The sequence below is a fragment of the Sycon ciliatum genome, chromosome 4 (assembly GCF_964019385.1).
Source record: "Sycon ciliatum chromosome 4, ocSycCili1.1, whole genome shotgun sequence".
Classification (NCBI taxonomy): Eukaryota; Metazoa; Porifera; class Calcarea; order Leucosolenida; family Sycettidae; genus Sycon; species Sycon ciliatum.
Genome location: NC_088646.1, coordinates 19832949 through 19900914, shown reverse-complemented (window position 1 = coordinate 19900914; position 67966 = coordinate 19832949). Strand labels below are relative to the sequence as shown.

Here is a 67966-nt window from a genome sequence, read left to right as displayed (position 1 = left end):
CAAATCTTGAAACTGGTGAAGGAATCCCACAGTGAACTGCTATTGCTCCAGTATTGCTTGGGACAGAATCATGTCTCTTTGCGGACCGTGAAATATGATTTGCATGGCACCTGTTGCGTCAGGTGATAACATACTGCGGTCTAGGGGTCTAGAGCTTTGTACCCGTGTTGTGCCATGGCAGCCAGGGTGCTGGCTATCTTGCAGGACAGTTTGGACAGGTGTCAGACTGCCGAGTAATATGGCGCTGGACTGGGGGCTGGAATAGTGCACGGGGTTGGACACGCATCTGGTGCCTATCAGCTACCAGCCCGTCAAGTCTGTTTACATCGAGATGCCGCTTTGAAGTTTGCTGCTCTGGGGGCTCAGTTGAGTTCTGATGCCTCAGTCTGTGGTGGTTGTCAACTAGCTGCAGTAGATTGCGAGTGCTTGCGATGACGCTTCAAGCGTCAATGCCTCATTTGACATGCGCACCAGCATCAGCATCAGGATTCTTGATAGAATTATAATAATATTAGACCGCCATGTGTTCTTACAATCGGACATCTGTGTTTGTATGGCTTTGGTTTTCCAAGTCAATTGTGTCTTTGCATTTTCTCATAGTTCGATGAAAATATTCGTACACCTCGCAATTTCAGTCTCACATGTTCCGGTAGACGGCCCGGGCCGTGAGCAATTCCAGTGTGTTCCTTTAATACAATGACTGTTCTCATTGTCCTGCTGCTCCTGTATATTGTTACCTGGGATGTTGTTATGCGACACATGGGCAGCAACGATTTTTTAACTGTGTGTGCACTGTATTCCGCATACCCTGAGTGCTGATTGAGAGATTAGTTCACCGGGGAAACGGCTGATTTGTAACTAAACTTGTGCTCGAATGTGAGCCTGTGTCGTACCGTATTTTCCGGAGTATAAGCCGCACTTTGAACACTCAACATTCAACATTCAACAATAAAGAGGGTGCAGCTGATACTCCGATGATCAAATTAACGGTGATAAATAGGGTGGGTAGATGTCTGTATTTCGTGGCAGAAAATGGGGGGGGGGGGTGCGGCTTATACTCCAGTGCTGCTTATGCTCTGGAAAATACGGTGATTGCTGCAATGCATGCGCTGCTTAATCTGTTCGAACTTGTGTGTGCTTTTCGCTCTCAGGATCTAGGTGTGCGGACGACGACAGACAACCGAGAAGTCGTACGGAATAGTAACACGGTGTTCGTATCCGTGAAGCCCCACGTGGTAACGTCTGTGCTGGACGAGGTGGCGGAAGACGTGAACAAAGACAAGCTAGTCGTCAGTATAGCGGCCGGTATCTCTCTCAAGGTGCTACAATCGGTGAGTTCTTGCCTAGCTGTTGCCAGTATTCCCATGAACAGGCGCTCATTGCCGTGTTTCCCGCAAGATGACAGGCCACGCTTTAAACACCAGTGATGCAGTGAAATTCATCCAAAAATTTAAAAATGTCTGCGGCTTACACAGTACCATGGTCAAACTAAACCGGTGATACACACTGTAACACACTGTAACACACTGTAACACACTGTAACACAGGGTAGATGTCTGTATTTCGTGATTAAAAAAATCCAGGTACTCCAGTGCAGCAAAATACGATGCTTTACACATGTAACGTGCATGTCTCTCGGGGAGGGGGGGGGGGGAGTATCAATCATGCATGGGGTTTGTCCATGTGCCCCAGCAACAACCTACATACTAGTGCAGCGGCACAGATTACTACTGGCCACTGTCATGACTGACCGGAATGCATGGAGATGGTGTAGACCAGGCAGGGTGATGAGGGTATTCTATCTGGCTACTGGCCGTGCATTCCGTCCGAGATATGAGCTTAACAGTTCTCTATCATGCAGTTGACTTGTGTGATGATGAGGAACTGTGTTGGTGTGGCAATGCCCATGCGAACATCTACTTCAGTGTCATGTACTGCACAGGCAGAAAATTTCGTCGGTCAAGAATTTCGTCCAACTCCAAAGAAAGGGAGTTCGTCTTGTTGAAAATTTCGTCCATGGATCATAGGAGTGTATTGAAAAGCTGGACAAATGGACATTAGTCCGGCAGTTAATTTAGACCGAAAGCTCCTCGGACGAAAAAGACGAAATTAAATTACCCAGACGAATATTTCTGCTTATACAGTAGCATTGTAGGTGACATGTTTTCAGCATGACAGTGCATATACCAAACAGCACATACAGCACATGTAGTAGGGGTACATGATCCGCACACTAAGGCTGGTACAGGGCGTTACTATTGTTAGTGCTGTTGGTTAGGGCACTGTGACAATGTCAAGTCGTGTTTAGTTAGTCGAGGACAATTTGCGTGATGTGTGGTGCACTGCAGCCATGTCATCATTGCATGCTACTCCTACTCAGCTCAGTGTTGTGTACCAGACTGTACTGGCCTGCTGGGGGGAAGGGATAAGTGCTATATGAAGTGGTTAGGAAGTGTGCCATGCCATGACAAGGCAGTTAATTTCCCCATGCTTCCGCGGCGTGGGTATGCAATCAGCTGATTTTTTTAATTTGCCCCAGTGCAGTATGCATACTCGGTCACATGACTGTGTCACGGTGTGCACGAACATCATGGGCGTGAAGAATCCCCGTACCAATATGTATATAGAATGGCAATGAATGAAACAAATTATGCAGTCATAACAATGTAGAAGATAAAATATGCTAGTTTCCAAAACGTTTTCTTGTTACACTCATCAGTGGAAAGTTGTCACTAAATTAGGATTAGCATTCCGCACACACAGACGGCATGCAGACAGGCATACACCACACGAATAAGGTTAGGTTGTGTTGGGCAAGTACTGGTGACGAGGAACTGGTTGGTCTTTGCCGCAAGGTAGGCACGAGCCCGTGAGGCTGCGGGTGCCGCAGAAAGGCAGAAGCCCGGAGGCTGTGATTGCCGCAATGGAAAGGCAGGACCATAAGGCCATAATGCCGCAATGGAAAGGCAGACCAGTTTTGAGTGACTCGCCACCAGGTTTATTGTACTTGAAGTAGGAATGATGCAATGTGGTATTAATGGTTAGTGGTGGGATGGTGGGTCAGCAAAAGACAAAGGCAGCAGGATGCAAGTCGGGCATGAGCCAAAGCAGAGAAGACTCAAAACTGAGAATGGCAAGGAGATGTGCCACGTTGCTGACTCGAACCCGATCAAAACTGAATTAATTATTGTGATGGCGTATGCATAAATGTGATGTAGAGCAGGCAGTCTTGCCGGTCGCGGCAAAGCGCGCTAAACAAGTGACGCAGCCAGAACAGTAGAGGGCGCTGTTGCGCAGCAGATACGTAGTTGCAAGATGTGCGCCTACGCTAAACTGAACTCATTACATGAATACATCAATAACCAAAACAATCAATATTAGTGGTGAAACGAATATTCGAATATTCGAACATTCGTTCGGTTTGTCACATTCGAGTATTCGTTACGTCACTTCGAACGCAGCGCATGTATATACAAGCACGCCGAACACATATACAGTGCAGTGCGTACAGCCCGCCTGTGACTTTGTACTCCATGTTTTCTCATGCATGTGCATACTGGACTGCCAATGTTGTACATAACATGTATGAACTTCGAAGTAGCCTTAGGGGTCATCCATAAATATCGAAGTTTTTTCACAAAACGAAATAATTTCGTTATGGTGTGGGAGGGGGTTGACCAATTTCGTTTCAGAAAACATTGATACATGTGCACGGCCATAGGAGCAGTGACACACTTGCGACTTTTGCATGTATTATGTCAACATTTTTTTTACGTTCTGAGGGGGAGGGAGGGAGGGGTTGGGTCCAAACTAAAATAATTCGTTTGGTGAAAACGTTCGATATTCACGGACGGCCCCTTATGTGGCAGTGCATTTTATGTGGCACTACCGTTTGTCATACCTAATAATAATGACAATATCCATCAAATGACTGAGAGGAGGGCATGTGATGGCATCTCTGTTACCAAAAGAAATTAACGAACATATGTACGTTCGTTCGATAAGCCAAAGAATATTCCGTTACTAGGTTTTGACATTCGTTTCACCACTAATCAATATTCTATCCAACAAAAAATTTAGTGACGACTTTCCACTGATGAGTGTCGCGTGAAAACGTTTTGAAAACTAGCATATTATTTATCTTTTACATTGTTATGACTGCACGATTTGTTTTATTCATTGCCATTTTGCGCTTAGGGGCCATCCGTAAATACCGATATTTATTTAGAAACGAAAACTAGTCATTTCTCTTCAACCCACCTCACAAACGAAGTAATACAAACGGTACATAGTATCGATCTTTTTTTCTTTTTTTCTGGACATGCCCACACATACACACTGTGCATCGATATTTTTCGAGAAACGAACAGGTGCTCAACCCCCCCCCCCCCCCCCTAAACGACTAGTTTTCGTTTCTAGGAAGCTCAGGGCCCTACGCTATGATTTTTGTCTGGCTCATCATGCATGTTATTTGAACTGGTGGTATTGTTTTTCCATTGATTGGCTATAGTGTTTTATGTCGACCATGACGGCTACAATGCCCAACCACACCACAACGAACTGATCGGCTACATCATTGTATTGCAAAACATTTCCATCTGTTCGAATAACATGCATGATGAGCTAGGCAAAAAAGCGTAGCGTAGGGCCCTGAGCAAAAGAAATAAACTTTCTCTTTGCATTCGAGCGTAATACGACACCGTCTACCAATTTGATGACCTAGGCAAAAAAAAGCATAGGGATGTTATAAATTTTTCATTTCTCCTATTTTTTCAAGACATAACCTAGGATTCTAACCCGCACTATCGCCCTGCATGCATTCCCCATACACTTCGCATACATACTCATTCTTCCAAGTTGCTTCACGTTATAATCTTGCATTTGAAAGCCCTATTTGAATATTGTGGCCAGCTGTCCTTGATGGTACGGCACGGGACAGGTACGGGATAGCGCCAGGCATGCCGACAGCACAAACAAACACGGAATTAAAGCTGTGTGGACCCTGGCTAGCGCCAGACGTTACTGAAGTAACGTCTTTTGCATAGCTACGGGAATAAATATCAATAGTTACGGATGGCCCTTTACTGTCTCCTCAACGATTGTTTATTTATTTAGAAACGAAAACTATGCAGTCATTTTTCGTTTTTCCCTGAGAAACGAACACATACAAACCGTACATCAACATCGGTATTTTCTCTTATTTTCTGGACATGCCCACACATACTAATAGTGCATCGATATTTTTTCGAGAAACAAACAGGCGCTCAACCCCTCCCCCCTAAATGACTAGTTTTCGTTTCTAAATAAATATCTATAATTATGGATGGCCCCTAAAGACACATATATACGTCATCAAGACTGCATAAACAAGAGTATGCTGCCGGTGAGTTGTGTATTTTGTAAAAAATAAAAAATGCAGCTGTGGTTATGGGCCCGTTCACGGCGCGCTGCCTTCAAATACGCTTTTTTCCGTGTGCGGAAGTGCTTATTTTTCCCTGCCAATTTATGTAATCCACACATTTTTATCACTGGGTTCCTTTCGTATCCTGAACATGGGCAATACATTCCGAATAAACTTCTTCAAAAAATGATATGATACACGGTAGCTGAGTTATCCTGAGATACGCGCAGTGCCCGGTCCCAAGGTGCCCGGATAAGCGACGTCCGAGTGTACTATACTTTGGCTGGTACCTGGCAAGATCTAACCAGGGAAGTCCCCTTTTTTCTTTTTTCTTTTTTTGTTCGTGACACAAGCCTCTTTTACGGGCAAACAGAATACGGTGGCATGGTGAATGATTAGAACACAACAGAATACGGTGGCATGGTGAATGATTAGAACACAACAGAATACGGTGGCATGGTGAATGATTAGAGCACACCACCAAAAATGAAAACAATTGTATGTGTAAACAGTTTATTTTATAACAGTGTACCCAAGCCTTTTGTACGGGCAACAATACACACAAGCGCAACCTCAACATGCAGGAAATGAGCTAAAAATGGAGTGAAGTGAACACAAGCGCAACCTCAACAGCTAAACGCATGGTGCATGGCTAGCTAGCGTTCAAGTGCAGCCTCCACGGCAACCAGTGACGCCGGTGAGGAAACATCGCGAGACACTCTGAGGGAACGCGAACCGCGAAGACATATTACGCTTGATCTAAGCAGAGCGAAGCTAAGGCGGTAGCGAACCCAGGCCATTACAACGCTGTACGACTCCTGGGTCTTATCTGACGACAGGGAAGCTATCCTTTTGTATAGAGGTGTGCAGTGACGACCCATTCCACCAGTGGTTGTGAAAACAGCCGGGACGAACGACGCCTGCTCAATATTAAGGATTATCTGCTCATACTGGCAGCGCCTTTCCTTCTGCTCCGCCTAGTAAAGCGGTACGATTTGAAGACGCGAAGGGGTTAAAAACACGTACATCAATGAAGGTGCGTTCGAATCGACCACCCCAAATGCCACTCACAGCTACATCCAGGCGGGCTTGGTCAGCCGTGATAGCGAATCTATGGCGGAACTGTTCACCAGTAACCGGCTGCAGATGGGGCTCAACAGAGACGTTGTGCGCCGCACGCCGCAAGAGGGAGGCAGTGACGTCCCGCACCTCATTATGCCGAATGGATGGCATGGCATACGGAGAAGGAGGAGCCACAGGTGCAGATAGATGGCAAGCGCGGAATCAGCCAGTTGTAGCGTAGGTGGATGTCATCACGAAACTCACCCTTCAACAAGACTAGGCCGTGACGTCGGATGTGCCTGCAGGTTAGCCAGCTTAAGGCTCCTTTCTCACCAGCGAGAGCTAGAACCCGTTGGAAGTCAGTGTCCAGCGAGGCCGAGAGAGTGGCGAAAGCTGCATGAGTCGAATTGGCAAAGTTTCCTTTTGAAGACGTCATTGAATTGGCCTGACCATGTGGACTACACGTGCCAAGATTGGAGGAAATCCACGGAGGCGTTCGCGCAAAAAATAATTGAAAGATGACTTGGGCCGCCATGTACCATGCTTGGCGCTTTAGACTGAGTATTTTATTCATAATATTATTCATGGTGGTAAACACGCACCTGGCAATATGGCGGTAAATACACGCCGGGTAGTAATTAGACAACAGGAAGAAAGGAGATAAATGGCTGTGAATACAGTCTAATGTCGAGCCAGACGCGCCTCAGCCTGGACGAGGTCGACAGGCGCGAGGTCAAAGTGACGACGGCGAACAGAGCATGATCCGCGGACGCAACGGATGGCAGACCTGGCTAGAGAGAATGCCAAGCAGCACCGCAGCCGAGCTACAACCCGGCTATACGCAGCGTTGCGCTTGGTGGCCAAGCCGTGCGCCAGCCTCTTGATTACCACTGCTGCTTCTGAGCCCATGTCACCACAGGAAGAGAACACTAACGGTGTGAAGGAGCCATGCTCGACTTCATTGACACATTTTCCATAAGCACGCTTCTTCTCACCTTCAAACCTTTGGTAGAGGGAGGGGAGGGACTTGGCACGATAGCTTGACACGTGGGGATAAAACACCCTTGTATCAAAGAATGCGTTGCGGCTATCGGTCCAGAATCCCTTCACCCGCAGGTCGGTACGGGCATCAGGATCAGTGTTGGCTGACTGATGGTGAAAGGTTCGCCAGTTAGGGTCTGCAATGATGGCTCCACCTCCACATCATGATGGAGCTCCTTCATGCACAACGTGTTGTGAACCCTCTGGTTCTTTAAAGTGTCAGGGACGAACGACCACACGGCACGAGAACAACTATTTATTCTCAACAGTATATTGACTTCGATCGACTAATTAACAATGAATGAACAAACACTAAAACCACCAGGTAGTTATAGCGTGAGAATGACAGCGTATATGAGAAAAGCATACACATACAACATACGACTACAGCGCACACAGCAAACCGCACATAGCGCCTGTAGCATATACCACGTCGTAAACATCAGCGGTACGGCGGAGTCGGGATACAACTGCATTGGAACGAACACAATGTCACAAGCGAGAAGGCCTTTCACTCTCGAGAACTTGTGGTTTCGCAACATTCTCCCCACCAAAGAGCTTCTCACGGCCGTACAACAACTCACAAGTCAAAAACGACCGGGGCTCTGACTACACGCCCAGAACGAGTCATCCGCTGCTGTGGCAGTGGCCAAGGTGGAATATCCCTACTGCTCACCACTTCGGCCAACTCGATTTCGCGAAGCTTGCCGCTGTTAGCTGTCACACACGACACAGTCACCGGTACACTGCTTCGACCCGGGGCGGGCGCGGAACCCGAGAACACACGTCCGATCTCTGTGTTCCACACAGTCTCGCCGTTGACCTCTTCCGTGTTAACCAGTATCGCCCTTCTCATTTCCTTAGCTTCTACGCCTTGCGCCTCTACGTCTTGCTCCTCTACGTCCTTCGTCCGAGACTCCAGCTGCTTCTGAGCGTCTCCGACCAATGTCGCCATGCACTGCACCGACGCAGTGGGCCTTGGATCTGATCCTCCCACTGGCTTCAAATACTCCTCTGACCGCTGCTTGTCTGCAAGCAAAGTCTTCCACGCCTTGTCCGGCGTCCTTCTGAGCGAGGCAAGCAAATCTCGCTTTGCTTCCTCATATGTACTGCTGGCGATGCGCTCGTTCATCTTCTTGAGCTTCTCTGTGCGGAGCGCACCCTCTTGCCGTCTAGCACTGCGCTCTTCAAACTCCAAGGACTGTCGGAGCCTCTTCTTCACATGTTCCCTCAACTCATCGCCTTCCAATCCTAACAGAATTCCATTGGCGATAAAGCGGGCTTCAATGATCCATAGTTCCTGTGCCATGCTCGCTTCGTATCTTGGCGTGGTCGCCAAATGTTGTGAACCCTCTGGTTCTCTAAAGTGTCAGGAACGAACGACCACACGGCACGAGGACAACTATTTATTCTCAACAGTATATTGATTTCGATCGACTAATTAACAATGAATAACTAACACTTAAACCACCAGGTAGTTATAGCGTGAAAATGACAGCGTATATGAGAAAAGCATACACATACAACTACAACGCGCACAGCAAACCGCACATAGCGCCTGTAGCGTATACCACGTCGTAAACATCAGCGGTACGGCGGAGTCGGGATACAACTGCATTGGAACGAACACAATGTCACACGCGAGAAGGCCTTTCACTCTCGAGAACTTGTGGTTTCGCAACACGGCGCGAGGAAGTAGGTGGGATCATTGTGCCGCATGTGGATGAACCCCGGCAGCTTGCAAATTTGGGCATGGTCGGCTGAAAACCTTGAGCCACAGGGACAGGATGCTGGCAGGTTGTCCTGGGGCCAACAGCACCGGAGCCGGATACGGTCGTGAAAGTCAGCTTTCACATCAAAGCTGAAACCGTGCTCAGCCATAGGGACGGTGGTGAGGTTACTGGACCCGCCCTTCTCGCGTGCCAAGGACATTGCTCACTGTTGTGGCTGTGGCAAGCAGTCTTGGATGGCGGTAGCTGTTGCGTCCAGTACTGCGCGGTGGCGAATCCGCACTGCCGACTTGGTTGCCTGGTCCAGCCGAATGCTCTCCAGCAACTCCGATGGCGCGTTTGAAGTTTTGAATGACAGTGACAATACAGTGACAATACAGTGACAATTCTACTTGTTCGGTGACGGCCATCTTAGATGCATACCTCCGATTGCCACATTCAACCATCAGGTGATGAGGGTCTATCGAGGACCGTTCGAGGGCAAGTTGGAACGTGCATCTGCGAGACAAAATGACCAATGCCAACTTGTAGATTTTAATTTTTACTCCTGGCCGGCCTGCGCTGAGCCTGACCCGCGACCTGATTTCTGCGATCGCCATTTTTTCTTGTCGGCCGTGCGCCTCATAGATTTTTTGTATGCTGTAAGACATGCGCGAACACGCTGCGCAGTGCGTTCGCTGATATCCCTACTCTTGGGAGCTTACATACTCTTCCCTACTCTTGGGAGCTTACGTACTCTTGACGTCATTGAAAATGACGCCCAGGCGCTGAGGACGTATAATATTATATGTGTCTTTTCGATACCAAATAAAGAGTGCAGAGCCTGGGTGCCATGACCTGTAGCCCATTGGCGGATGGAATTCGGAAACCACTGTCTGCACTAGACAGTGAGTGAGTGAGTGCACATGTACGGGTGCCGTCTATGCATAGTGCATCCTGATCAATAATTGACATTCAGTAACATCAGGCGCCGAAGAACAAGCCAGACTACCGACGAACATCCTGGCTTGAAAGACACCAAATTTAAGAGCATGCCCGGCGTGCCAGGCCGGAAGCAAATATCTAGGAACACCGGGTTTTTGGCATTTGTACGGTGTCAGTGTACAAGGCACAGAATGAGAACGAAGATGCTGGAATCTTGAAAATGCCAGAGGCCCAGAGCCCATCATTGGACTGAAGCGGAGACCCCACATACTAGTATCTCAGTGCCCAATGTTGCCGCAAGATCTTTTCCGTCCGTATTTCCCGGTTTACAGTATACTCGCAGGATGTGGTCTGCCCCCCCCCCCCCCCCCCTTTACTTGCTCCATTCGAGTTGTGAAACCTGTCAGGAATCCCACTATCTCAGTAGTGGCCGTGAAGCTGCGCTGAAAATAGCTAGCAGCTACATGTTTCAAATTTTAAATATTAATAATAATGTACTTTTCTCGGCTTCAGCATGCATTTTTGCATCGCCCTGGAGTGTACATGCACTCCAGAAAACTAACTTCATTCCTTGCCACTTGTTTGTTTCTCCTTCTATGCGCGTACCCTGTGCAGAGGTTGCCAGCATCCGCTCGAGTAGTCCGCGTTATGCCTAACACCCCGTCATTAATACGAGAAGGCTGTTCGGTGTACAGCGTGGGTGAGCATGTAGTGGAGGGCGACGGTGAGGCGGTCGACAAGCTCATGAGCAGCGTCGGTTCCTGTGCCAAGGTCACTGAGGCACTAGTGGAGCCCTTCCTGGGTATCAGCAGTAGTGGAGTTGCCTTCGTAAGTTCTCATTTTCCGTCTGTGTGCTTGCGTGTGTGTGTGTGCACGCGCGCACGCCGGTGTGTGTCTGTGTGTGTTTTTGTGTATCTGTGTGTGCCGGTGTGTCTGTGTTTGTGTGTGTGTGCGTGTGTGTGTGTGTGCGTGCCGGTGTGTTTGTGTGTGTCAGTGTGTGTGTGTGTATGTGTGTGCGTGTGTATGCGTATGTGTGTGCGTGTGTGCCGGTGTCTGGCATAAGTGTGCCCACCAACCTCTTGCTCCATATCTACTTGGAATTCTTCGAATCCATGTTGGCCCAAAGCAAGATTTAGTTTCTGGAAGTAACGAGGCCGTTGTGCTGTACAGTCAGACCTCGCTTAACCGCACACATCTGTTTTCCACAAAAATATCCGGATAGGCGAGGGAACCGGATAACTGAACACACATACTGTACATGCATGTGGCATGTCAAAAGCAGTGACATCATACATACATGTAGACAGGTCCTATGCAGTACAACCAGCGTGCCCAGTATGTAAAGCAAGCGAGAAAAATGAAAAGTGCATGCAACTGAGTGCTGTCCGCACACACCCAGCAGGTCAAGGACCTCATTTGCTTGTACAACTCCTTGATACTAGCTTCTGCAAGCTCTAGCCAGCCACATGCAACCGGATACGACGAAGCATTTTGTACACATTTTAACCAGTTTGTACACAAAATCATGCACCGGTATGCGGATCGCGAGGTCCGGTTATGTTGTATGCATAACATATGCTGCACATCGGTAACCAGCGATTTTCTTCCGGATGGCGAGGGATCCGGATAAACGAGGTCTGACTGTACTGTGTTTACACTTTGATGCCTACTTTCAGCTGTTCCTGGCCATGGAAGCAATGGCAGACGGTGGAGTCAAGATGGGTATACCTCGAGCAATGGCCTACGAATTTGCAGCGCAGACCATGATTGTAAGGCATATGTTTTCTGTTGTAACATGAGCACGGGTGTCTGCACACGTGTGTGTCTGTGCATGTGTGTGTGTGTGTGTGTGTGTGTGTGTGTATGTGTGTGTGTGTGTGTATGTGTGTGTGTATGTGTGTGTGTGTGTGTGTGTGTGTGTGTGTGTGTGTGTGTGTGTGTGTGCGCAATGCTGCACAAGCATACGTTCAGGTGACTAGGTTCCAGTTTTGTTGGCAGTGTCCACTAACACCACCAGTTACTAAACAATCACCTCATGCGATAACATTGCACGACACTGACCGACAGTCCTGACGTTCTACAACTAACTGGCTATCAGCTCTAGCACATCTTGGATGCGCACTCCAACAGCCTTCCAACTTGGACGGTTCTAAGTTATAATATTATGGTAACATAGGAGGGGAAACCACGGCGATATGTGGAATGTTGCTTTGCATCCTTGAATCATGGTTTGACCGTATTGTCCAATGGTCTTGCCAGTATCGTCATCAACATACATGTACATCAGCAATGTCCTTCACAGCTGAGACGTTCAGCTCCTGCTTGTCTTGGTTGCGCTCACCTTCCCCCTCCTATGCTATCATATAACTTAGAACCTTCCAATAATATTCTGAAATTCGAAATGCAGAACCTCTTTCTCTCCCTCTCTCTCTCTCCCTCTCTTTCTCTCTCTGTCTCTCTCTTTTTTTTTCTTTTTTCTCTTTCTCTCTCTCTCTCTCTCTCTTTTTCTTTTTTTCTCTCTCTCTCTCTCTCTCTCTCTCTTTCTCTCTATCTCTCTCTCTTTTTCTCTCTCTCTCTCTCTCTCTCTCTCTTTCTCTCTATCTTTCTCTCTCTCTCTCTCTCTCTCTCTCTCTCTCTCTCTCTCTCTCTCTCTCTCTCTCTCTCTCTCTCTCTTACGCTTACTCTGCAGGGAGCTGCCAGAATGGTGAAGGACCTGGAGCAGCATCCAGCTCAGGTAAGCTTGACCCACCCGACGTTCTTCTAAGTAGCTCAGGCAATGCATGGCGTGGGCTGCTATGTGTGACCCTAGTCCACAGCATGGACAGCTCTACGTGCACAGTCTAGGCTAGGCTAGGCTAAGCTAGAGCATAGAGCAGAACTGTGCATGAGAACTGTTACTAGTACTACGGGGCCATCCGTAACTCTCGCCATTCATCACGTCCGTGTGCACGACTTCGACTTTGTGCGACCCCATCCTGCCACCTGCACCGACACATAGTGACATCAGTTTGATGCCCTTGTGTGATAAATGACGGCTTTGCTCTGTGAGCGTACAAATTCCCCCCCCCCCCCCCCACCGTACGTTTTGCATGGTCATGATACATGGCGACAATTGCCTAGAAAAGCAATGGAGATCATCAGGAGGCAACAACACCGTTAGGGATACTTGCTACCTGTGTCAGTTCTCTGTTCAGCTTGCTACCTGTGTCAGTTCTCTGTTCAGCTTGCTACCTGTGTCAGTTCTCTGTTCAGCTTGCTACCTGTGTCAGTTCTCTGTTCAGCTTGCTACCTGTGTCAGTTCTCTGTTCAGCTTGCTACCTGTGTCAGTTCTCTGTTCAGCTTGCTACCTGTGTCAGTTCTCTGTTCAGCTTGCTACCTGTGTCAGTTCTCTGTTCAGCTTGCTACCTGTGTCAGTTCTCTGTTCAGCTTGCTACCTGTGTCAGTTCTCTGTTCAGCTTGCTACCTGTGTCAGTTCTCTGTTCAGCTTGCTACCTGTGTCAGTTCTCTGTTCAGCTTGCTACCTGTGTCAGTTCTCTGTTCAGCTTGCTACCTGTGTCAGTTCTCTGTTCAGCTTGCACACCTATGCCGCCATGATACTGTGTATATACTAGCTACTGAATGACTGGAGTAAATGTGTTATGGGACAGCGCAAGCATTCCGGACTCACAGGTCCGGCGATGAGTCCTGCGTGAGAATCGTCACTGCATGGCCGGCGAATGCACTAGTCACCAGTTCTGCCGCCGTGCCACCACCGAACCGCCTGCCATCGCATGCGCATGCTGCTCTGTTACATATGTGCCGTAGCTCAGCATTCGGGTGCAGTTTCTGTTAGTGTTGAAACGAGCGTATCTATAACAAACGAGCGATCAGTTCCACTAACGAGCAAGCTATCGAGCGAGCTAATGAGTTTCATTGATGTGGCAAATATGATTATTTTTTTGAATATTTTTTTCTGAGTTCGATTTTTTTCAGCTGGTTCAAATTACATGAATTATCACCGCCGGCATTTGGGGTTGCTGCTGCTTCACTTCGGACTGCTGTTTGGTGTCGAGATGTCTTTTCAGCGCCATCGTCGATTAGCCTTTGTAAGAATAGACCGGTTTGCAAAGATTGCAAGTAGCCCTGGTCTTCGCTGCATCGCGGGAGAAAACTTCCAAACGACTGAGCGTAACTTTCACTCGAATGGAGAGGTGACCGAAGCATATCCTGCGACAGGTCAGCAGATGCGGAACAAGACATCAGTAGAGTCCACCAAAGCTGCAACGACAACTGAAACAACTCAAGTGTCGTGCAGGCATACAGTCACCTGTAACTGCGAGTGATTTTCACTTTGCGCGGGACTGGACTCTCGATCGACCAGGGAGTCGTAAAATATTTTACGACTCCCCGGTCGACATGTACTGCCATGTGTACGGAGTACGGTGTACGGTGTTCGTTAGTGCAAACGAGCTGGCCGCACAAACGAGCCGAGTTTCTGGCGAGCGAGCTAATGAGTATCCGGTGAGATCGTTTCAACACTAGTTTCTGTACTATGTGAGTGGCCTGCGGTGTATTTGTGTACATTGCTCATTTACTGTGTTCTGTTCTGCTCTGTTCTATATGTGGTGCCCTTTTCACCTCACCCAGTGCAAGGATGATGTATGCTCCCCAGGCGGTTGCACTATGGCCGGGGTACATGTGCTGGAAAAGGCCGGTTTCCGCGGATCCCTCATGGATGCTGTCGAGGCAGCGACAAAACGAGCGCAGGAGCTCGGAAAGGATCAGTAATATATTATCACAGCAGAATGCTTTTATTAAGATTTCAGAGGTGCTGGTATTTCTCTAACCTATTCCCGGATTCTCCCACTGTACAAAGTTTCCCCGGTATTTATCCTCCGACAACCTACACTCATCGCCCCGTTATCTTGAGAGCTTTGAGTGCTTATGCATATTCTGTTTCAAACCATTATACTAGTAGTAGTACATAGCCTAGGAAATAGTTGTTTTGTTGTTTGAAATCATCATTGTAGCTTATGCCCCCTCTGTGATGTTGATTATGTGAGTGCTAGAACCACATGTTCAGCCTTGCACAGCCCGGGCAGGTCAAACGCCGCGCACTCACGCTCGCCCCTCTAGTATAGTGGTGATCACGCTGTGCCGTGGATACGGTGCACATAGCCGCCTGCAAATACGCAATCACACACGCACATGTCGCATGATGTGCACTCACACACATACACACACACACACACACACACACACACACACACACACACACACACACACACACACACGCACACACACACTGATAGAACTGCAGTTGATTTATTCCTCTTGATCTTTTATTATTGTTAAAGGCACTTGTTGGCGACCCTACCAACAGCACTAGCTATTACATATGCATACTAATAATTATGTCATAATGACACTGTACTGAAGTACTTTTGCCAAACGGTCTTCTGAGTTTCTTACGCGGGCTCACCGTAAGCGTAACTCGGGTGCAGCTGTTCCACAAGCGGGTTTCCCACCAGTAAGTTACTATTAGGGCATTTTCTTATTCTTGGAGTGGCCCGCGGTGAGAGCGAGGGTGTTCACACTTTTAAAAAATTCACACCCTTGCTCTCACCGCGAGCCACTCCGCCAATGCTGCTTATAAACCTCTCTCTGATCATCGTATATGACCTACATTTGTCTGTAGTCGTTGTGGCAGAGTTTCGGGTTGTGCTTGTACGTTTGGCTGATCGTATGAACTACACATGAATGTTGCATAAATAGGAACCCAGTCAGATTAGATTGCTGGAAAATAAGAAGATTGGAAACAACGTTCTTGGGCGCACAACTCTACGGTACCATTGGGGTCCATAACTTGCTTGCACACACCTAGTACCTGTGCGTGTCGTAACGTCATAATTGATACTCAGACTGTCAGAGAGACAGACTCTGACAGACAGACAGACAGACAGGCAGACCGACAGACAGAGACTTCCACTTCCACATGCCATGAGCGACATAGCCGGAACAAGCTACATTTTTCATTGCTATCGGGTTCGGTCTCAGAGTCATTTCCTCTGTGCTGCGCTGATGAGTCCACAAAGGACGCGTGAAACAGTTCTGTCCGCAGATTGAGGATGTTAGCCATGTATATGTAGCAACTAACTAAATAAAAATGCTACTTGCGCAGGGAATCAAGTACTACTTCACTACTAGTACTAGTGCACCATTCAACAGCTTGCAAGGCTGATGACCCCCTGGCCTCAATCAGCTGAGACAGAAAGGAGAGAAGAGAGCTAGCTGGTGGGAGATAGTGGCGACGCTGGCAGGTTTGATACGGTAAAAGTGCGTGTTGAGGAGGTCGAGGAGGACACTAGCAGTAAGGATGATGGTGGTTACGAGATGGACAGGTGCCTCGGGCGGTAGGAGAAGCCGTTTGAATGCCGCATTACCACACCTCCGCTCGTCGATATCACCAATCAGATCACGGGGCTTCTACAATCGACTTGGAGGGTTCATGGATATCAGTGATACTGGTAATTCCAAACAGGGAAGAACAGCCTGTAACGGTAAGCGCCATCGAGCTGAACACAAGCTGCATTTGAACTCTAACGCATAAATTATGCCTGCCCCACTGTTTTCCTCATTTTCAATCTGAATATCTCCTTGGCCCACAAACTGAGTTCCGGGTAGCCACTGGAGAAGCGGTCATGTCTTAGTAGCTTATGCAGTAATGGGGATGTTGCAGCAGCTTCAGCAGCAGATTGACTATGTCACAGTGCGTGTATGTGCATACCTTCCTGGAGGCCAGTGGAGGGTTGACTATGTACAGGGCCATTCTCCCTTTAGTAGTACTGTAGTAGTAGTAGTAGAAGTATTCATGATTTTATTATTTTGTTAGGCCACACGTTTTTATTTCTATGTTTCTCGTCACCTGAAAATCTAAAAACGTATGCGAGAGGTGGAAAAAAATAAAAAATGACCCAAAAATAAAAAAAAGTTTATTAGACCTTTGTTCACACTAAAATCCACCAATACACCGTACACCATCATGCAAAATAGCATCCATAGTTAGCAACTAGTAGTAGTATGTGGTAGGAGCTTCTGTCACAATCTGTGCATGTGCAGCTAGATTGCGCACAATTACAAACATGCCGTCCTTGCATCATGTGTTGCGCAGGCCAGGCCACGTTATGTACATGTGCATGAGTGTGCTAGTCCCCACATGCACAGTCAGTGCAGCACAGTTTTTTTCTTCTTTTTTTCTTCCAGACTCCTGAATCGTATGCGCGCGGGTGACGAGAAACATAGAAATAAAAACGTGTGGCCTTAGGGAAATCCCTACAGACGTTGCCCTTTGTGTCTGAACTATGAGCATTGTGGGCTGGCTACTAGTATTCAGTGTAGGCTTTGCCGAAGCACTATTATTAGCCAGCATTCAATATGAGGTAGTGTTTGGAGCCGCATTATGGTTAGCATTATACAGACATTTTTGGAGCCACCCCCTAGGCCCTGGACCCTGCCGGTGCAAATGCCGGTAGAGGGTATTTTCAAACTTTACGTCAAGTTGCTGGCAGCGAACATTGAGCCATCCGAACAGCCTAGTCCATCATCGGACCATTGCTTTGTCTTGTAACTTGACGAGGGCCCTGCATGTGGGACAGCTGAAGCCCAGCCTGGTGAAGGTTTGTCTTGTTGTAGTAACCAATGTCGTTCTAACGAGGGACAAGGGTAGACGTGTACAATGATTGTAAGTAAATAACTTACTCAATCTGCGGACAGATCTACCACCACATGTGCAGCACACATGCAGATATCTGTAATACTGTACAAGCAGAAATATTCGTCTGGAATTTAATTTCGTCTTTTTCGTCCAAGGAGCTTTTGGACTAAATTAAATGCTGGACGAATGTCACAACCTCGTCACGGTTGTTTTCGACTCTTGATTCCTCCTTGTCTTTTACTTCTTCTTTTTTTCACTGTTTTGGATATTTGCCGTGGTTGGCTATCACCCTTCATTTCACATTCATTTGTCATTGGCAGTCGTTTGACGAGCCAGGAAATGTTGAATAAATGCAAATACAAATGTCGATTTGTCCAGCTTTTCAATACACTCCTACGATCCATGGACGAAATTTAAAACCGGACTAACTCCCTTTATTTGGAGTTGGACGAAATTATCATCTGACGAATTTTCTGCCTGTACACTGTGACGTACATTGAAGTCATTTCAGGGCTACATTATTTATTATTATCAAATTTTTGATAGGGCAATCCCCACAGGCCTCTAAGGCCTTCTTACAGGGTACCCTAGAAATGAAAGTACTGAATTACGGAATAGGTGCAGTGAAGAGCATAAGCGGACTGCAGCGGGGAGTGCATTCCAACGGTCGGAACCGATGAAAGAAACTGAAAAGAGACCGAAACGAGTTTTAGCTTTTGGTAGAGTGACGGACGAAGATACCTGAGAGCGACATGTGGCATACGTGCATACAAATATACATGTACATGTACATGTAGCCTCCCTAGTGTACATGTACCAGACCATTTATAAAAATACAAAAGAATTTGAAAGGCGCTTGGACTGAGTTTCACTTGCTTTAAATATCAGTACACTATAGTACACTATAGTTACTGCATGCACAGTACTGTGCGTGTAATAACTACCGGTATTTTTTTGCTTTGCCCGTACAAGAATCTGATTTATGAGAGTAAAAAAGATGTACATGTACATGTACATGATTCAGGTCTTTCTTCTGTTTGTGTTTAGCGCCGCAAGTTGACATTTGGATCAGGGAGTAGTACAATACAGTGCCACTCCCAGATTTGGATGAGGTCAGGCATGGTTAGGGGTGTGCGGATAATGCTCGAAAAGGTTGCAGATTCTGCTTGAAAAGCCTGCAGTGAAATTGGCAGAACCATACAAACCTCATGGCGGGCAACTCCTCGAATTCTGCTCCATTTCTTTATCCACATACCAAACACGCATGAAACTTACCAGAAAAAGTACCGACTTCTGCCGGCATTATCCGCATATGCCTAGGCATGGTACTTGTACATGTAAATGAACGGGTACGGGTACGGGTAGATCTAAACCGGGTCGACGGTCCGGGTCGTGTCGCGCCGGTACACTGCTTTGCATTATTATTATTAAACTTTTGAACGCTAAGAAACTGGGAAATCCCCATATATCGCATCCATCTCGCAGCTCACGCAACTAGCAGCTAACTGCCGCAACTGGGCCATCGCCATGCGACGAGCGATTTGGCGTACGATCTTGAGTCCTTGACCTTTTTTGCAGCAAAGTCGTACGAAGGTTCAAGAGTTGTCTGTAAATGTGCACAAGTAGTTGTAACATGGTGACGTACCCACCTGCAGAACTACTTCGCGCCAAACCAGCAAGGCGTGGTCGCATCGCTGAATTCTGTGAATGTTCGCATCACACGCCGCTGTCGCAGATTGCGTCGCATCTCCCATCACTTTTTTCTTCCGTAACGTTTCGTGTTCTTACCATTATTATTTTGCCATGGCGACCCAGGCGTTAGTCCACGTACGTACTGCAAAGAGATAAAACTTTTGTGGCGCGCAAATTTTGCGTTTTCAAGAATTCGGCTGGTTCACGATGAGAAACTTCGCGATTTCATCTACCGGGTGCAGTACTTAGTTGGATCTTGTACTGTCTAGTAGTAGTAGTAGTAGTAGTAGTAGTAGTAGTAGTAGTAGTAGTAGTAGTAGTAGTAGTAGTAGTAGTAGTAGTAGTAGTAGTAGTAGTAGTAGTAGTAGTAGTAGTAGTAGTAGTAGTAGTAGTAGTAGTAGTAGTAGTAGTAGTAGTAGTAGTAGTAGTAGTAGTAGTAGTAGTAGTAGTAGTAGTAGTAGTAGTAGTAGTAGTAGTAGTAGTAGTAGTAGTAGTAGTAGTAGTAGTAGTAGTAGTAGTAGTAGTAGTAGTAGTAGTAGTAGTAGTAGTAGTAGTAGTAGTAGTAGTAGTAGTAGTAGTAGTAGTAGTAGTAGTAGTAGTAGTAGTAGTAGTAGTAGTAGTAGTAGTAGTAGTAGTAGTAGTAGTAGTAGTAGTAGTAGTAGTAGTAGTAGTAGTAGTAGTAGTAGTAGTAGTAGTAGTAGTAGTAGTAGTAGTAGTAGTAGTAGTAGTAGTAGTAGTAGTAGTAGTAGTAGTAGTAGTAGTAGTAGTAGTAGTAGTAGTAGTAGTAGTAGTAGTAGTAGTAGTAGTAGTAGTAGTAGTAGTAGTAGTAGTAGTAGTAGTAGTAGTAGTAGTAGTAGTAGTAGTAGTAGTAGTAGTAGTAGTAGTAGTAGTAGTAGTAGTAGTAGTAGTAGTAGTAGTAGTAGTAGTAGTAGTAGTAGTAGTAGTAGTAGTAGTAGTAGTAGTAGTAGTAGTAGTAGTAGTAGTAGTAGTAGTAGTAGTAGTAGTAGTAGTAGTAGTAGTAGTAGTAGTAGTAGTAGTAGTAGTAGTAGTAGTAGTAGTAGTAGTAGTAGTAGTAGTAGTAGTAGTAGTAGTAGTAGTAGTAGTAGTAGTAGTAGTAGTAGTAGTAGTAGTAGTAGTAGTAGTAGTAGTAGTAGTAGTAGTAGTAGTAGTAGTAGTAGTAGTAGTAGTAGTAGTAGTAGTAGTAGTAGTAGTAGTAGTAGTAGTAGTAGTAGTAGTAGTAGTAGTAGTAGTAGTAGTAGTAGTAGTAGTAGTAGTAGTAGTAGTAGTAGTAGTAGTAGTAGTAGTAGTAGTAGTAGTAGTAGTAGTACGTCCGCCGCGTCACACAGTCAACAATGAAACCGCTGATGAGTCTCTCACCTCATCATGGCTTCCGCACCGGCCACCGTCAGCTTCAATGGAAATTCCGTCACGCGATGCTAGCGTTAGCGAGGCTGTGATGGAGACTCGCCAGCGTTTAAGAGAAGGCAAGAAGAAGAGAGACGCTAGGGACATAGAGATCCTGGCCACAGTACATGATCACCTGACGCCAGACCAGCGATTCTTGGTGGAGATAGCTGGTGAGAAGGGCGTGTCCTCCTGGCTGACTGTTGAACCAAGGTCCGCCCATGGCACAACACTTAACAAATCAGATTTTCGAGATGCTGTGGCGCTTCGGTACGGTCTACCGCTTGATGGTCTTCCAACGAACTGTGTATGCGGAGCTAACTTGTCGACTGACCATGCCATGGTGTGCCCTTGTGGTGGCTATCCCACCGCAAGGCATAATGAGATACGTGATCTCATCGCTGAGCTACTCAGAAGTGTAAGTCCCGATGTGGCAATCGAGCCCAACCTTCTCCCATTTGGTGGTGAGACATTGGCATGGTCAACATCTAACCGATCCCAGGAAGCGCGGCTTGACGTCAGGGCTCGTTGCTTTTGGACGCGGCAGCAGGAGGCCTTCTTCGATATCCGGGTAACGCATCCCAGGGCCACCTTGCTGTCTCGTGAAAAAGCCATGAGCCAATTGGAGCGCAATGAGCGGGAAAAAAAGCGGCATTACGCAGAGCGAGTGAATCAGATCGATCGGGGCACATTCACCCCTCTGGTATTTGCGACCAACGGCATGATAGGGAAGGAGTGTTCCGTGTTTTTGAAGGCATTGGTTGGCCGTATTCTAGAGAAAAATGCTGATTTGGTGTATTCTGTTGTTGTCAATCATTTGCGATGCCGTTTGTCATTCTGCCTACTTCGCTGGTGTATCACCTGTTTACGTGGCTCTAGGTCCTCCTATCGCTCTAAGCGCTCGGCGAGCTTTGTGAATGACTGCCGTGTGCTCTCTAGGGCATAGTTTTTCGTTGTCATCATCTCGTATAATGTCAAAATGTGATCTAAAGTTTGTTTTCCGGTGTCCTGAAGTTTTTTCTTTTGTATGAATCTCGGTTTCATTTCTGGCGGTGTTCAAGCAGTTCTGGTTTGGATGTCTTTCTTTCCTTTTCCTTCCCCTTTTTCATGTATAAACATTGCTGTTGCCATTAATATTTGTTATCTTTCTATTTTGTTACAATTTTGCTGTTCGCCTTTTGAATTCATTGCCCTCCTTGCATTCACATCTTCATTGCTTTGTGCTTTCAATAAAAACACATTTCAGTAGTAGTAGTAGTAGTAGTAGTAGTAGTAGTAGTAGTAGTAGTAGTAGTAGTAGTAGTAGTAGTAGTAGTAGCTTGCTGTCGCGTCAGGAAGTCATCAGCCAGCTCCGAACGCATGAACGGATGAAGAAGCGCCAGTACGGAGAGCGGGTGACAGCAGTTGACAGAGGTACGTTTACACCGCTAGTTTTTTCTACCTCGGGCATGATTGGCAGAGAATGTTCAATGGCACTGAAGACACTGGCATGCCTGATTGCTGAGAAGAACGTCGACCTACACGTATCGGTTATCATGGGTCAGCTCCGTTGTAAGCTGTCAGTCTGCCTTATGCGATGGGCAGTCACCTGTTTGCGTGGTTCAAGATCGTCATACCGCCGCAACAGGATGAATTTCACGACGATGTGCAGGTTGCGGGCAGCCTGAGCGTGATAGTACCTGACAGACATTTGCCCAACATTGCCCCATGATAATGAATTCTTGAGTTTTTGGACATTGTATTGCATTGCTGCTCCATCTACATGGCTGTATTTGTGTTTCACATCTCCATTTCAAGTTTCCTAATAAAGATTGTGTCAAGTAGTAGTAGTAGTAGTAGTAGTAGTAGTAGTAGTAGTAGTAGTAGTAGTAGTAGTAGTAGTAGTAGTAGAATTTATTATTTTGATAGGGAAGGCCCTACAGACGTTGCCGTCTTGTTACAGGGAACCCTAAGTGCTCTTTAGGCCACCCTTTGTTAATTCATTGTTTAACGTCCTTTTTTTCGCGAAAAGGTACGCGGGAGGGCGGAAAAAAAACAAAAGCCCATTCCAAAAACTGGAAACCCCAATCAAACATTTTGACCAGTAAAGCATGTGATATATACAATATTTCTGGGTCTAACGGCACTTGCAGGCATAGAACAACACTCTTTGATGGTACATTGGAGCACATGCCTGATGAATCCAACAAAACAGGTACATAGCATGGAGTTAGCATGTCATGAATTCATTACATCTGGATTTTTACTAGGGCACACACCGTACGATATTTAAAAGCCAACAAAAAAAGAAAAAGAACACAAGACAAAGGCATGCCCGGGAGGCAAGATTATAAGTTTAATTAAGGTCATGATCGGCACACTGTGAAACTACACAATCATGTATTTACAACTTCGCATATTATTGGTACTACTACTTTCTTGTTTTTTTTTCCGGTCGGAGGCAAAAAGGTACGCGGGCGCGGACGTTAAACAACGAAAAAAGAAAGGGTGGCCTTACAGAGCGGAACAAAAACGGAACTGTAATCAATGTACGGAGCAGTTTGGGGCGATTTATATTCGCGAATGTGTGGTGGTCGCGAAAAGAGCGAAATTTAATCTCTTGCGAAAGTTTCTCACTTTACACAGGCAGGCTGCAGGGTCACTACATGCTAGCTACATGTACATGTACATGTAGCGGGCGTTTAGGCTGTCATCACACCATGGTACAAAGCGCTGCGTCTACGTCCACGTTATAACGCGTTAGGAGTTTTTGGTCGGTTGTCATGATGATCCGTATACGGGGTGAAAACGGGAGCAGAGGAAACGGGAGACGTAGACGTGGTATGGAGAGGGGGGGTATACGACTTTTTGTATGAACGTGCGTATCTCCCCCAGCCTTTTTCCGAGGGACCCTGTACTTCGATGTACGTGGGTTCAAATTTCTCCAAAAACGTGACTGCGTGTACGCGTCAAGAACTGCAGTCCATCCTCAAGCGTTCCATCGAGACTTACACTGATTTTTGCGATCTTTTTCTTGAGAACGATTCTCACCCTGAAATGACTTTCGGCGACTGACGTGAAAGAACACTCATGACACCCACCTCGTCGAATGGAGCATGCATTGTTTGTGGTGTATGGGTGCAGGAAGGTGGTATGTTCGCGAGGTGCATATCGAAAATGATCCGAAAGACTTTGTGATGGTGCCATTCGGCGGAGAACATTTGAATTTTTCGTACGATTCAGAGCAGTCGGCGAAAACGAGCCAGTAACCTGAAAGGAGGGCGTGAACAGGTGTAATTTTCGACAATGTGGGTGCCCTCGACCCTGCTCTCGGACATTCGAGTAATGGTTATGGCAAAATCGATGGTGCTCCAGGTTTTTCAGACGCATTTCTTGACAATACTCAATTCCGTAGATAAACCTGTGCACAGAAAGCACACAAGAGTTCAAACTAACTCCACTGTATTCAGTTCACGTGTTTTCCACAGATCCAAAACCCTCCTGGGACCAGGAAAGTGGACAATACGCTGGAGTATAGACGTGCACACTGCGAACACGCCCACGCGCCACTCTTGCACACCCGTGTCGGACATCACATACTGGCCATGTCACGGTGCCGCAGACGTAATGGGCGTGCCCCACACGCTTGCGTTACACACGTTTAGATCCTACATGCACACGTGGAGCACAAACATGTCAAACATGCGTGCCGCGGATGCACACACATTGTTCGTACATGCCGGATACACTTCGCATACATCACATGTGTGTGCGCACGTGCCACACCGTCGGAGGAATACAAACGAGCACGGATACGCACACATGAGAGTACCTCACCAACAAAGCCTAGCCAGGTTCGCACTCGGTTTCCCTATCAACAATAATTTCTGGCTAGAACAGTGCAGTAGCAATAGCCGAAACAGATAGAATGCAACACGGGTGGCCGAGCAAGTGACATACAGCATAAACAAGACAAACGTACTTTGTACATTCACACACAGTCAACTTCTCTAATAACCACTGCGTATATAACGACAATTCGCAAATACGACAGAATTTCCATGCCCAGAGCAAAGTGACACACAGCATAAACAAGACAAACGTACGTTGTACATTCACACACTTTTAAAAGTTTGTATACATGTATGTGATTGTATTGATATACTTTGGTTTTCTTTCCTCAAACTCAGAGTCAAAGGAGAAGTGACGCGTGCATCATAGACCGTTGAAGTTCGTGTGAATGCATCAGACGCACACATGTACAGGACACTTTGCATTTTTCAAACTGAAACCGTATACATAAGCATGCGTGCATGCGTGTGTGTGTGTGTGTGTTTGTTTGTGTGCGGGGGGGGGGGGGGTACGTGTACGTGTGAAGAGCAAAAACCAGTACTGATAAATTGATAATGCAGGCCAAGCAGAGAGGAACGCAAAGCAGACAATCACCTTTACATTGTAATCTCTTACAAATAACACATACATATACATGTAGCTTCATAAGCAGAAAACGAGATATTGTGAGCGCGACAGACTCACACACACACACACACACACACGCGCGCGCACACACGAGCGCACACACAACCCCCCCCCCCCCCACAGACTTGGGTCCGGCGGATTCTGCCGGCAGAAAATTGGCAGAATTCGGTACTTTTTCTGGTAAGTTTCATGCATGTTTGGTATGTGGATAAAGAAATGGAGCAGAATTCGAGGAATTGCCCGCCATAAGGTTTGTATGGTTCTGCCAATTTCACTGCTTTTCGAGCAGAATCTGCCACCTTTTCGAGCAGAATCCACCGGTTCCTACCACGGACACACACCACGAGACCATAAATCTGAAACGGCATGCATTTTGACACACACACGCACACATGCACACACACACACACACACACACACACAGTCACACACACAACACACACACACACACACACACCACGAGACCATACATCTGAAACGGCATGCGTTTCGACAGGCTTTAGAAGGCCACGAGTTAGGTGATCCACATCAAGGCAATACACACCACCAGCCCAGCTACATGTACCGATATCTCATACTAGACAGCAACTGAACGCGGCACACATACTACACACAAGAGCGCGTACAGCGGCAACTTTCTCCTTATGCTTACGGTTGTCGAATACAGCATTGACGACACACAGAGGAACACAAACTAGGGTCTACAATGTACATGTATACACAGCTATGCGTTTGCGTGTTTTCATGCTCCCTTCAAAGGTTTATGTATACGGCATGTATGATTTATGTTGCTTGAGTACGCCCACTTTGAAGGTCGAAGTTGGATTATACAGGGCGTGAACAGGTGAGATTTTTATGTCTAGCTGTTAATTACCCTTACCTTAGCCCACCAAGGAAATCGGAATAATCAAACTCGATGGTGCTCCAACTTCATTTCGACGTAGAAAATTCGCTGTTTGAACATCTCAATTTCAAAGGGTAACCACTGATTTCGATGTGAAAAACGTTTCCTGATCGCCATAAAAAAATTCCTGCCGACACACACCATAACAAGCTCCAAGTTCACAAACAGTGGCCACAAACGGTTGCTCGTCATGAAGGTGGTTCGACACTTTCGACCAAATTCGTTCACTTCCGTATTCAGTTGACAATTATTTTTTGCCGTCATCAAGACTTATTTGGGCCCAAAAGCGCAAAAATCAGTGTAAGTCTCGATTAGTGGCAGAGATATGTTTTTTGCACGCTTGAGGATGGACTGCTGTGCCTGTCTGATGACACGACCACCCGTTTTGGTTTTTTCACCATAGACGTAGACGTAACCGGGAGTCGGAGAACGTGGTGTGATGACGGCCTAACACCGGCACAAGAGTACATGAAAACCGGGGGGGGTTCATGTACTCTTGGCCGGCGCGGTAGAGTACGACTCCCTGGACCCTGGTGTACATCTACGACAGTACGAGGAATGCAGACCGCGTACCGCATTGTTGTACGCTGTACCTGTGTTGTACAGTCGTAGATCTACAGCCTAGTACAGGTCTCGTGATCGTGGGGCCGGGCGGTTCTCTTGGTAGAACAGGACTCAGCAGCGATGTCGCCTGACTACAGAAAACGCATGCGCGCGTGTGGACTGTGCACATAATTGACATAGGCTAGCCCCCACAATGTCCACATAAGTACCTGCATACCGCCGCACACTGATCCTGAGTGTCTGACGCTGCATGCATATGACGTAGGGTGTGGGTAGGGTACATCATGTACATGACTGTACTACAAAAGTGTTGTGAAGATGTGGAAGACGATCACACTCACACTGCTCAGTCACACGAAGGCAGGAGTTTTCGACGTGCCGAAACACTTCCAACACCACTGACCGTCTTACTCCATTTCGTTTGATGTGCAAGCTTGCATTCCAACCTAACACCCAAGTATTAGTTCTTCAGTAGTTGTGTTACGATCACTGGAGAAGTTTAGTTTTGAAGGTCACAGAGAAGCAGCTTTATTTTGTTCCCATACGTACGAGAAGCGCCAGTCTGCTCTGTGGGAGTTGGTCAAGTTTCCTGTAGAAGTCTTGCTGGCGCTGAGTGATAGATGAGTCCTGACGTCTTGTTGATTTTATACCCATCACTGGAAACTGAAGATGTCGATGTCAATGGCTGTGCGGCGATCGCTTGGCCGTGTTTTAGATAGGATAGAAGGAGCTGCGGCCCAGAGAATTGAGGTAAACTTGTTGTGCTCGTCTGCATGGCACATTTCTTGTCCCCGCGTTCATGCAAGTAGTTTGAACGACACTGTCGTGGCTGTGTCTATGTGACTTAGCTTTCTTGCCCCAGGTCGCCCTGTAATAATGGTCTACTATGGCTTTCTTTAGCTGGGTGATCCTGATTTTTCTTTTTCACTTTCGCGCTGTTCATGCTTCTACTGCATTAGGCTGGTGGCTCGGTGCCTCGTCTTGTAGCTGTGTCAAAGAAAAAGAGTGTTGACCATATCGTGGCGGCTTACAACTACGGCCAGCGTCATCTCGGGGAGAACTATGTGAGTAGCACCCCGGCCCAGCTTTAGTTTGGTGGTAGATACCTTTTACTTGTTTTTCTGTAATTTTTGATCTACCGTATGACTATTGAGTATTGAATTTGTAGACTGCTAATCAGTTTTTGTGACCACTGAAATGGTGCACGCTCGCTGCATGATCCGAGCAGCAGTACTGTTGTGCCGTAAGAAAAAAAAAGAAAAGTGAATAACTAAGCACGAGGGAAGCCGTGCTGCCGCGGTGTGAGATCCTAGTCCTTCGTGCCTTTTGTCCAACCAGTGAAGAAAGCAGCATTGCTCGTTGCTGGGTAGTTGTCGTACTCGGTGTCGTGCTCGTCTGGTGTGTTACTGTACTGGTCGTTGGTGTCAGTCTGTTGTTGAAAGGGGATTTTTTTGAGTTTTCTACCAACAGTCCACCATGCCACAGGCACAGGTTCAACTCACTCGTAACTAATACTTAGTACAAGTGGGTGGGCCTGTCATTCCTACACAAAGGCTACTACAGAAGCTAAGTGCTTATCAGGTGATGGCATGAGCCAAGAGTACACTCATGACTCACAGCTCCTGGCTCAGGCCCATGTCTTTTGAGTTGAGTTGTCTGCATGCAACATTCCTGATGACTGTCCAGAGAAATCCAACCTCATGAATGAAAATAGTGCAGGGCACTGTGCAGCCCTGCCACTACGCACACTGTTCTGTGCACTCAGAATATGTGTAGTAGTGGTGCTCCTATTGATGGGGTTGGATTTCTCTGGCAAGAACCCTACTGTGCGTGCAGCAAAGTCCAGTTGCCCATAAAAAAAGTAAAGCTTGCACGTGTTTGTTGTCACCTGCCAGTTGGCCTTGGTGATGAAAAGTTATAAAACTTACTGTTGCTAGTGTATGTTGATTGTACATTCCTCAGGATTGGGGGGGGGGGGGGGGCACGCATGGTTGCTCATCACTTGTACTAACTTCTTAGGTGTACTCTACTCTAAACTACTTTCTGTTCTGGACATTGCTGAAGTCTGCCAAGAGGGGACAGACCTTTGCATGTCCAGTGGCATCAAGCCAAGTGTTCCATTCTTTTGATCTTTCTTTTGTTGTTGATTGTGCATGGTGGGTGGGGGTGTTGGGTAATGCCAGGCTCCACTCCCAGTCACAAGTCCTGGAGGAGTTCAATGTCCAGTAGAGTGGTGACGGTTGTTTGCCTGCAAGGGTTCTCATTAACATTGTAGTGATGCCTACTTACTTTGCAAAGCTTGTCAGTTAAGGTTAGGAGTGGGGTGTGGTGGGAAGAAGCAAGTCCAAGCCTACTGCCTTCATAGGCTGTCGAAGTCTGATGTCAATGCTTCTTGACAACGCGTAGTTACTTCCTTGGGCAAGTGGTGACAAACAAAAGTCGGCTTCACCTGGGCTTGTCGTGTTTCCAGTGGCAGCATGCAGCAGCAGTGAACACAGCATCACTTTGACTGGGGAGCGCACGAGCAAGAATATTTATTTCAATTCGTCGCTGAGTTTGTAGTTTTCGCTTTGTACTTGTAGAGAAGGAGAAGCTGCAGCTGATTTTTGCTTAGCTACCAAGACATAATCCCAATCTATGATCATGTTCTCTTGACGCTACCAAGAGTGTGCAACTCCAGCTATGGGGTCTGCGGCGGCAGAACTTCACATCACGTGTTGAACCCGTACACATTATTTGCACTATGTGCATGATAGATATAGGGCTGTACCAAGAGTACGTAACCCCCAAAGTGTGCAACGCCTGATCCAGCTCTGCATAGGGTCTTGGTCGAGCGTAATCGGATCTTTACGTCATAATACCGTACACATCTGAGGGGAATCCGGGGAGTTGCGGGTACTCTCGGAACAAAAACAACGGTGCCCTGCCTCGAGACCGGCCTTGCGCTGGTGTGGAGTGTACGCATGACATCAGAAGATCCGATTACGCTCGACCAAGACCCTATGCAGAGCTGGATCAGGTGTTGCACACTCTGGGGGGTTATGTCTTCTTGGTTGTACGCAACCCAGCTTTGGATTCAACTCTCATGGTCACTTTGCACTGTTTTCCAGCATACATGTAGTCTTTGAAGTTCTGCTGTCGCAGCACTGCATAGAGGTTGTACCGGCAGTCACACACTCTTGGGGGGTTATGTACACTTGATGGTATCGAGAGTACAGGTGGAATCCTGATAATTCGAACCTCTAAATGCCAGCAAAAAAACTTCTAATTATCCGGACATTCTAATGGCACGTATTCATCTAAAATGGCGGACGCCCACGCTGCATACATGGTATGGGCGCACGTGAGCCACGCTGTGGGGACACTTGTTCGATTCCGCATACAAATGTATACAAATGCGTGGGAAAGAAGTTTCTCTAATCGCTGGAACTTGTGAGTTTCTTTCGATATAGACTACTGGTCTTCAAGGTATACAATAGTAGTGACCCAACGAAGTGGAATTTGTGGAATATAACGTTCGAGACGGCTCAACAAGTCAAGAGTAAAGTGCGAATTTACTATGTACGCAAGTGAGAAAACCTACTTGTTTCCCGCAGCGCTAGTCACGTGCGCCTTCAGTGAATACGTGCCATTATCCAAACATGAACCCACAACACAATATGTATGTCAAAATGCTCCCATGTTCACGCAGAGTTGCGCTATGGACCTTAGATACAGATTTCACGGATACTGAACTGACCAGCACAGCCTGCTCATGCAAACTGAACTGACCAGTACAGTGTACAGTGAACTTCGAATTACACTTTGCTAACTTCGAATTATCAGCACAAATCCCACACATTTTCTGTGTAAGTGGAGTCCGTGGAACTTCAAATTAACCGGACATGTCCGGTTCGAGGTTCGAATTATCAGAACATTTTATGTGGGAATCGTATTGACAGAAATCGGTCCTGGGAAAACTTCTAATTAAGCGGTATATTCGAATTATCAGGATTCCACCTGTATATACTATATACTCCTAATATGGGATTGTGTTCTCTTGGTACAACCAAGAGTACATACACTCTACATGACATTGTAATCCTAACATGGGATTGTTTTGATCTACCAGGAGTGCATAATCCCAATATGGGATTGTGTTCAAATGGGCACTTCAGCATTTTACAGGGGAAGTGAGAGTTGTTCAGACAAGACACATGATCCATTAGTACATATATGGCATGGCCAGGGCTTCCTGAATGAAGTGAACGCGGCCTCCACCCCTTGTGAGGTGTTGTTCTCCTTGTACTAGTATACTTGTATACTCAGTTGCTCTTGTTCTTTGCTTGGTATTTTATTCAAAATACTAGCCAGTGGCAGTTAGCGCACTGTATCTGATTCCGTGTGCGTGTAATTCGTGCTAGCCAAAGTACATAAGGACGATCCAGGTGTATACCATGGCTAAGCATAGTACACAAACCCTGGCTTCTGTGTGATTGTGAGTAATGCATGATTGCAGGTGCATGGATTTGGCTGTGCTCAACCTCGTGTGTACGTTGGTTGTCGGGTACCCAAACCCGACGCATCAGTGGCAGACCCCTTTAGCTTATTGTAGGGTACCCGCTTGACCACTAGCCTTGGTACTACTCAAATTTCCTACATCTATGCACTCACTCACATAGCACCGCTAGCTATGGGCAGGTTGGCCAGTGGGGTCTGCATGTTTGTAGGACGGTACTACGGCACGTCGTGTATGTACATGTACCTCTTAATACACGTTGTGCATGTCCACGCATTCTTTTGAAAATTTGCTTTCGCAAATATTATTTCAAGGCCCAGGGTTCAAATTGTGCGTTTGGGCAAATCGTGGACCGAGCAAAAATGTTCGGTTTGTGAGCTGGCCAGTACTGTATATTGCTCTGAATGCTGTATTGAATGCTTTTTTTTTATTCTGCTCTAGGTCCCTGAACTGGTGGAGAAAGCACGTGATCCACGGGTAAGAAGACAATGACATTGAGTGAGAGTATGCAGTCTACCGTACCATTGTGTAAATCATTGTTACTGTGTGTGTGTATGTGGCTGTGTGCTGGAGTGCACTAGAAGCAAAGGCCTTCCCCTCCCTCCCCCCCCCCCCCCCCCCTAGACTAAGGGCGAAGAGAGTCTGAATCAGGGACAGGGGGTATGATTCTGACTTTTCGTATGGTCGCCCGACCAAGGCCCTACCAACCGATGTTTGCTTGTAGTCAGGAGCACTGACTGTTCATCGCCCTTACACGACGGTGTCATCCACCTTGATATGCTGTCATCGTCATACTCAATAAACTGACAAGCAAGGCTCATATGTACAGTACTGTCGGTTGCCGAAGAACAAGCAGGCTAGGATTTCACCAAGTACAGCATACCAATGTATACACGGCGACTCAACTGTCCATAGGCTGTGGTACATGGAAATAAGAACGGCCCAGGCTACGGGGCTGACCTCCCCCCCCCCCCCCCCCAGTTCTTCGGTACCCAACAGTACTGTACCTGTAAACACATGCTTATGTTTAGGATGGCTGTTGTTGAACTTGTTAGTCATGCCCGCATTGCTGGATTTTGTATGGTGGCTGTTGTTCAGATCCTTTCTGGTGCCCCAGACGTCCGGTGGCATTATATTGGCTCGCTACGCCGCCAGCAATGCAAACTTATCGCTGGTGAGTTTCTATGTCCCTGCTACTGTGGACCTCCCTGCTGGTTTGTGTGCACTCTGGCTTGAATGCTTGCTCACAGTTTTCTATCATCTTGGGGGGGGGGGGGGGGTGAGGGTTGTCTTCGAATTGTTAGGCAGCTAATGAATTATACCTGGTCTTTTGTGTGCCAGATTGCCAGTACCATTCCTGACCGCTTCGGTAGATTGCGAAGGCAAAGATGGTTGCTTTTGAAAGCGGGTGGTGAGAGGGCAGGGGATTAGTTCGTACTTGAGTTGAGATGTAGTTTTTGGTTTCCTAAGGTCCTAAAAAGAAAATCGATGGTTTCTGTTCACTTGGGGTGGGAGAGGGGCGGGGGGTTATGCTGTATGTGGAATCCTCATTGGTGATAACATACATCTACATGTATGTGCATTGAAAAGTGCATGACTGTCGATTCGTGGGTGCTAGTTAGGTAAAACCATATCGCAGGGAGGAGTAGGCGTGCCTGTGTCCTATACACACTTCATCATAAAGTTACATGTACATATGGCATGATATTTTGTGAAATTATTGTCCACACATCGTGATAAAAGAAATTTGGATTTCATTGTGACAAACTGCATTCTGAAAGCCAGGCACTGTGGATCCAGAAATAACATTATTTGTAGGCAAACTGTACTGTGAGCCTCCGGAACCACTCGCATACACAACGTATTCTACAATGCTGGCAACTGAAATCCGACCCCTGAGCGGTGCTGCGCTCACATCGCGAAGACCCAACACGGAAAACTACGAAATGGAGACCGCTAGGATGTGAATGCTCAGGGGTCGGATTTCAGTTGCCACCACTGTAGAAAAAGGACGTGTCCCACCACTAACGCTACGAGTGACACTTGTAATTTCACATGCTCTCTTTAATGTCATACGGCAAGCGGGCGCACGCAAAGTATACGGAATTCTAATGCAAAGAAAAATCCGGATTTATTGACACCTTGCGGGTTGGCTATAATTATGCTCTTGGCTATAATAATCTGAATCTGAAAATAGAAACAAATAAAAAAATGGGTGCTAGTCATTGTGGTTGAAATGACATCAAAATTTTGGAAGGAAATAGTGATAAGAAGCAAAAATGAAACACCATGATGGTATCGATTTTCGTCTTGTCGCTCAGAAAATACATCCATAATCATACACATTAAAGTTAATGTGATCTGTCTCTACTGAGCTGCTAAGAAATAAGGGGGGGGGGGGGGGGGGGCGTATGTCCTTACAAGTAGAACGACCTTTGACGCAGCTCTCGGGATGCTTCTTTCAGGTGAGAAAAGTGCGACCGAGGGACTACACAAAGCTTGTGGGTTTGCTTGTGCTGTTGCCGATGGGTATGGCTAGAGGCTGTAGTAGCCCAAGTGATACGCTATGCACAACTGTTTGTAAATGTATGTGCAGTTCATGGCATTAGTAGGTGCCCCTAACCCCAGTAAATATGCGGCTGGGCCTTGAACATCTACCACGGCGATATCCATTGTGACTTTTTCAGGAGAACTTCCTTATAGTAGGCAAGGGGTGGGGTTGGGAGACTTTTACTTGGAATTGCAAACTCAAAAAGTCACAAAATTGAAAAGTTCCACTTCATGAAAAAGGGGGTCTGATCTAATTCTATGAATCTCTAGGGTTTCAGGGTTGAACTGAAAGAAGCAGCAGATTTCAATGTGAAATCTGCTGCTCGGGTAGATTTAACTGTTTGCATTATTGTCTCCTTGCGCAGGCAACTTGCTTACCGTTCAAGTTTAAACTTGGCACTGGTTATGTGTGTGTTGACGCCCTGTCGCATTCGGTTAGCACTTTTAGAGTGTGAATGAGCTCTCTGCTGCACTACCCACCCACTGCATGGCTTGAATTATCCCTTGTGCAAACAAAGTGTTGAATTCTGTTGTGGCATTCATTCAGCCATCGATTCACTCCCCTATTAGCTTGCGAATTCTTGCATATCTAGCCTATGACAGCTTGTGCAGGCACTTGACATATTGGGGAAGGATTGCGGGTGGGGGAATGCGTGATTTTCTTGATCATGTTTGCTAATTTTGAAACGATTGATTTCCTGATGTAATGAACTTGGTAAATTTCGACATGATCCACAAGATTGTGAACTTGCACGCATGCACGTCCACACGCACGAGCACACACACACGAACATGTACAGACACACTTCTTGAACAAGTTGAAGTAGCGCCTACTGGCACCCAGTCAGATATGCACGCAGCACTAGCATCACAGGATAGAATAGGTAGACATGCATGCCTTTCTTGTTTGTTGCATTGTGTTGCTTTGCTGCCTCTCTTTGCACTGCAGCCATCTAGGATACATTGTGACTTTGTGAGGGCAATTGGCGGCTTGGCTTCTTGCTAAGGTGTCTCGTGATACTCTTTTTCTGTATTTAAGTCTATGTGGGATGGTGATAGGGGAGGGGGGCTTTTGTACTCATATCAGCATTCACAAAATAAAAGCAGTATTTTTTTAATTGAAAAACGGAAAGAAAGCAAGGGGAGCTGTTTGCTAGCAAAAGATATTGCATGCCTGCACGAGTTTGGGTTCGGGATGTGAACCGCTTTCTTGTATTACAGTGCTCAGCATATTATTAGGATGTTTTCCGTTGCTGGGCAGGGGCAGGGGGGGGGGGGGGGACTTGCTCAATGGGCAGTGAACTCCATACTAGCTTTCATAAATGCTGTGTCCCACCTATACCCGGGCAGACACTCAGCGCATTTAAATGTACTTGGGCACGGGGGGGGGGGGGGGGGGGGATGGAAATTTTGCTCACAGGCAACTGCTCTTGTGTAGTGGGGTGTCTTGAAAAGTTCCAGAAATCGAGCGAGAACTCTATATGATTTGCTTTGGCTAAATGCAAGCTGCTCTCATCCCTGCCTTGAATCATTACACCATTGCTCGTCCACTGTGGCAGCACACACATTCGATCACACATTCGATCATTCATCGTATCAAGCCCGAATTTCGGGTCTAGACTTGATCGCCATGCTTTCAAGCTGGCAAATCCCAGGCACAAGTAAACATGGTACAGTACAGTGTTACCATTTCACCGGCTTCTGTTCCAATTATCTAAAGCATTCGGAACTCGCGTGCTCTGAATCAAGAAAAGTCCAGCGATTTTTTTGTTTACCGCTATTTTTGGCCTGGCCCTCGGGGGGGGGGGGGGGGCATAAATTCGTAGTGGCAGGGGCACTGCAGAGCGTGGATAACACACTCGGAGTCTGAAATTTCATAGGCTCGCAGTATTACTACTATAACGCGCGCATGCCTGTCAACGTCCGTCACTCTACACACTTGACGGGGGCATACCGACAAGATCCTATATTTTGGATATGCCCTCTCTCTCTCTCTCTTGCTTGCTCCCCCACACACGTGCGTGCATATTTTTGCCACCTCACTGGAAAACCTAAAATTTAAAAAAGGAAAAAAAGGAAAGAGAAATGCAGTCCGACTCTCTGTGTGTTTAGCAACCATTTGTATTTTCTGTCTGTTGTACACCTGTTTGTTCCTGGAAAAGTACTGTGTGAGTACTGATTTATCCTAGCTTTCAACACCATATATGTTCCGAAAGAGAAGGGGGGGGGTTGGGGATTCTAAACTGGAGCGACGTTATACTAGCTTGTACGGTGTGTTCTCATTCTACGACATTCGGCCGTGTAAATTATAGAAACTGTGATTAGTGCAGATGCATGCACATCTCAAACTTCAATCGTATTAGAATGCCTTTGTATAGTTTGAATTCTTTATTCTCACGATGGCACCATCGCCAATAAGAGATTGTTGTACGTGGGGTTGCATACTTCTTTCGGGCTGTGCGTCGTGTGTTTATCTGCCCGTGCATAGAAGAGTGTTTGGCTAGGCTTCCGCATAACTTTTCACATTGAAAATGAACCACCCGATATCCCCGACTCGACTAAGATCTGCGGACGTGTGTATGTGTGTGATGCCATCGTGGTGACTTTTTATTCATTTCTGTTACTTCATTTGTGCTAACGAGTGGTGTGTGTGTGTGTGTGTGCTTCTTGTTTCGTGCTCCTGCTGCTGGTGATCATCCAGCATTGCCTAATCTGTGGATGGTTGAGACGGTGGCGGCCAATGATGTCTCTAAGGCACTGAATGTGGCGTGGAAAAACCAGCGCCACAGCGAAGAGCGAGACCTGCGTGTCATGGTGCAGGTCAACACCAGTAGTGAACCAAGTAAGCTTCGTATTCTCACTTTAACGTTAGATGGAGTTGTATTGCTGCTGCTGTTGTTGCACTCGCTGCCATTCAGGCAAATGCAATGTAGTTGAATGTAGCGCACCAGGTTTCTCTTTGTCATTGTTCTGTATCGTGCCTGGGGTTGTTGTGCCCCTGCTTCACTGTACTCTCAACTGGTCTGTCGGCGTGTTCGTCCACTCCAGGTTACTTGACATGCTCTATTCCTGCGTGTGTGCGTGTCTGTGTATTGCTGCCTGTGCTGTGTGTGCTGTAGACAAAAGCGGCTGCGAGATAGATGATTGTGTTGCCATTGTCGAGCACATTCTGAAGAACTGCGACCACTTGGTCTTTTCTGGTCTCATGACGATCGGAGCAGTCAAAAACAGCCTGCGGTGTCAAGAGGACCCCACCTTCAACAATCCTGACTTTGAGGTTAGTTCAGCTGCTGCTCAATTTCTCTTCAGTTTTTGGTAATTGTTCTGGAGTGACGCTCCGCTTCCAGCACAACGATTACCTCACCACGCCCAGACAACAGCGAGGGTCGCCCATGAGGTGCCTTGACAGCCCTGAGGACCGTTGGCAATTCATAACAGTGTTGCCTCCAAACCATCCTGTTGCAAGGCCGCGCTGGGACAGCAGTACGAGATTTGCTTGTTACGTTTGTTTAGACCATTCTCAAACGTGTAGCCGTACGTTTCATGACTTAGATTCCGTTGTGTGTTGTGCTACTGTTACTGGTACCTGTGCAGGTCTTGCAAGAGTTAAAAGAGAAGGTGTGTGCAGCACACTCTCTCGGTAAAGATGAGGTCGGTCTCAGCATGGGCATGACAGCCGACATGGAGAATGCCGTAAGTCCCGGTCTGTGCGATGCTGCAGCCTAGCTTTCTTTTATCGCCGCTGCCAATGGACCTTTGTGTGATTGACGCAGAACAGCTGTCTGTGGCTGTTGCTGCTCACTCAGATACGTTTGTGTATGAAAAGAAAGAAATCTGTGTGCATGATGTATTGACGACGGTAGTTAGTACTCCTTTTGTTTTGCTTTCATTGTTCTTTTTCCTCCTTCTTTTTCTCAGTTTTCCCCACCATGGCTGGTTAAAATCGCCCGCATCACATGTTTATGGGCACTATGTCATCGTGATTGTGGAATAATAATGATGATGATGATGGCTGCTGCAGCTAGGTTTCTTCTCGTTCATGCATGCGTTCACTGTCCACGCACTCCTCATCCGTGGCCATGCATGCCCCGAGTTTAATGTTGTGTTCTTTTCTCGACGTGTGTGCTCCATTAGATCCGCAATGGCAGCACGAATATCCGAGTAGGCACTGCCATATTTGGTTCCAGAGAGGACAGTGTGTATGCCAGTGAGTCCGAGCCACAGTCTGGTGACTCTACAGTACCTGGACCTGCATTTCCACTGCTTTTCTCTTCATAATCGAAAACAAAATGAGAAAAAAACTTATTTTTTTTTGCGTTCTACCATTTTGCAAAACCTGATATACATAAAATTTAAAAAAAAACACTCATATGAAGCTCGCTTCCATTATTTAGCTCCTACAAACCAAGTCAAGTTTTCCGCTGTCCTTTTCTGAATGTACTCGACCTCGTTGTTTGTTGAGTCTGTATGTTGAGTCATGAAACCATGCATCCTCCTGATATCTTATCTCACCGCATATAAATCAACACCATGCTAGTCACGTAGCCTTCGTCTGAGCACCAGTTTTAGCTAGTCTTGCTATTCCGAGTAATAGCACTCGGCCTTCTTGTTCAGTTCTGTTTTTTTTATCTGCTCCCATTCGGGCATTTTATCCGTGTGATCATCCATGACCACCTGGTTGGGCATTTTATCCGCGTGATCCATGACCACCTGGTTGGCTTTGTCGTGGCGGACACTCGCCTGGCATTTTCTCCGTTTATCCGTTTATAACAGCATCTAATCTTTAGTCTCGTGTGCACCTGCTGCTTCCGACACTGCGCGCAATGCGTGTGATTATTTATACCTCAGAATCTTTTGATGTGAGCATCTTGTGCCGGTTCACTGCTCAGCAGGCAGGCTCTGGTAGCGTACTTGTTCGCTTAGCGTCTCGTCAATTTTTATTCATAGCATAATATCCCCTCGTATGGTTAGCCTCTTCAATAATTTTATCATACCTTTTTTTCGCTGTTCTTACTCAGTGGTCAGCAGGGCTGCACTTTCCAAGTCTCACTCTTAGTTTGCCTTTGTTGTTGGTGGGTGCTGCTGTGCGAGTGCGGCGGTGCAAGTATGTATTTCAAACTTGATACCAGTCATGCTGGTCGATGCATTGTATGAAGAGTAAATGAGCGTATATACTCTTGATTGTACTTCCAGTGTTGGCCTATCATGACGTTTGGCAGCGAAAGAGTCCAAGGATGTATGCAAAGGGGAGCAGTAATTGTTTTGGACTTGTTACTGTAAAAGCCGAATGAGTGACAATTGTTCCTTTCGTGCGCGTAAACCAGTCCATTTTGGGAAATCGTTACGCCGATATGCGCCTCGTTAAGCGGGATTCACAGAAGATTTTTTGCGATGCGACAGGCGCGAAACCGGGAAAACCCCAAATCGCAGCCTTGTCGCACCCCACGCAACTCGGCCATCGCAGAAGTTGAGCTTGGCTCAACTTTTGCGATGCGATGCGACAAGCGATTTGGCGTACGATTTTGACCTTTTCTACAGCAAAGTTGTACAAAGGTTCAAGAGTTGCCTATAAATTTGTTCAAGTTGTATCAAACCGCGCGAATATCATGGTGACGTAGCCAAATCAGCAAGATTTTGTCGCATCACTGACTTCTTCTGTGAATGGTATTTCGCGAGTTCGCATCGCACGCGTCCGTCGCAGATCGCGTTTCGCATCGCAAAAAAGCTTCTGTGAACCCCGCTTTAGAATAATGGATTTTACAGTACGTTTATTAGGCAGGCATAGTGGGATGGTCTATTAAAGACCATGATTGAGAAACAGAGGGTACCAGGTTCAAGTCCTGCTTGGAAGCGGAAGGATTTTTTTCCAGCCGTGCTGCGACCCACAGTTAATTGGGGGCACGAGGGAAACATGGATGCAGTGAATGGGATTTCGGTCTTTGACCACTTTGTGGTGGGTCTGATCTACTCACCTCCCACCGCTTACCGCGAACTACGACTAAAAGCCACGTGTTCATCACGAGTGTACGCATTTACCTTTTCGCATACGCACATACATTCATCACTCAAGATCGCGGCCCCTTTAACGCTTCATTTTGCTTGACATGTGCAAAATAACTCCGAATTCTTCGAGACCCGTTCTTGAGTAATCCCAGTTTCTTCGACTTCTCTTTTCTTCTTCTTCTAGAAGCTAGAGAACGCACCCTAAGTATTGGGTATCAGTACCTGTACATGTACTGGTGTTGCCGGCATATCTGGGCGTATACATGGGCATGGGCGCTATTTTGAAACAAAAATGTTGACTTCCCCTGACTGGGCGTGTACACGGAGGGTGGGCGTAATTTCGAGTGGGCGTATACAGGGAGGGGCTTTTAGGGTAGGATTCCAAGCCGGTGGAAGGCTGTCGGAGTGCGCTTCCAAGACATGCTTGAGCTGATTGGCAGTTGAGTTAGCAACAGACTAATTATAGTTTTAAAACTACCAGTTAAGAGCTGATTGGCAGTTGAGTAACAGATTATTATTATTGTAGAAAGGAAAAGGAAATATAGATACGAGTTGAGAGTAAGGCTGTGTTTACATGAGAAATTTCAACCCGGGTCGAGTTCAGCCCGGGTTGAAAGTCTGTACGACAAACAAAAGAGGTGAGCGTTTACATGAAGACAGTTGACCCGGGTCAAATACTGATATGCCGCCAAAAGTCCACTTCTAGAGTCCTGCATGGTCACGTGAATCCGTTCGCGCGAAATTTGCATCTGCAGTGCCGTTCAAACCTGGCGCGAGATACGCACAGAAGTACGTTTGTACGATTTTCTTGACCCGGGTTGGTTTCAACCCTCCCCTTGGGGGGAGGGTTGAAATCAACCCGGGGCGAAATTTCAACCCGGGTCAAGCGCAATGCGTCATGTAAACGCGCCATTCACTTTGTGCACATGGCGGGTTGAAATCTGACCCGGGTCGAACTCAACCCGGGTTGAAACGCCTCATGTAAACACAGCCTAACTCTCCATCACTGTAACCAGATACTATATACAGTCAGAAAGTGCAACAACTACACAACTACACAACTACAGTACTCTGTCGTAGTTGTGTAGTTGTTGCACTTTCTGACTGTATAGTATCTGGTTACAGTGATGGAGAGTTACTCTCAACTCGTATCTATATTTCCTTTTCCTTTCTACATTTATTATTGGCTCAACGTCCGAGTTTCAGACTAATTATTATTAAAATTAATTATAATTTTTAAAACTACCAGTTTAAAATTATTATTACAGGGTGCGACAGAGCTCTCGGCCATTGAAGAAAATGTTGAGTCACCTCCACCATTACACTGCGCTCTTTAGCCGACTAGACCCTCCTTCACACAACCATCACCACTGCGAGGACACTTCCGTAGACGATGTTGATAATTCCTCCAGACAGCTGTTTCGCTAATACATACTTCGAAGTAGCTCATCAGTGAAGGTCGATGTTGAATGATTAAAAATATAGAGTGGTGATGGTTATGTGAAGGAGGGTCTAGTCGGCTAAAGAGCGCAGTGTAATGGTGGAGGTGACTCAACAGTTTAAAAAATACTTGATAATCAGCTCGTGCGATAATCCGGCATTGCTCGTATATATAGTCATCATCATCCTGACTACAAGTTACGCAATAATGACCACGAAGTCTAACATTATAAATAAAAGGGGGTTTGTCAACTGACAACCGCTCTATTTACATGTAGTTGCTATTCACTCTTTAGATGAAAATTAACGATGTTGAAAAATTATTGACGTTTCGGGCCCGTCACCCATCGTCAGAATAATGTACAAGGAGCGAACCTGGCCTTTTTTTTAAGGAAAACAAGCGACAGCGTATGTACCTGTATGTCCATGTACAAAACAAACGAAACACACAATAGCCGTATGCAATTGACTCGAATTGAGTGTCTGAATTTGCATGTACGAGGTGAATTGCTAATTCTGGACATTGTACATTTCTGGATATTTCGAGTAAAATAATTTTTCGTCGCGTGTAGAGTCAGTTAGGTTGATGAAGTTTTTTCTTGTTGTAGTTGGCAGCTGGGCTGTTGTAGTTTCTCCTCGTGTCGGTGCCTTGTTGATAGCCTTTTTTTGGGAGGCATTTCAACGAGTTTTGTGGGACTATGTCGCATGAGAATTTTGAATTTTGAGTAAAATAAAAAGTAATGGACGAATCGTTGGCTTCCCCATGTGCACTCCACTTCAGACGCTGTACAGTCTTGGACCTGTTGGCTGGAAGTGTGAAGAGGCCAACTGCAGTCCACCAATAGAAAAAATAACAAAAATGGTGCAGTATAGGATGCCTATTGACGCTATTTTACTTCCATGTCCAGAATTCCATACACTGAAATTTAGGCCAAAAAATTGGCCGGTCGAAAACATGCTGCTATAAAGTCTCTGGGATCACAGCATGAGCAATTGTCACATATTTGGAAAGATGAAGGAGGATTAGGCCATACAATAGATACAAAAGGATATGAAAAATGTAAAACACACAGCCAGTGGGCCTCTATTTTATTTTCATGTCCAGAAATTGCTATTCACCTCGTACAACCGACAAGGAGAAGTGCGCTGAAAGACCGGGCATGCAACAGCTCAGCAGATAAAGCGCAGGAAATGTGTGTACGAAGGTGTATACCACGATCATTGTGTGTACAACCCTGTGCAGACTGCACTGGTAGTAACAGTGCACTGGTGAATGGTGAATGGGGGTGCAAAAATGCCACTATCCAGGAGAAGCGAGTATCAGGGCCAGAAATATGTACCGTGTATACGCCCGTCGCAAGAGAAGCACGCAAATATGCAAATGCACTGGATGTGCACCCACAGATTTTCTCTTATAGCAACGATAGCGAACAAGATCTAAATGAGACAGATCAAGACTTGTGCCAGATAACTGTCTAGTCCACACAACGGGCAAAGCCATGTGAATCGACCACCAATGCACACCTGGTCTACACCACACGGAGTACATCGGCATATGTACAAGGTTACAGTCTGTAAAGCCTCATTTAAAATAAAGGTATTACTTTACAGGAGGTTGTTTATCCCTGAACCAAGACCTGCTCAGCAGCGGCAAGCCGGGCCTCTCGAGCCGAAGCCATCTGGACGACCTAAGACAGTTTGCTGCGGATCGCAATGGATGGCGGCAGATAATCTGAAGGAGTGGCCACAACTGCCGGGTATTGACATACACATATTGGACAGAGCTAGAGAACAGTCAGGTCCCACGAAGAAGGAATACACCGGTATGTCGGCGCCACCATTCAAGTCGCACCATGCCAACCACATGACAACAACAAGACACGAAAAGTACTCTAGCAGCACTGAATTCTCGAACTACATCTGGAAACTGAAGAAATCCAACACCCCGTACGAAATTGAATGGAGGATAAAAGATCGTGCCCGAGCATACTCCAACATCACAAAGCGGTGTTCCCTCTGTACCAGAGAAAAGTTCCACATCCTGAACACGCTAGGGTCACCATCTAGCCTCAACAAACGCTTGGAAATGGTGTCCAAGTGCCGACTCAAGAACAAGTATCTCCTAAAATACCACGGTGTCACCTAAATATGTCTCCACAGCCTCCTGCCCACACCATTCACGTTCACACACCGGTCCTTGCTCATAACACCCTGCCCACACCAGCCATATACATGTAGAGGCGACGGTTCGATACCGGAACGGCTTGACAGTCAAATTTGTATAGACCCAAACCGATCATCAGCGTTGATTTTTCACTCGAAATATGTTTGTGGAAGGAAACTGGCATGTTGAAGTTTGCTCTGGGGCCAGAGTCAATCGAACTGAGCCACTCCTTTGTGTTGACCCATTGCCTCCAAGTTGCCCAATTTTTCGCTTCAAATCAGAGGTGGCTCCAAACCGGACACGTTTTAGAGTGCACGTCAAATTCACTCTGGGTCTGAAATTAGGTACAGTCAACTTCGCTAATAACGACTGCGGATATAACGACAATTCGCGAATAACGACAGCATTTCCATGCCCCGAGCAAAGTCTATTATAATTATGTACATGTATTGAGACTTCGGCTATAACGACACTTCGCGAATAAGGACACTTTTTTTGATGCCCCACCGAATGTCGTTATAGGCGAAGTTGACTGTAATTGCTATCGCTCCACGACGGCCAGTACAGAGTAACAATAAGCCTTGTGTGTGCTTCCATTAGTTTTGATTGGTATGCGGTGCTTTATTGGCGAGAGGCGAGCCGCTGTTTACCTGCGACAAGAAGTTGATTTTTCGAAAGTCGTAAAACTCAAGTCGCAGTGCGAAGCAACACGTCAAAAACTCACCTGCTTGGTATGGCGCTTCTGGTCATCGCAGAGCCATGAAATTTTGGCTCGGAGTATAACACATCGTAGAACGAGGTCTGTCTTGTTGTCCAGGAAACGACCAATCAGCGACATTCCCGCCAAGGGCCTTATCAGAGTTTAAAGCCCGCTCAATCGTTATTTTACTACTCTTGATGACGCGTCGAGGGCCTTGGATTAGTTAGCCCGCTGAATATACTCTAAACTTGCTGATGACACAGCCCTCATTCAGTTTGACGCCGACATTGCAAACCTGTGTACGAAGCTTCAGAATGGAATCAATGTTGTTCATAAATGGATGTTGTCATGGCGTCTGAAACCCAATATCTTGAAAACAGAAATAGTCTTTCTCCCTCAACTAGACCACCCTCCCACATTTACCCTTCCCGGACTTGATTCGGCTATTAACATTAATATTGTAGATACGCACAGGCATTTGGGTGTTGTATTTGACTCGCAATTGTCCTGGAATTCTCACGTAGGTTTTGTATGCAACAAAGTTAGCAAATCTGTAGGTTGCCTGATGTCTCACTGCTCCCACTTGTCCCCCGAATGTATTCGTCTCTTTTATAAATGCTACCTCCTTCCTATCTTTCTGTACGGCGCCACTGCTTGGCATTCCCTGTTTAGTAAATCTGCTGTACAGACACTAGAAATATATCATATTATAAAACGTGTGTTGAAAATTATTTTTCGTAAACCCTCTCTTTTTCCCTCTACTGATCTATATAGTTTGGCCTCCACCAGCCCCATCTCTATCCTGTCGCAGAGACAGTCATGCGTTCTGGTCCATCGTATTAAACTCAACATTGTCCCTGAACATCTCACCAAGTATAATTGGTTTACTTTCGCACGGGACACTCGCAATGGCATAGTACTTCCCAGAGCTTTGTCAACTATGTTTACCAAATCTCCTATCTTCTCTGCATACTCGTATTGGCTGAAGCTGCCCATGGAAATGAAGACAATATCCAATATTAGACAGTTCATAGACCATGTTAATGTCATGCCACGTTGTAGGCTCGCTCGCCTCTTTTGCTAGCTTATCTCGCCGCTCTCCACCATGGTCAACATAGTGATACATTTCACCCCGCTGATGCATTATTTTCTTCCGATTATCATCTTCTTTCCTTCATTTTTTTCTTCTCTTGCCATGGCTGGCTAACGCCCCCTCCTTTGCATTGGCTTCTGCCATTGGACGGTGAAATAAATAAATTAAATAAATAAATAAAACTGGTGCGTACAACTCCCTGTATGCATTATAGTACGGTGCAGATAACGAAATCTGCATAAAATGTACGGTGTACTACAGGTAGACTCCCTCTAATTCGATTACGGTATAATTCGAACATTCCGTGTAATTCGAACTTTTTCGTCGTGCCGATCTTCTGCAACAGACTGCAAGTCACTTCAGGTGGCGCTACACCTTTCCGGCACCGTCCCACGTAAGCACACATATCTCAGCAATGGGTAAACAGATTCTTATAAAATTTTCAGCATTTACTCCTTGGATATACCCGTTTCAGAAACAGCAAACATAAAGCCAAAGATGCCATCTATCTACTGTTGGCATACATGTGACGGATCTGTTCGCAAAATCCGCCGAAAGGTTCGCCTGTAACCACAATATAGAAGACCATGCGTCCTATGCAATAAAATGAGTGCCGCTGCAGTGTCTCACACACACATGGCAAGACATTGAACCAAAGAAAGGGGACACCAGCAAAACAAGCCAGCAAGTGCAGGAGATTGAAAAGAAAAGAACGATAAGCGCAAAAAATAACAAAAGGTTTGACCTGTGCTATCATGAGCATATGAAGAGCAGCCCTCTGAAACTTTGGTTCAATGTCTAGCTAATGCTTCACAGATTTCAAAAATGTATACTTTGTTGGGTCTGCAGGCCACGGTTATCTCAGTAGCTTGGTTAAGAGTTGCGGGAATAGCCAAAAAAAGGGGAAAAATTGCAGTATAATACATGTATTTACAATCTGTGTCCACCACGCCAGCTACTTTTTAGAAGGCCCCAGTCTCATAAGTGAGACCTTCGTGATCAACAGTCTGCTCCTCCACACCCTACCTCACTCTCCTTCGCCTCTTCCTTGCACTCTTCACTTCATCTGAGGATTTCCTGGCTGCATTCTTGGCTTGCTCACGGTCCAACTTCTCAAGCGCTGTCCGCGTGTAGTGACCAGCTGTCAGGCCCATCGCTTCAAAAATCTACTCAGAGGCCTTGTTCTTCTCGTTGAAGCAAGCAGTGACTATGGCAACAGCTGTCTGGACAGTCCTTGACGAGCAAAAGACAGTCTTTGGACAAATCTGCCAAATGAGGCCATTGATGCACTCGTTCCGATTCTGAGTAGCGCCACGCAAGCATTTCTCGAGAAGTTGCCTCTCAGTCAGCCGCAAGTACACAGGCTTGATGACTTTGAAGACTGCATCCGGCAGGCTCTTCTTATGTTGGTATTCAGGGCCACCAGCTTGATGACTCTGCCACTTGCACCAACTATCTGGTCCAGGGGGGCAGACCTGATGCTGCGGCTTGTCATCTGTTGAAACACAATGCACGACCGATGCCCATATCGCGCATGCCATGCCTTGCAGGTCATTGCCATGTCCACGTACGTTGGCAGTATACTGCTCCTTGCTGATCTCATGTTTGCTCAGCTTCCTCTGGAATATTGTGCACTGCTGGCAGTGCCGGGAGAGGACGTCGTAGTCGATGACTTTGTCAGTATCCCACGAGATGGCAAGAAACGCTCCATGTAGCGAGGTTAAGCTGCGTCGCATCCACGTTCCGTCGTAAGTGACGGCAATATCAGGGGAAGACGCCAACTCCTTGGCATTCGCAGCTGCACGCTCATGCTGCTGGTGGCAACAACGCTACTGGCCTTTGCTAGTACCTTGGTGTGCTTCTGGTATGCAGGCATATTCATGACAGTGCGGAATTTCACAAGGGATGCCCACGTCCTATCCATGTCATTGCAGTAGCCGGCTTTCTGTTCACATCCCAGCAGTGCCCAGTCTTCTTGGACATAGCTTCACGGCTTTCAGCCTCGCAGCTGTCACAGGCCAGCGATAGAGTTGAAGCCAAACCTTCACGACGTACTTCACATAGTGTAAGGGTGCCATGGCACGCTGAGCAACAGGCACTATCAGCAAGTAAATTTTGTAAACATTCTAAATAAATAATTCGGCTCCCGGTCGTCAGGTAATCATCACCGTGACGCTCATCTCCAGAGCTGTTGCTGTCACTGTCACTAGATGTCTCACTCTCACCAGAATTAGAGTGTTGGACTTCGGCATCATCCCTATCTTCTGGCAACACAGAAGAGTCTTCTGCCACGACAATTTTCGTAATTTCACTCGACAATTTAAAAATTATTTAGCACATTGATTTCCATGGAATTTGCGCTTCTTTGGACGACCAGGACGGCCTACGTACTGCCTCTTGCCCATAGTGATCAAGGAAGGTTCCACAAAACAGATGAAAGCCAACAAAGCAGCTAAACTGATAAAGAGCTACAATTTGGAGATTGGAGATTGCTGGTATAAAAATATACCAAAAATTTGAAGTACGACATGCGCACTGTGTATGTGGTGACATGCGCACTGGCACTGCTGATGCCGATGGTGATGTCAGCTCTGCGTGGGGCGCAGCAAGGTAAAACCAGGGAGATTTTCAGCCTTTCCGCGAAGTTTCATCGCTAAAATGCCAGCGAAATCAAAGTTACACACAAAACATGTGTAATGTAAATTCTAATGCGTTAAAATTTGAATTTTTGAATTTACAATTACTATTTTTGACAATAGCGGCCTTTCAAAGTCCATATCTCAAAAACTACTGAAGCAATTCACTTCAAATTTTCGGGAAGTGCGGTTGGGACCTACCCAGAGGGTCTGGAAGCGAAAATGGGATCAAAATCCAAAATTCGATTTTTGACCCTCTGAAAGGTGCCGGAAAGGTGTAGCGCCACCTTCAGTTCAAGCCAAAATCGAATGCATAATTCGAAGTACGAAAAGTGCGCCGGTTGGCTAATTCGAGCCCAGTCTTCGTACAGAAGAGTAGTAAGTGCGGGGCGGGTTCTGGCCCACTTTTTGACCTTTGACCTTTGGGCCAAATAAGGCACACTGTGTCGGTCGTGCTTGGTCTGGCCCCGGGACTCCCCCAGGGTTTGACCTTTGACCTTTGGGTTGAATAAGGCACACTGTATCGGGCGCGCTTGGTCTGGCCTCGGGACCCCCTAGGGTTTGACCTTTGGCCCTGCCATGTCATAAATGTCATCATGTTCTTTTCCGTGGCGACCGTGCACTTGTGCACGTTCGGTGCATTCATTTCACCGGGGAGTAGTAAAATACGTACTACTCCCTGATTTGCACATCGTAGATGCGCAGTGAATGACATATTGCGCATGCGCGCATAAGCACGCGGAGCGTGCGACCTTCAGTGGCCCTGCGGAAAAGACGCAGTGCAACACAAGGTGGACTAATTAGTTAGTGTACACGTGTCATTATACTAGTGTGATAGCCGACCTCATATACGCTGTACGAGGAGATTTTTCCTCAGTATGTTGTAGGCAGTGCTGGAGGTTACGTGACGATGGCGGAGCCAAGTGCAAAAAGATCCAGGCAGCCCAGACAGCCCACCTCGAGTGCCGTGCGAGGTTTTTTGAAAAAGTTTTCTTTGCCAGGTTCAGGCACTGATCCTCTCGTCTTTTTCAGCAGCCATCATGACGAGCTCCGACAGGTTCTGCTCGAGGAGCTTCAGTCTCACCCTTTCAAGGTGGTTTTAGTTTTGAGGGTGGAGATGACACGAGAGTCGGCCACGGGTAGTACGTCTGCCTTCCCGTTTTTTAGAAGTAGACCGGCTCGGATCCTCAGCGAAGGGGATATTGATAGTGCAGTCAAGACGATGGTGGCGAGGATCACTGGTCTTATTGATAAGTGGGTGCAGAACGGATCTGACTGGACCGTTTCTCGAGTGAGACAGCTGGATGTGTCGACAGCAAAGTACACTCCTCTTCGAGGTGAGTTTCTGTTCATCCGGCAGTGTTTGTTCGAAGCCTGTCGAATTTCTTGTGGAAAGTTGAAGATGTATGTTTTGTACCAGATGTACAGTCTTTCGTGATTGTCGAGAGGGTGTAGTTGTAATGTGGTGTAACTCTGAGAAAAACCTTCGTTGTATTTTTGTGGTGTTCTGTAGGTGGTGCAGCTGATATCCCGCCCAAATTAGAAAAAAAGAAGGCCATCATTAACGTAAAGAACAACGATGACAGGTGTTTGATGTGGGCGTTATTGTCAGCGATGCATCCCATCGACAACAACCCACAGCGTGTATCCAGGTACACCCAGTACGTTGATGAGCTGCGGTTCGATGGTGTGATGTTCCCTGCAACGCTCAGTGATGTACCCAAAGTGGAGTTACAGAATGGTCTTGCAATCAATGTGTTTGGCTACGAGGGGAATCTGTACCCACTGTATCTCAGCGAGCGACAGGAGACTCCAATCAACCTGCTTCTACATGACAACCACTTCACATGGATAAAAAACTTCAGTCGTGCATGTGAGAATAAGAACAAGCGGGCAACACACTATTGCTTCCGATGCCTCTCCGCACACAAAACAGCAGACTCCCTGCAGCATCACAGCGAGAGATGTCAGGTGATGAAGCCTGTGCCAGTAGTCATGCCCACAGCAAAGGACAGCATCCTCAAATATACAAATTTGAAGCACAGGATGGTGGCTCCATATATCATTTACGCTGATACGGAGGCCATCATTGAGCCGATGGAGGAACAGCATGGCAGCAGCACTGTACGCACAGCCCGTCATGTACCATGCAGCATCAGGTATGTTTTGTTGTTGGTGTTGTTTTTGACTAATTTTTGCTGTACTCATGCCTGCACAGTGCTTCCTGTTATTTCTTCTTGTCTTGTTCTCCCCTGATTGTGTTCGTATTGTAGTATGTGCATTTTGTGTGATTCCATTTTTTCAAAAAATCACTTATTCTTACTTTCCCTCTTCTTTTATGCTCTTGTAGATATGCTGCCATCCGATCCAACGGTGAAGTCCGTGGCGAGTTTGACGACTGCAGTGAGAATGCCATTCACAACTTTTTCGACAGTCTCAAAGAGTTGGAAGGCAGTATCCAGGAGGATTTGGCTGATATCAGGCCAATTCGCATGACGGCAGAACTGGAGCTTGAGTTTCAGAACGCAGTCAACTGCTGGATATGTGATGAAGTACTTGGAGAAGATCGTGTTCGTGATCATGATCATCTCACTGGTAAGTATTATAATTTTTTGTTTATTTTTGTTGTTTTGCAGTTGTGTGTAGATATGCGCATGATGTGTATAGTGCATTTTCATGTCTTTGTAGCTGTTTGCATCTGTGTTTTATCACGGTGTATTGAATTGTATTGTCTGTGGTATCACATTCACTGTAGATGTTTACTATGTTTGTGTTTTCCCCTCTTTCTGAATATCTGCACAGGCAACTACCGTGGTGCTGCACACTACCAGTGTAATATTCAGCTGAGTATCTACCCAGATCGCCAGATCATTCCGGTTGTGTTTCACAACCTGAAAGGGTACGATGCTCACCACCTCATCGCCCACATTGGTATGACCGAGGTTGAAGAGGTGGAGTACGAGGACTCTAACCAGCGTAAGCGGATTAAGAAGGTTGGTGAGATCAGTGTCATCGCCAACAACATGGAGAAATATATTTCATTCAAGTGGCGCCAGTACCGCTTCATTGACTCCATGGCCTTCTTGAACTCCTCTCTGGACTCGTTGGTGAGCAACACTCCGGAAGACGCCTTCAAGCTTACTCGTACATTGGCCCATCATGACCTTCTCCTGCGTAAGGGTGTCTACCCCTACGAGTACATGGACTCCTTTGCTCGGTTTGATGAGACACAGCTGCCGCCTAAATCAGCATTTGAGTCTAGTTTGACTGGAGAAGGTATCAGTGATGCCGACTATGCCCATGCTCAGAACGTATGGCAGGTAAGCAGCTTGTGCCTTGCCCCTCAGAATTTCCCTGATGCCATGCTTTTTGCATTATTGTGCTCTACTTATGACTTTTGAATGCTGTTGTGATGTGCTCTACTCATTTTTTTTTTTTTTTGTACTCATTGCTCTCCATCTGTGGATGTGTGGATGCTTGTGTGTATGGATGTGTGCGTTTGTGTGTGTGCGTTGATGTGTTTTTTTTTGTTTTGTTTTTTTTGCAGACATTTGAGTGCAGTACAATGGAGGCATATCATGACCTCTATTTGCAAACAGATGTCTATCTTCTAGCAGATGTCTTTGAGCATTTCCGCAAGACGGCATACAAGACGTATGGGTTGGATCCAGCCCATTACCTTACTCTCCCAGGTATGTTCATCAGTCTTTGTTGTTGTCCAATGCATTCTCTCCTTTAGATGGTGTTCTCTGTTAGTATTCTTGTGCTTTCTTGTCGGTGTATTTTTATACTTTTTGCATGGTGTATTGACTTTCGTGTTTGTGTTCTGGTGTGTTGTATGGTGTTATGTAGGATATGCATGGGATGCTCTACTACGGTTCACCCAGATTGAACTGCAGCTGCTCGCGGATGTAGACATGCATCTGTTTGTCGAAGCCGGTCTACGTGGGGGCATCTCAATGGCGTCGCAGCGGTACGGCAAGGCCAACAACCCAACGATGGATCAGTACAATCCTGCCGAGCCCACATCATACCTGCTATACCTTGATGCCAACAACCTGTATGGCTGGGCTATGTGCCAGAGTATGCCGACATCTGAGTTTGCCTGGTGTGACAAGAACCTGTCCGAGATACTGGCACACCCTGTAGATTCGAGCACTGGGTTCATTGTGGAGTGTGATCTTGAGGTACCCTCTTCGCTGCACTACTACTTCAATGATTATCCACTCGCACCGGAAGTGATGAGAACATTCTCAGATAAGCTATCACCATACCAACAAGCACTTGTGGAGGAGCTCAAAGTGTCAGCCGTAGATGGAGTCAAGTTGACACCCAGTCTCCTACCCAAGTCCAAGTATGTGTTACACTTCAGTATCTGCGGGCATATATTTCCCCAGCTTGAGAAAATGCTTATATACTTGCGTAAATTTATGCTCACAATGATGACATAAAAATGAGATTAAAGTCCATATGATGGCCAGTATGAATGTAGTTATGATGCTTGTTCTTTCGGCTGGTGAGGTTTGAGTGGATTTCTCTGCCACCACATTGCTGGCTCCGAACAGCACTGGTGCAAGCAGGAGTAGTTGTTGAGTAAGTTTAACTTTATTCAAACGCCCCTTCACTTTCTGATAGGTTCCGCTGTTGCTCGCAGTTGATGGCTCGGCTGATGGGGTGTCATTGCTTGAGGAGTCCATCTTGATCTTACTGTACCGGGAATTTTTCCTCACATCCATTCAACCATTAGTATGAGCAAAATTATGGCCAAAAAGGCTGAACGGGGATGAGTCCATACTGAGCGATTTGACCAGTTGAAGTCGTGTGTAAGGGTGTTTTCAAAACTTTGCCAACCTCCTTTTTCCGCCAACCAGGGCGAAACATTGGTGGTCATGTAATCTAAGTGCCAGGTCATGACATGATGTACATAGTGCAATCCCAGTTCCGTTGAATTCTCCATACAGATGTTCGCTAACTCGCTGCTGAATAAGTACAGGGCCACAATTTTAACATGGCTGATACCGTTTTTAAATAGTTCTTTTGCAAATGTAAGAAATTGCGTACGACCCGTTCTGGAGTTGAAACACAGTTGCTGCATCAGCACCTGAAATCTCGATCCACTGCGCCTGACTAAGCGACACACTCGTACCAAAACTCTAGAAAGCCGAGATGGTTTCGACTCCGGCGACGATACACATTGTGGTAGGTCTACATGACCTTGTTCTGCCAGTCGATCAGCAATAACAGCAGAAAGCAGATTTCTTGCAGTAGTCTGCATTGTGCACTGCATCATCGTTTCCCTCTACTACTATCCTTGGAAATATACCTCATTTCTTTCTGCGATACCCATTGGTTGAACTTTTCGGGGTATCCCTTCCACTTGACCAGCAAACTACCCTTACGTCTTTTCAACACCTTATCGATTCGAAATGTAGCTTGCGCAGTCTTCATGAGCTGCTGTTTGTAGAAGCTTCCTGTGATGGGTTCATCGGCAAGGTCTTTCACTTTGTAGGTGACCGGATAAGTGGGGAGAACCTTACGAATCACAAATACCTCTTCGGTCCAGTTGGGTGTGTATCCCTTCGCAAACATTCTTTTTTCCACTGTAATGCGAACTTTATCTCCGACTTGAAAGACAGGCTCATCCGCAATGGGCTCATACAGTTGCTCAATCGGTTTCCCTAGGGAGGCTTCCATGGGGGTCATCCCAATTGTACGGTGTTTACTATTGTTGTAGTTGTCGACAAGTTTTTGCAGCACATCGATGTAGACGTTGGTCGAGCGAGCGGTGAAGTGCTTCCACATACGAGATTTTAGCGTTCTGTTGAAACGTTCAACGACGACGGCTTTTCCTTCATTCTCTGTACTGTACATGTGAATGTCGTTTTTCTTCAACCACTCCTTGAACGTTTTGTTATAAAATTCCGAGCCATGGTCCACCCATAGTAGCTTAGGTTTCCGATTGGTTGTGATGGTTTTAAAGGCTGAGACAACACTATCCCCGGTTTTGCTCTTAAGTGGCACACTCCAAGCATACTTCGTGTATATGTCTATAACATTGAGAATATATCTAATTCCTTCGTTATATTCGCTAAAGGGCTGCATTTCTACGAGATCAGCACTCCATACATCGTCCTTGCCGTAAACGTCCACTTTTCTGCGTGGGAAATGTACTCGCTTAGGTTTATGTAGCTCATCAGCAAGATCATCTTGCCAATCCCCACCAACCATGACTTGATCGTTGTGAAGGGTATCGTGAGAGAACGTACAGGAGAGGAATTCCAATACTCCGTCTATACCAGTCTTTGAGAAGACTTTCGCTACCAGGATGGCATAACGTCCGCAGACCGCTGTGCTTCTATCTTGAATGACTTGCGTATTGGTGTACAGGTTGCAGCCGGAATAAACATTAAGAAAACATTGTTTTAGTTCCGGTTCTTTATAGTCTTCGGCCATCTGCATCAATGCACGCCCGAAGCTGTCAAATATCAGAACATTATCGCCTTCCCTACACACCGTCAGCCAATGGTGTCCCCCTTCGGGTTTGTCCAATATCGGGAGTATGTTGTCCGTGTTACACACACAAAACTCGCCATGGTTTAAGGCAGGCAGGAGATCATAGCTAGTCACACCTCGGAACCCGCGAATGTGTTTCAGCGCAGACTCGATGTCCACGTTGCTCAGCTCCACATCCATACCTAGTATACCAGGGATTTTCCTTTCAGAATAGCAAGTGTTCGGTAATAGGGACTCCTTGTATTGCTAGCCACTTGCCGATTCTTGAAGACACTTTTGATAAAGGTGGCATCATCAGCCATGTACTCTTTGAGACCTAACATAAATTGTTCTGCGTTGATAAGTTTTGCTTCTTTGGTTCGAGTGTAGGCGTTGATCATATCTCCTATACCGGAATATTTGTCTGCGGATCCTGGTATGGCTAGAAGCTGAGTTCTTATTGCAGCCAATTTCACATTACTCCTCGAGTGGTTTGGAAGCGCATTAAGGTTGGCTGCTGCTGCAATCTGCTGGAATGGATAACGCGACAGGTGAAACTGATTGATTTGGTTGACCAGAGTAGCATAGTCTTTGAGGATTTGAAATTCGAGGGTATCTCTAGTGTTTTCCATTCTACCTCTGAGCCCCTGCTCATCCTCCTGATAGACTTGGTGTAGTTGCGGCCTTGCACTGAAGTGGCTGCTTTGCAGAAAGGCTTCCGGTATCTTATGGTCTACTAGGAGTTTACCAAATGTATTTATCACTATTCTATCAAACTTTGGCTCCATGGCGGTTTGCAGTGGGATACTAGCGGCAGAGATGTTTCGCCTCATTCTAGCCTCTGCTATGGACCCTCTTGCCATTCCAGAACTCTGATCATAATCGAGGAGATTCGATGCAACAGCATTAGTAACCGAGGATGGGTTTATCAGATCCGGATTGTTCTTAAATGTTCTATCATACATAGCCTTTACTCGAGGGTTTGATTTCACTTGGGAGATAGGAAATGGGCGATCTTCTTCGGGGATATAGGCCAGTGCTTCTCTCACTTGCCCGGAAAATTTCTTATAATCTCCACCTCGTACTGGAGGAGTACCTTGAACCTCCCACATGGTGTCACCTTTACTCAGGATATCCTGGGGGTTTTGTAATATCATCTTCATGGTCTCGTCTCTCTTCTCTGGTGGTATTGGGTGAGTACGGCCGTTGCACTCGATGCAGATAGGTTGGAAGTGCACCCGTATTCGCTCCATTTCTGTACAACGGGCTTAATCAATCTAATCCACTCCTACCCCCCGTGCTTCACAGCCAGCAATCCACTCAAAACTATCAACTTCGGATTCGATTTGGACAATTAGTTTTACTCTAGGGAATGTGACCTCCCAGGTGTCTCCAATCTTAGTGACGGTAACCGCATCCCACTCACTGTGGGTGGGTATAATGCGAACACTGACACCATCCATACTTACTATAGGCAGAAAATATTTTATTCAAACACAACCTTCGATGTTATGGAATCACAGTGAGTATAAAACTCATTGCGTGATGCATCGACCGCTAGAAAGGGTCTCCAACAAGCTTCTAATAGTTTTTCATAGAGTTTATAGACAAGATTAGCTTTCAAACAGGATCCGCCAAATAAAGTATGAAGATAGCGTTTGATGTTGGATTTATCTGTAAAGCGAAAAAGATAGAGGAAGTTGGTATTTATCTTCATATCTTTGATGTTATCAAAGCTTTGAGAGAGAAAGAACACATTAAGTTCATAATGATGGCTATACATGGTGAAAAACTTGTAAAGACATTCCCTCTGACTGCCATGCTTCAGTCCCATGACACGTATATCATCTATAATGACAAAGGACTTGGGCTGAATGTCCGTCCGTCTCTTCGATACACTCAGGCATTGCACTGTAATGTTTCAACTCCGTGCCTTCCTGCCTGTATTGCTCCGGTGAAGTATTGGAGATGACGTAAAGTCGTTCCGGCTTTACCGCTCGAAGTATTTCCTTGAGGTAATGGGATTTCCCCATGCTGCTCTGACCCAGAAATAGCACATTTTGTCCCCATGTTTGGAGGGAGGGGAGAATCTCAGAGTACTTGGGTTGAGATCGTAGAGACAGACCTGCTACGCGGAGTAAAGAGGCAGACCCTCCTTTCAGAGACAGCAGTGATGAAAAGTCCATACTTACTATAACGAGAAAAAATTAAATGTTAAAGCTCTGAGGTATAAACGAAGGGTTATGGGTATTTTCGATGCGAGTTCGGATACGGTCAGTAATGGTTTCTGGAGGGTTTGAGGATCGTCGTCTTCTACCTCTCTTCTTAGCTCCTGACTTGATGCCGGACTGTACTCTCGACTTTGCATGTTCAAACAGCTGCCTTCCCAGACCTTCAACCTCCCTCTTCAAACCGTCTCCTTTGCGCTTCCTTGCACGTTGCCCCCTGGAGAATTTGTTAGTGGGTGGTAGCTTCGATCGTCTTTTCTGAGATCGTCTCTTGCTTGCTCGAGTACTGCTTTTTCTACTATTTCCCTTTCGACCCCGGCCAAATACCTTGTCCACCAGATTGTCACCGACGGACGCTAGCGCCCCCATAGCTAAGGGTGCACCAACGGTTTTCAATATGGGTAGGGCTTTAGCCACGAGTCCCGGTGGAATGCTCAGTCCGCCTCGCTGCATCATGGGTTCACGGCCGGCTACCATCTGACGTCTGATGGACTCGCCGTCTTGACCTCGACCCAAGAGCATGGGAAGAAGCGACATGCCTAACATCGCCCCCATCCCAAGCCCACCCCTCTGGGTGAGCTTTTGGCCTTGTTCGGGGTCTTGCATTCTTTTTCGAAGCTCCTCAGCCTGTGCACCTCCAAAGATGTTTTTGATGAAGCCCCAGATACCAGACCCGTATTGTCTTTCCAAAGTCTGTAGATCACCTCCCCACGCTCGGGGTGTGGTTTCCAAATCTCCTCCCTGCATTGTTACTATAACGTGGAAATATTTACACAGTCTCCCACTTGATGCCTTCTTCCTTGCTCATGGTATACATATACTGGTCGAGACATAATAAATTGACCTTGATCGATGTGCTTGCGTGACTGGGTACATTGATCGGGGCGTTGGCCACATTGGCGAATTGATAATCGAGTGACATGTTACCCCTGACCTTTTCATTGTCCAGCATCCTGTCTAGATTGAGGTTGATTGGTATCATAAAGTAATGGTTACAGTAATCCGAGGCTGTGATAGGTATTTCAGCCCCATAGGTCTTTCCAAAGAACTCTTGAACCAAGTTGTATCCACGTAAATAGCTCGACTTGTTATAGTCATAATAGTGCTTGGCATCACTGTTTTCAGAACACTCCCATCTGAACTTCAGCGGACTGTCGAACACAGATTCATCGTTAATGGTTACTCTGAGTTGGGAAAGATTCGCATGTACCATGGCCAGGCGATTGCTGAAATTACTGGCAGCGCCGCCACCCAAGACAGCATCTTCTCCGAGTTTCAGATCAGAAAAGAACAGGATCATCCTCCTAGGAATATCTGAATTGTGGAGTAGCTCCAGAGTACCTGCATCGTCTGTCAAACTCTTCTGTACAAGCCGAGGGCACCAGGTATGGAAATATAGTTCTTTAGGCAGACGCACTTGATCTACGTATGCCTTATCCATTCTATAGGTAGGGTAAACAAAGTCCAGCTGCAGCAGATCAATGTTGACAGGCCCAACACCTGTTAGACTGTTTCCTCCTCCGCCTCTATCCGAGACAATCATATATCTAGAGAGCTGGGTTTGCGGTAAATCAAACCGTATTTTGATTTGTGTTCCTGGAGGCAACCACGCATCATCCACATTGAAGAAGGGAAGGAATGGTCTCATTTTGAACTGGAAATGCCCTGATGTCACACGGGCAACGTTTTCCAGAACAGTATTACTGAAGTTCTCCTCATTCGACAGGTGGACAGTGGGCCGTCTTTTCAGTGTCGTACCATCGAAATCATCTTCGCCATCTGTGTTTGTTGCAAACGCATAGGCGTGCGAGCGTTTTACACCATACCGATAATTCCCTAGAGGTATATCTTTAACACACTTCTGGGGGTCGAGTTTCTGAAGTCCGTACAGATCAGAATCGGAATATTGGAGTTTAGCCACGTCACTCTCCATAAGGCTAAGAATGTGTTGCACACTCTGCATATCTTGCACCTTGCTAGATTGCGTCACCTCCGTGCCATTTAGTTCCACGCGGATATTCTTGAACCATGAAAATGCAGGGGAGGTGGTACACACCCAGTGTGGATATGATCTGGCTCCATTAGCCCGACTATCACTAACTTCATACCGGAGTTTGACGATAAAGTAACTTTCACTCAAGGCAATGAAATTTGGTGATGATATATCCAATTCGCTGTTCAGAGAGGGTGGTGAACCATTTCGAGAATACAGTCTTACAAAGTTTCTCCCCTCTAGGAGTGATATCTTCTTTTCGGTTCGCTCTAGGATGCTATTCTGCACCACTTTAGTTTTCGACAGCAGCCCCTTAAAGGGGTCTGGGATCTGAGTGGCCACGACGTGCTGCGCCATTCTTACTTGTACGTGGAAAAATTTACTCGATTCTCAGATCCAATAACGCCGGGTACCCCGTGGTGATAAACTCTCCAGTGTTGTACTTCAGCCAAAATGATATTTCCGTAACGCTTGAGTGCGGAAGTAGAGCGCGTTTGTCTCTCTCTCCAAATATGTAATTGTTGATACCGTTGTGAGTTTGAATGGGGAACGTCTTCAAAATCCTCGAGTCCTGATTGTCTTCATATTCCACGGCCTGGGCGATCAGGTCTGTATACAACAACACAAACCTTCTCCCTCTAGTCAGATCAACTGCATACGGTGATGTGAAAAGACCAGGTTGTATGGTCACGGATTCTGCAATCGATCCCAAGCCCAGAACGACACTGGGGGAGTCGGGTTTCAGGATAATTTTTTTCCCGACAGGTACGCTGATGCTCGCTCGGCTTGTATAGCGGGAATAGGAAAACACAATATCTGGGTGATTTGCACTTTTCAGTGCCTCGTTAATGACTGTAATGAGATCTGCAATATCCGTGTGAGTTCCTGTTAGGATGGAGAGTTGAACTTCCCCTTCTTGCGTCTCCACGTACAATTTGTTACTCTCCGTATCAACGTTTTCAGAATGAAGTTCGAACTGGGCAGTGTCCAAACTGATGTGTTTCCCTATGGTATTCAAAGACCTGATACGCAGTGTAAAATGAGGTGTGAACGCACCGGCTATAACGGCAGAAGCGTTGTTTACTGCAGACAGTACCACCGCCATACCTACTGTACAGGGGAAATATTTCCCCATAATAACAAGTATGGCGTTTTGGAGCATGCATTTCCACAAGAGCCCGTCTGAGGAAACCTCCAGCCGAACAATAAGAACCTTGAAGGATGATATTGCGCAACTCAAAACTCTGGTGGGTAACGATAACACCAAAAACACCCTGATGTACAATGTCGGGGCACTACAGAACAGCAAGTTGAATAAAACAGATGCTGAGATCATGGAGGGTCGAATCAAAGAATTCGCGGAGTCAACGGTGATAGATGACGAAACCCATTTGAAAACGGATGGCAGCGTGAGGATGAGAGGAAATCTGCACATGAATGGCAAACGTTTATGCTGGCTGGATTACGACGGTGTGTCGGACACCTGTGCTGTACCTGCTGGGTGGGTGAAGAAGGAATTAGCCCAAATCCGCAAAATGAAAGGTCCTAAAGGTGATCCAGGATTTGGTTGGTATAGCGGAGCAGACCCTCCGTCGCCACCCATCGGCAGACAGGGTGACTTCTATTTGGATGCTACCACCCTCGTTGTATATAAAAAACTCATTGCGGGTTGGACTGCATTCGGATCACTTAAAGGACATCGAGGAAGACCAGGGGTTCCTGGACCAAAAGGAAGTCCTGGCCCGACTGGGGAATCTGGATTGCAAGGTTTAAGGGGCCACACAGGACTGCAAGGACCCCAAGGGCCATCAGGACACATAGGTGCTACAGGGCCGCAAGGACCCCCAGGAAACATAGGGCCCCAAGGACCTGAAGGATCGCCAGGCCCTCAGGGTGACGTGGGACCGCCGGGGCCCAGAGGTCCTCGGGGCCACAGTGCAAAGAGTCTTCCAATACTTTTTCCATAATACGAAAAACCAGAGTGAGATTATAGAAATGTTTCCTTTCTTTTCAATTCAACGAATTCATGCAATGGATGGTTTGATTACGGTTGAAATTGACTGTATGATTCATAAAGAACAATATTCTCCAAGCAAGTGATGACACGTGCACCTTAAATCAGTTTAGAATGCCTGCACAATGGTGGATAGTATATAGATCAATGCATCTGGATAGTCATCATAAGCCAGTGAGGCAGCAAGTGGTAGCTTCGGTTCAACTCCATAATGTTGGATGAGTTCAATCATTAGCTGTTCTTCTTGCTCTGTCATATCCACCGTCCTCTCAATAAACCGTTCAAAGTGAGCCTTACGTAGTTTCTTTGGGGTTATGACCTTCATCCACATTTTGAAGAACACTGGGGAAGTCTTGAATAGGGAAGCATTTCTCATCCATGCATCTTTGCTTCTGGGGAGATGAAGACTGAGTATCTGCACCATCTCTTCATCTTCATAGTAAATGCATGACAGGGCGATGGCATAATTCAGAGCTCTATACTCACTGCCCTTCTTCATAGCGTAGAGGCGTTGCCGAGTTTCAAAAAGCGATGGGTATAGCGGCTTACACACTCCCACCTTCTCGATAAAAGCCCCCAGACTTTTATCCACTGATTCCAGTCGCTGCACATCTGTGTAAGGCTTACTGGGCAGCATTACACGCTCTGCTACATTTGCCTCTGGCGCAAACAAAGAGCCCAAGACTAGACCACATTTCATGCAAACGACAGCTTCTTCCGTTTCTATTTCTTCATGGTTACACCCATCACAAAATTCAACTTCCTCCTGAAACTCCATGGTGCCAAATGCAACTGTAATGATCCTGACGCATTACTTTATCCCTTCCACTAATTGTTATCGACCAATCAGCATACTCTCGTCACCTCACATCCAATCAGCATACCCCACGTCACACTAAGGTTACACACACTTGTGTCATATATGCGAAAAAATGGTACTGGATCATAGCAAAATCCTCCTGGATAATGAACAAAATAACGATTAAAACACAATACACAATAACGACAACAACCGACAACAACAACCAACAACAACCGACAACAACCGACAACATCCGACAACAACAACCAACAACAACCAACAACAGCCAACAACAACCAACAACAACCAACAACAACCAACTACAACCAACAACAACCAACAACAACCAACAACAACCAACAACAACCAACAACAACCAACAACAACCAACAACAACACCAGCATTATAATGCATGGATAGTGCATGCAGGGTCAGGGACTGAAAGTCGCACGCTAAGTAAGGGCAACTTGTCAGTGCACATCTACGATGTGCGAATAAAACGAATGCAAGGAAAGTGAACTTGTTGCTGCACATCTACGAAGTGCGAATCAGGGATTAGTATAATGACACGTGTACTAGTCCACCTTGTGTTGCACTGCGTCTTTTCCGCAGGGCCACTGAAGGTCGCACGCTCCGCGTGCTTATGCGCGCATGCGCAATATGTCATTCACTGCACATCTACGATGTGCAAATCAGGGAGTAGTACGTATTTTACTACTCCCCGGTGAAATGAATGCACCGAACGTGCACAAGTGCACGGTCGCCACGGAAAAGAACATGATGACATTTATGACATGGCAGGGCCAAAGGTCAAACCCTAGGGGGTCCCGAGGCCAGACCAAGCGCGCCCGATACAGTGTGCCTTATTCAACCCAAAGGTCAAAGGTCAAACCCTGGGGGAGTCCCGGGGCCAGACCAAGCACGACCGACACAGTGTGCCTTATTTGGCCCAAAGGTCAAAGGTCAAAAAGTGGGCCAGAACCCGCCCCGCACTTACTACTCAGAAGAGCTGTTTACAGTACATTGGCTATGTCCTTTGAACGCTTATTTCGAAGTGAGATTGAGTTGCTATCCTTGTAATTCGAAGTTCATTCTTTTCTCCTTCTCTAGCCAAGAGTAGCTCAAAAATCGATCGATGGTCCGCTGCAGGATCGACTATAGCGTTCAAGAAACCCACCTTCTCTCGAAATTTGATTCAAGCCCGTGCGAGGCAAATTGCAAAGGTTTGATTGAAGACGACTTCTTCCTGGAGGCTGACTCTCTTCGCGGATCTCGATGGCCTTTCTTGCCGCGCCAGCTCGTGCGCGGAGATGTTGGCGCACAACAACACTATTGTTGTAAATATTGTCTATGCCTATGCTCCACTTCCGTTCTTCAGAACGACGTGCTGGTGTCCGACGGCCTTTCATGACGCGGATTAGGCAGCGCACTGAGCGCAGTTCTTTTCCGTTGAAATTGTTGCAGGAAAGCTGCAGTGACTAACAACTTACTTCTTCACTAGAAGATGAAGATAATGTCAAATGATTTTGTGTCGATCCAGTGTTTTGATGATCCGTTGTACATGACCATGATGACCGGTACGACCACCTATGTTTCGTTGATGCAAATAGAAATGTGCAAAAAATATTCAGCATGCGATTTCAAGCATTTTGACATACATTATTATCAGTGCATGGGGCTGCATTTGGATAATTAGAAGTTCCGGATAATTCGAAGTTAGGGCCTGGCAATTTGAGGTTCGAATTAAAGGGAGTCTACTTCTGAAATGTGTAGCTTTTAGTACGGGTAGTTACTACCCGTACTAAAAGCTACACATTTCAGAAGTGTGTACGGTTTTTGCCTCCCGTATTCTTTATTATTATTATTATTATTATTATTTTTTCTTATTTTGTTAGAAAAAAAAAAAAAAAAAAAATAATTCTTTCATCTGTACGAATTTCCTTTGTCAACAGCTTGCGGAAACCTATAAAACCGAAGATCAAAGTCATTAGAGGTATCGACAAGGGGCTCTCAAAGCCCCTAAATAGCTCCACAAGCTATGAATAAGAATGAAGCTCGCAATAAGAGCCCAGCATTTCATTTGCTTCTATTCTACTTTTAGTAGTCCTAAGTGGTGCTGAGTTACCATAACTACTTACCAGAAGAAAATATTCTTTCATACCACACCAAGTCTCTCTGCACACAAACCACAAAATTACCCAATATAATGGTACACAAGCATAATGGGAGTGAGCTAATGCATGTAACCTCTTTCTAAAAATTAGTGCATGGCAGGGAGGGTCTTATGGCTTGTTTGTGCCCTTCAGGGTAGCCCTCGGGCCTACGGCCCTCAGGCTAACCTGTCGGGCACTAACAAGCCATAAGGCCCTCCCTGCCATGCCCTAACCTATAAGTAGTCTCACTGTGACATAATGTTTTCTAATCAAAATACCAAGAGAGAAAGTGAATATTGAGTCCGTTCTGGTTCGCAACCTATGTCCTATTTGAAACCGTCGCCTCTACACTGCGCTAATATCACACTGCTAGCTCTAGACTATCCTCCTGCCTACAACATTCACACACATACATGTAGTCATTGCTCACCACCTCCTGCCCACACCAGCCACACATTCTGCGCTAACATTGCACTGCTAGCCCCTGCCTTCAACAACCACACACTCCGCACACAGCCTCCTGCCTAAGATAACACTGCTAGCCCGGCCCCCCACATTCTCACAGCTTTTCATACCTTCTCCTGGCATTATACTGGCATGATCGGCACCCAACCTTCATCATGGTTGCGAGAGCATGAAACTTCAAGTCGCAGCAAACAAGCCTTGATTGTCCTTGTTGTTCTGTTCTGTATTTCGCTCTGCCTCCGCGGTGTTGATGCTCAGCACACTGGGTACACCTGGTAGATCTACACCCTCCGGTATAATACCAGTTTATGTAATAAATCCTTCGGCTCTACATTAAATAATTTTATTATAATACACATGATACCTTGTGTAATAAGGCCCGCAGCAACCACGACATACTACAGTAACAAAATTTATCACATGACCCACAGAGCAGACCATTGATTGGGCTGCTGTTGTCGCCCAAAATTAGCTGGAGTACGGGCCCCCAGACCAGTAATGGCATCAACCCACAAGGACATCCTGTCGCTCACACACCTTGCAAACGGCTCAGGTTATGATACTCGCGTTGGCTGACTGAGCTGAAGAGATCTGCGCTTGTACAAGGCTGTGCGAAGATCGACCACAGACGTGTCCTGTGACTGTGCCCCATGTGCGGGACAGCGGGGTGACAGTTTTTACTTTATAATTAATTTATTTAGCTAAAACTACTAGTAGTAGATCTACTGACTACACAGTCACTCTACTTCACAAGGTTTACTTCACAAGGTCTACCATGGTCTACTTCACAATGTAACCAGTGTTGCCTGGCCGTAAGGACAGCAGTGCCAGTAGCCTTGTCGTGCAACATTTATCAACCTAAACGATAAAACAACTGGAATTACCGGCAGTTTCTTCAGTCTACCATAGTGTACTGTTACGTGTAGGTCTACCAAGTAGAGGAGACGGCTCGATACCGGGACGTTTTGACAGCCAAATTTGTATAGACCCAAACCGATCATCAGCGTTGATTTTTCACTCGAAATATGTTTGTGGAAGGAAACTGGCATGTTGAAGTTTGCTCTGGGGCCAGAGTCAATCGAACTGAGCCACTCCTTTGTGTTGACCCATTGCCTCCAAGTTGCCCAATTTTTCGCTTCAAAAAAGTTCAAATCAGAGGTGGCTCCAAACCGGACACGTTTTAGAGTGACCGTCAAATTCACTCTGGGTCTGAAATTAGGTAATTGCTATCGCTCCACGACGGCCAGTACAGAGTAACAATAAGCCTTGTGTGTGCTTCCATTAGTTTTGATTGGTATGCGGTGCTTTATTGGCGAGAGGCGAGCCGCTGTTTACCTGCGACAAGAAATTGATTTTTCGAAAGTCGTAAAACTCAAGTCGCAGTGCGAAGCAACACGTCAAAAACTCACCTGCTTGATATGGCGCTTCTGGTCATCGCAGAGCCATAAAATTTTGGCTCGGAGTATAACACATCGTAGTCTCACTGTGACATATGTTTTCTAATCAAAATACCAAGAGAGAAAGTGAATATTGAGTCCGTTCCGGTTTGCAACCGGTGTCCTATTTGAAACCGTCCCCTCTACCATGTCTGTGTCTGTAGAGTGTAGTCAAAGACGCGGGTCTCCTCATTTCCACACAATAGTGTAGTGGGCTCTGCTGCTGCGACTGGAACGTGCGGAGCGCGCGGAGGAAACTTTCATCTTGCTCTGTAGTCGACAGTTTTCGACGGGAGTTTTGTCGGAAACGGTGCAGTTGAATTTCTCCTCCATCAGGACCTCTACAACTATGGACGCTGGGTCCTACTTCTCCCACATGTAGTGCTACTGAGATTGTTGAGAGTATCGACTCCTACCCGGCCGGCCTTGGTAGCACCAAGAAGAGGGGAACATTGCACAGCACCAGCACCGCAGGTCCAAAGATCAAGAGACGACGTCGAATCAACGCCCAAACCGACTGGCGCACCAAGCGAAGTAACGTTAGTTCGACACGCTGCCGACTGTATTGCTTTGCCGGAGACGAACTGGCCACGTCAGTCCCCTCTGCGTACCGGTATGGCAGGAAGTACTGTGAGGGTTGAGGGGTTGTGGCAGGGAGTCGTAAAATACAGTCAGACGTCGCTTATCCGATCCTCTTTTAGCCGGATCCCTCGCCATCCGGAAGAAAATCGCTGGTTACCGATGTGCAGCATACGTAACGTTAGGCATGCATACAACCAAGAGTACATAAACCGGTTTATGTACTCTTGATACAACATAACCGGGGGATAATGGACCTTATGCCATTTGTACAGATCCACGAAATCCCGTAGAATCCCGTAGGCCCGGTAGGGTGTTGAATGTGCAGGACCCTATTGTGTTTTCTGCTATTTCCACTAAGAAATGGGGCCTGAAGGCATTTCATACGAAAACCTTTTCTGACAAAGATCTAGCTAGTCATTAGTTCTAACCAAAGTGAAGAAGCTGGAAAAGCGATCGCTGGTCATTGAATTATGACGCTAAAAAGGTCAAATGCGCATGCATAGCACACAATGAACACCCTACCGGGTCAACGGGATTCTACGGGATTTCGTGGATCTGTACGAATGGCATAAGGTCGATACTCTTGATACCGGTATATCACGTATATCGGTGCATGATTTTGTGTACGAACTGGTTGAAATGTGTACAAAAAGCTTCGTCGTATCCGATTGGCATGGCTTGCAGAATCAGGGAGTTGTGCAAACAAATGAGGTCCTTGACCTGCTGGGTGCATGCGGACAGCACTCAGTTGCATGCACTTGTCATTTTTCTCGCTTGCTTTACATACTGTGCACGCTAGTTGTACTGCATAGGACCCGTCTACATGTATGTACGATGTCACTGCTTTGGATGTATTATTATACGCACGTCCGCGTTTACGTCAACAATAAGTCCACGTATTCGCATGTGCCAGAAGACAGGCAGAGTGCTTTTGATGTGCCATATGCATATACAGTATGTGTGTTCAGTTAGCCGGTTCCGTCGCCTATCCGGATATTTTCGTGGAAAACAGATGTGTGCGGTTTTAAGCGAGGTCTGACAGTATCTGTATTTTACGACTCCCTGGGTTGTGGCTTACTGGGCTTCTGGTGTGTATCAAAACTGCTCCCTCCCCCCCCCCCCCTCCCCCACCTCTCTCTCTCCCCTGCCCCTGACTAGAACTCTGACATTCACTGTCCTATGGGACAAATGGACACCGACAATAATGTGGTCTGCTTTGTTTTGAACAGCGAACCTGCTCTGTGTGAGCGGCTAGGGTTTGCTCATGCCGATCAGAGGCTGCTTCCAATGTGATGGTTTCAATCAGGGAATCATCGTGACTCCTGGTTTCAATGATTCGGAAAGGCTACGTGTGTCACATGGGCTTTCTTGGTTACTAGTAGGTCCACTGAAGAAGAGAATGCCCATGTACTCTTGGTGACATGTACAGTAGAGTGCACGTGTACAGATTCATGTAATACTCCGCATGTCTACCCAGTGTGTAAGGGAAGGGGTGCATTGTGGTGTTAAAAATACCATGAAAACATTACCCGATCGGGTACCTGTGCTACCCGTGGAAAACTACCCGAACCCGATACCCGAAGAAAATGCTACCCGACTCAGCCCTAATTTCAAAGGTATTGTCACGAGATCACAGATCGGCGACCTGTGCAGCATAGGACATACATTTACATGGCCATTTACTACAGGCTACAATTTGTAGTGCACTGCATGTGTGCAGTGCATGATACATGGCGATGGCGAAGTCCATGGATTGCATTACAGAATGACTTGTACATACATGAAAATTGATGATTGGGAATTCAGGTGGACACACCCCAGGCGCGTGCGCATCCAAACCAGT

The 67966-nt window shown here is 46.4% G+C and overlaps 3 protein-coding genes across 3 annotated transcripts in view; all 3 read left to right on the top strand.

Moving 5' to 3' along the window:
- LOC135814899 (pyrroline-5-carboxylate reductase 2-like) overlaps positions 1-15575 on the top strand; it is a 17139-nt gene extending 1564 nt beyond the window's left edge. Inside the window, exons 3-7 of the mRNA XM_065328097.1 lie at positions 1152-1331; positions 10774-10986; positions 11835-11927; positions 12848-12892; positions 14785-15575. Coding sequence (XP_065184169.1) covers positions 1152-1331; positions 10774-10986; positions 11835-11927; positions 12848-12892; positions 14785-14925 — 672 coding nt within the window. The 3' untranslated portion in view covers positions 14926-15575. The remainder of the gene's footprint in view (positions 1-1151; positions 1332-10773; positions 10987-11834; positions 11928-12847; positions 12893-14784) is intronic.
- Positions 15576-27195: 11620 nt separating this feature from the next.
- On the top strand, positions 27196-38972 carry LOC135814895 (pyridoxal phosphate homeostasis protein-like). The gene is made up of 8 exons (XM_065328092.1): positions 27196-27623; positions 27833-27937; positions 31813-31848; positions 32470-32545; positions 36623-36763; positions 37041-37198; positions 37516-37614; positions 38056-38972. Exons 1-8 carry the CDS (start codon positions 27543-27545, stop codon positions 38197-38199), a joined length of 840 nt encoding a protein of 279 aa, XP_065184164.1. The 5' UTR covers positions 27196-27542; the 3' UTR covers positions 38200-38972.
- A 9867-nt stretch (positions 38973-48839) lies between these two features.
- LOC135814894 (uncharacterized) lies at positions 48840-52623 on the top strand. Its single transcript, XM_065328091.1, has 6 exons — positions 48840-49294; positions 49471-50116; positions 50308-50552; positions 50760-51277; positions 51505-51649; positions 51810-52623. Exons 1-6 carry the CDS (start codon positions 48868-48870, stop codon positions 52406-52408), a joined length of 2580 nt encoding a protein of 859 aa, XP_065184163.1. The 5' UTR covers positions 48840-48867; the 3' UTR covers positions 52409-52623.
- The last annotated feature ends 15343 nt before the right edge of the window (positions 52624-67966 follow it).

Bases quoted from the DNA above. Each gene is read 5' to 3' on its own strand.
- LOC135814894 (XM_065328091.1), top strand. From the start codon at position 48,868: ATGGCGGAGCCAAGTGCAAAAAGATCCAGGCAGCCCAGACAGCCCACC. The intron at 50,117-50,307 runs GTATGTTTTGTT...ATGCTCTTGTAG, and splicing joins CATGTACCATGCAGCATCAG to ATATGCTGCCATCCGATCCA. The intron at 51,650-51,809 runs GTATGTTCATCA...GGTGTTATGTAG, and splicing joins CCATTACCTTACTCTCCCAG to GATATGCATGGGATGCTCTA.
- LOC135814895 (XM_065328092.1), top strand. From the start codon at position 27,543: ATGTCGATGTCAATGGCTGTGCGGCGATCGCTTGGCCGTGTTTTAGAT. The intron at 31,849-32,469 runs GTAAGAAGACAA...GCTGTTGTTCAG, and splicing joins AGAAAGCACGTGATCCACGG to ATCCTTTCTGGTGCCCCAGA. The intron at 32,546-36,622 runs GTGAGTTTCTAT...GTGATCATCCAG, and splicing joins GCAATGCAAACTTATCGCTG to CATTGCCTAATCTGTGGATG.